General features: G+C 37.6%; 6 protein-coding genes, 3 non-coding genes and 3 pseudogenes across 10 annotated transcripts; 4 read left to right on the top strand and 8 right to left on the bottom strand.

Annotated features, from left to right (window-relative positions):
* Window positions 1-2,766: 2,766 nt before the first annotated feature.
* On the bottom strand, window positions 2,767-4,084 carry LOC117638482 (TMV resistance protein N-like). Its single transcript, XM_034373602.1, has 2 exons — window positions 3,591-4,084; window positions 2,767-3,442 (listed from the first exon to the last, which is right to left on the bottom strand). Exons 1-2 carry the CDS (start codon window positions 4,082-4,084, stop codon window positions 2,767-2,769), a joined length of 1,170 nt encoding a protein of 389 aa, XP_034229493.1.
* A 12,596-nt stretch (window positions 4,085-16,680) lies between these two features.
* Window positions 16,681-18,802, bottom strand: LOC117638481 (annotated as a pseudogene).
* A 5,141-nt stretch (window positions 18,803-23,943) lies between these two features.
* Window positions 23,944-25,626, bottom strand: LOC117638700 (CDPK-related protein kinase-like). The gene is made up of 5 exons (XM_034373792.1): window positions 25,539-25,626; window positions 25,301-25,447; window positions 24,684-24,909; window positions 24,479-24,580; window positions 23,944-24,208 (listed from the first exon to the last, which is right to left on the bottom strand). The coding sequence occupies exons 3-5, from the start codon at window positions 24,774-24,776 to the stop codon at window positions 24,068-24,070; spliced, it is 336 nt and encodes a 111-aa protein (XP_034229683.1). The 5' UTR covers window positions 24,777-24,909; window positions 25,301-25,447; window positions 25,539-25,626; the 3' UTR covers window positions 23,944-24,067.
* Window positions 25,627-39,510: 13,884 nt separating this feature from the next.
* On the bottom strand, window positions 39,511-47,151 carry LOC117636821 (annotated as a pseudogene). Its single transcript, XR_004587114.1, has 11 exons — window positions 46,046-47,151; window positions 44,090-44,220; window positions 43,784-43,825; window positions 43,560-43,668; window positions 42,551-42,629; window positions 42,156-42,452; window positions 41,966-42,078; window positions 41,430-41,536; window positions 41,258-41,320; window positions 40,983-41,150; window positions 39,511-40,101 (listed from the first exon to the last, which is right to left on the bottom strand). The product of XR_004587114.1 is annotated as a CDPK-related kinase 5-like (transcript).
* A 6,084-nt stretch (window positions 47,152-53,235) lies between these two features.
* Window positions 53,236-56,270, top strand: LOC117637164 (rRNA 2'-O-methyltransferase fibrillarin 1-like). The gene is made up of 7 exons (XM_034371986.1): window positions 53,236-53,368; window positions 53,622-53,953; window positions 54,131-54,226; window positions 54,324-54,401; window positions 54,482-54,658; window positions 55,698-55,766; window positions 55,911-56,270. The coding sequence occupies exons 1-7, from the start codon at window positions 53,353-53,355 to the stop codon at window positions 56,085-56,087; spliced, it is 945 nt and encodes a 314-aa protein (XP_034227877.1). The 5' UTR covers window positions 53,236-53,352; the 3' UTR covers window positions 56,088-56,270.
* LOC117612305 lies at window positions 54,915-54,976 on the top strand. Its single transcript, XR_004583346.1, has one exon. It is a non-coding gene; the product is annotated as a small nucleolar RNA snoR60 (small nucleolar RNA).
* Window positions 55,069-55,141, top strand: LOC117612302. The gene has a single exon (XR_004583343.1). It is a non-coding gene; the product is annotated as a small nucleolar RNA snoR60 (small nucleolar RNA).
* On the top strand, window positions 55,389-55,458 carry LOC117612301. Its single transcript, XR_004583342.1, has one exon. It is a non-coding gene; the product is annotated as a small nucleolar RNA snoR60 (small nucleolar RNA).
* A 255-nt stretch (window positions 56,271-56,525) lies between the features above and the next one.
* On the bottom strand, window positions 56,526-57,661 carry LOC117638480 (annotated as a pseudogene).
* Window positions 57,662-57,795: 134 nt separating this feature from the next.
* LOC117638479 lies at window positions 57,796-58,575 on the bottom strand. The gene is made up of 2 exons (XM_034373601.1): window positions 58,218-58,575; window positions 57,796-58,058 (listed from the first exon to the last, which is right to left on the bottom strand). The coding sequence occupies exons 1-2, from the start codon at window positions 58,462-58,464 to the stop codon at window positions 57,796-57,798; spliced, it is 510 nt and encodes a 169-aa protein (XP_034229492.1). The 5' UTR covers window positions 58,465-58,575.
* A 987-nt stretch (window positions 58,576-59,562) lies between these two features.
* LOC117638478 (protein disulfide isomerase pTAC5, chloroplastic-like) lies at window positions 59,563-63,023 on the bottom strand. The gene is made up of 6 exons (XM_034373599.1): window positions 62,997-63,023; window positions 61,963-62,163; window positions 61,189-61,284; window positions 60,968-61,051; window positions 60,149-60,389; window positions 59,563-59,884 (listed from the first exon to the last, which is right to left on the bottom strand). The coding sequence occupies exons 1-6, from the start codon at window positions 63,021-63,023 to the stop codon at window positions 59,823-59,825; spliced, it is 711 nt and encodes a 236-aa protein (XP_034229490.1). The 3' UTR covers window positions 59,563-59,822.
* Window positions 63,024-63,734: 711 nt separating this feature from the next.
* On the bottom strand, window positions 63,735-64,764 carry LOC117637162. Its single transcript, XM_034371985.1, has 2 exons — window positions 64,492-64,764; window positions 63,735-64,157 (listed from the first exon to the last, which is right to left on the bottom strand). Exons 1-2 carry the CDS (start codon window positions 64,733-64,735, stop codon window positions 63,895-63,897), a joined length of 507 nt encoding a protein of 168 aa, XP_034227876.1. The 5' UTR covers window positions 64,736-64,764; the 3' UTR covers window positions 63,735-63,894.
* Between the last annotated feature and the right edge of the window lie 5,918 nt (window positions 64,765-70,682).

Raw genomic sequence — 70,682 nt, 5'->3', positions numbered from 1 at the left:
TTGTCAGTAATAAAATGAAGTCACTTTATGACTTGTGTCAGAGACAAACCTATACTGACGAATAAGTTGCAAAAGTTGGTCAGCATTAGTATTACTGACAAGACTTTTACTGACAAGCCTTATTTCCGCCGCTGCACTCGTCAGGAAGCCATTACTGACGAATTTTTGCCAGTAATGAGGTTTTTACTGACCATAGAGGGTTGTCGGTATAAGCTAAAATTGTAGTAGTATATACCGAATTTTCTATATAAAAAAACCTGCAAAACCCTGCAAGTTGTCAAAAGGATGAAGCCTCGATGCACCTCAGTATGACGCTAGCTAGCTAATATATAACATTCAGTTCAGCAGAGATAAACTGGTGAAAAGGAAACTACGCAAGCCCTTCCGGCCAAGAAATTTCATTGCTAGAACTGGAAGTAGTCAAATGAGTCAATTCTTATAACTCTTGATGGCTAGTTACAGAGATAACGGGGTTTCCGGCCTCTCACATCCGGTTTACCAAAATGTAATTATATAAATAATTCTTTGTAGATACAACTACCATTTAAAAAAACGAAAAAAAGAAAAACGAAAAAAAGTAACACGTTCCCTAATACAAAGAAACTTCCTATTGGAGGACTATATATATATAGGAAAACAAGTTGAATAGAGCAGCTGGAGAAGAAAACGAATGCCAAAGGAGTTTCCACAGAAAAACCAAATAAATAATTTTATAAGCCAAAGGTCCGAGTTGAACAAATTAGTCAAAAAATCCCTAAATATAAGTATAACCGTATAAGACCACGTGTGACATATCAACTATGGAATTAATTAAACATATCAACTAGGAAATTATCATTTTAGGAAAATTATTTGGGTTCTTAATTAATTAAACATATCAACTACAAATTAATTAAACAACACTGGACTTGATATCTAATCAGTACATGTGACATATACGTTTCTCTTATAATCAAAGTAAGACATTTTTTCACATATAAAATAATAAGTTGTTTAAAGATGAAAAGTTGAAGTGGACTTTGTGGAGTTAGACACTTTTTGCCCTCTGCCATTTCATATTGTTTGGATGTTTGATTGATTAATGTTTTCAAATAGTTCATCATTTCTTGCCTCTAATTATATTTTTAATGTTTATAATTTGAATTATCTAGTGGGAAAAAAAAATCAAGTGAAAAAAATTCAAATTAAATGGATTGGTTCTTGGGCCCAAATATGGCACGAGCATGGGCACGGCACGAGCCCGGCCCGGCCAATTTTAATATGGACATGGGCTTTGTGCCGGGCCGGAATCAATGATTTTACTAAATGGGCCGGCACGGCACGACCCAATAAATTAAATGGGCTGGCCTGGCCAGACACGAAAATATTAAAAGCACGAGTTTAAATGGGATCGGCCGGCCCAGCACGGCCCGTTTGACATCTCTAGATGTGAGGCTCCAAAATGTAAGGCTGAAATAGCCACGTGTAGTGATCCTAGAATGTAGCTAGATGTGTGGCTGAGATTCGATATGATGTGTGTGGATCCAGCTAAGACTAACGGTTATGAAGTACATGTTTTGTGTGCTCATTCTGATATGAGAAATATATTCCTCTCTGCAATTTTAGCTAGAGAGTAAAAGAACATTCATCACTCTGTTTTCTTCATTCTTTCATTCTTTTCTCTTCAATATTCCATAACTCAGATAAAATACAAAACACTAACATGGCCTCAAAGCCAAGTTCGATCAATTGAGGCTGAGCGTTCTCAATACTGTGAAATCGGGCTACATCGGAGCTCAATCGAGGTTCGGTTAAGGTTGCTGGAAATCGATCATACCCTAAAACAACTTGGTTTTTGGCTTATCTGAGATTAGCGATGGCTGAATTTGGAAGTTCAAAAGTAAGAACTCTGATCTTCTCCGGTAAGAGTTACGAGTTTTGGAGAATCAAGATCGTGACCATATTCTTTTTTAATTCTAAAAGAAAAATCAGATCATGGATTATATTTTTATGGAACACAACTACCCATTATCTTTTTTAATTCTAAAATAAATTTTAAATTTTTTTTTTTTTAAAAAAATAGCCTATCACAGGCGCGGAAGTGCGTACGAAGAGGCTAGTTTCATTTAAATATGTTGTGAATGTACTAATTTAACATTATATAATAAAATATTTTCTGTTTTAATATTTTCATTAACCAAGGTTATTTTGGGGATTTTGAAGTTTCACTTTTAAGGCCTTCTACCTTTATATATAGAAAATTATACTAAGAGCTTCAATATTGAATGACACTCTTATAAAACCTACTCTGCATTGCGTTTTAATTATCTGAACTGTTTATCTTTTAGATATTGCTTCATAGATCGTCTCTACAAAAATTTGCTTGAATATAAAACTATTTAACCACTCAATTAAATAATTGTAATTTTAATATTTCTATGCACTCATATAATACTAAGCCACTTGCTTAACATCATATTTGCGAAGCAACTTCATGCTTTGTGATAATTGATGGTAGTGGTGATATTATATGCCTGCAAGTGGTTAATTGATCATAGTTTCTAATACTATATGCTTATAGCGCGGTTAAGGCTGCAGGATGGAGGTGGTGTGAAGAGATATTAATTAATTTGTAAATGAGAGATGCATGTCAAATTGTGAACAAAGTGAGGAAGATTTACAATTGGCCAGCAGAGTGGCTGGGTTGAGCTGGTTGGTCACTCGCCCACTGGGGTACGTAGAGTGCGGGTAAGGCTGCAGCTATATCTCTAACGGGAACACCAATCTTCAATTGACCCCTCTTGCCCCTATGTGGAGTAGAGTGCGTTTAAGGATGCAGCCATCATCTCTTGCGGAAACACCACTCTTCAATGCCCATGAAATCAATCCGTCCTTATGACCAAACTTGTAAATCTTATCATGATGAACAGTTTTCTTATGTAGACTCCTATCTCTAGTTGTTATAATGATTCTACTTCCAGGGCCAAACTTAAGACGACCAGCACATGCTTGATATTCGCTCTGGCTTGAATCATTCACATCATCAAGAATAATGAGGACCTTTGTACGGCTGAGCCTTTCTTGAATAAACGGAGATACATTTTTAGTGTCGATACTTAGATCTTTTTCCTTTAATATATCACGAAGAAGTAGATTTCTCAAGTGCTTCGGTCCATGACTTTTTGACACCCCCTTAACATCTGCAAGGAAACAAGTAGCTTCAAATTGACAAGACAGCCGGTGAAACAAAACATCCCCAAGGGTGGCCAGCCAACTCTTGCCCCAAATGCCTACATAAATGCATACAGTGCAAACATCTGGTGAATTAAGGCATAATAACGATTCAATTTCCTCAATTTTCCTTGAATAAAATTGATCCAGGTCCTTTACATCACTTGACGATGCACGATTCAGTTTGGTCAAAACATCTTCGGCAATTTTCTCAATCAAATCAGCCTCCGTCCTGAAAAAATATGTTCATGATCGAACAAAGAATAATTTTTAGTAGCAGATATGAATTAAATCTAAAAATATTAATTAATAATAATATTTAGTAACTAGTCCTTAACGATTCTTGTATCTATAATAATGAAATGGTCACAAAGAGTTACCCTGTTCTTTTTGAATTATCGAAGCCAGACATATCGGCTGCTTCCTTCAAGGCATTTCTCCACATGAGCACTTTGTCCATGTTGTCCTCGAAACGTTCTTCAAGTTGAGCAAATGCAACTGCATAACTATCCTGTTGTTTCCGTACCTGTGATGGATCTATGCCATAAAAAATGGGTATGACAATTTGTCCGTATCTTTTTTTGCATTCCGATATGTGCGCAAGTTCATCCAAACACCACGTGGAAAAGGCATAGTTTTTCGAGAAAACGATTAACGAAACCTTTGATTTCTCGATCGCTTGCAAGAGGGCAGGTCCAATTTTGTCCCCCATCCCAAGTTTGTCATCCATGTAGGTCTCAATTTTCTTGCGACCTAAAGCAGCTTTGAGATGGCTGGTAAAAGTGTCCCGGGTATCTGCACCTCTGAAACTTATAAACACATCGTACTTTTGTGGAGGGGGATTAGAAGAAGAAGAAGAAGAAGAAGAAGCCATATAAAAAACCTGCAAAACCCTGCAAGTATTCAGAAGGATGAAGCCTCGATGCACCTCTGAATAACTAGCTAGCTAATATATAACATTCAGTTAAGCAGAGGTCAACATGTGAAAAGGAAACTACGCAAGCCCTTCCCACTAAGAAATTTCAAAGCTAGCATTGGAACTAGTCAAGACTCAAATGAGTCAATTCTTTCAACTCTTTAGACCAACTCCACCCATAAGGGCTAAGTCTAAGGCAAGGGCAAGCAAGGGCTGTCACTATTCACATGAATAGTGGCAGCCTTGCCATTTGTGGTTCCACCCATGAGGGCTAAGTCTAGGGAGGCAAATACTATTTATTGTACTTTATTTCCTATTTTTTTAATACTTGAAACCATTAATTTTGATAATCTTTTGTAATTAAATTTTCGGATAATATTTTTAGTTGTCACGTGTCCATTATTTTTCAGAAAAGATTTTCGAATGAGAATCTCGATTGCCACGTGTCTTATTCCAGATAAAATTTTCGGATATTCATTAAAAAAATTATAATCTCAGATTTCATATAACATTTTCACCCTCTAAAATTGTACCACGTGTCCCATGTCAGATAAGATTTTCAGATATTTAAAAAAAAATTATAATCTCATATTTCAGATAAGATTTTCACCCTCTAAAATTGTGCCACGTGTCATCTCTGTCAGATAAGATTTTCAGATATTTTTTTAAAATTATAATCTCATATTTCAGATAAGATTTTCATCCTCTAAAATTGTGCCACGTGTCATCTCTATCTTCTGAATCCCTCTATAAAACTACACCATCAACTCATACCTCTCACACCATCTCTTATCTATTCCTTCATTTCTCATATTTTACAAAACACATTCTACTCTCAATGTCAAACTTGAGGAGGGTGTTGGAGAGGCAACAGAAAGAAAGGGAAGAAATCCGGCGTAGACGTGCTGAAGAAGATCGGGATGCCGATGAAGAAGAGGAACAAATGCTTGCAGTAGCGGTGTGTATGCTTAATCAATCAAGGCAACACCGTCGTCCTCGTGCCCCAAATGTGGACAGACGTAGAGAGTCTCGGGGTAAGAATCTCTTGGAGGATTACTTTATCCCAAATTCATTATATCCTGCTCATAAGTTTCGAGAGAGATATAGAATGCAGCCACATTTGTTTCAAAAAAATCATGCATGATATTTGTAATTACGACACATACTTCATTCAAAAGCATGATGCTGTTGGAGTTTTGGGTCTTATCCCGGAGCAAAAACTTACAGCTGCTTTTCGGATGCTTGCTTATGGGGCATCTGCAGAGCAGGTGGATGAGATTGCAAGGATGGGAAAATCAACTATCCTAGAGTGCTTGGTGAGATTCTGTGATGCAGTGGAAAATTTGTACACGAGGGAGTACCTTCGCAAACCCACGCCGAGGGACCTGCAAAGGCTGCTACAAAAAGCAGAGGCTCGAGGTTTCCCAGGCATGATTGGAAGCATTGATTGCATGCACTAGCAGTGGAAGAATTGTCCTACTGCTTGGCAAGGAGAGTACGGGAATCGAAAGGGCCAAAAAAGTATAATTTTGGAGGCCGTAGCTTCATTCGACTGTTGGGTTTGGCATGCCTTCTTCGGGGTTGCCGGATCTCAGAATGACCTCAATGTCCTTGGTCAATCCCCGGTGTTCGACGAGGTATTGCAAGGTCATTCCCCTCAGGTCACATACCAAATCAACAATACCGTATACTCTGGTGCATACTACCTTGCCGACGGAATTTATCCTAGGTGGACGACATTCGTGAAAACAATTCCAAATCCCCAATCCGAGAAGGAAAGAAGCTTTGCTTCATTTCAAGAAGGTTACAGGAAAGACGTGGAAAGGTGTTTCGGTATCTTGCAAGCTCGTTGGGCAATTATCAGGGGTGCTGCTCGGATGCTAGATGAGGAGGTGCTGAGGAGTATTATGATGACTTGCATCATCCTCCACAACATGATTGTGGAGGATGAGTATGACTACGATGCTCCAGAGGTGTTTGAACCCGATCCCATGAACACGGCGTTGACAAGAATATATGAAAGGCCGATGGGACCAAATGGACTACCAATGGAGCCCGAACCGTTAGTTCGGGATGGTCGATTCAACAACCCCATGATTGATCGTTATCAAGAAATGCAATCTTCATATGTTCACGAGAGACGTCAAGTTGACTTGATCGAGCACTTGTGGGAGATGAAAGGCAATCACAATGGATGAAGTCAAGATTAGTGCTTTGTTTGGAATTATGCTTTGTTTTTAATTATGCTTTATTTTGTGTGTGGTGTTTTTTGGAATTATGCTTTTTTTTTTTTAAAATTATGCTTTTATGTATGGTTTGTTTTGTGTGTTGTTTGCAATAAATTAAGGTTTGTTTTTAATTAATCTTTGTTTTGATGCTCAAATGTTTTTAATAAATAGTCATATTATTTAATGCTTTTTTTATTTAATGAAAAGGAAACAATACAACAAATTAAAGGATAATACAACAATACAACAATACAACAATACAACAATACAACATATGGCAAAGGTGTTTCAATACAACCTAATGGTTTTCATCATTTAACCAATCCGTATTGCTAGGTCCGTCATCATGGAAAAGTTTTCTTCTCATCACATCCCTTCGTCTATGCTTCCAATAGGCCTTTGTTTCAGGAGACATATGGCTCGTATCCATGGCCATGATTTTCATCTCTCTATCATCCATGTCTTTTTCTTGTGCATGCTGCTGTTGAATTGCAAATGTTTCCTCTCGTGCCTTGTCCACTTCATCTCTTTTCAAGTCTCTCTCAATTCTTAGTGAGGTGTTCTTAGCTATTTGCTCCAATAATTGTATACATTCATTGTTTGAAGTGCCCCCTCTCTTGGCCTTTGCCGCCTTTCTCCCAATCGGTCTCGGCGGACGTGGGAGTGGTGACTCCGTTTCCATTGGGGAGTCCAATGGCGAATCGGTTGATGGTGAATCGTGGAGCGGCGTCTCATTCAACACAACCGAAGGACCGGTGGGAATAATTTTGAATCTCGAACAATCCTTCACAACTTCCCAACATTGGAAATGCACGAAACTTTTTTTGCCTTGCCCCATGGCACCGAACCACATTTGTGCTTGTATGATCTATTAAAAATAAATAATTGAAAGTGCAAGAAAAAAAAAATTATTATGCAAGAAAATTAAACTATTTTGAAATGCAAGAATAAAATTGATTATGCAAGAAAATATAGACAAATTGGACATGCAAAAAGAAAAAAAAAATTATGCAAGAAAAAGAAATAGAATATGCCAAAAAAAAAAAGTTACATTAAATTGATGAAAATGGTATTATAAATATTTTACCTCATCGGATAGATTTTGACCGCTTCGAATGTTCTCCCTTGCTTTTGTCAAGGCATTTCTCCATTTGCCTAACTCTTTATTCAGAAGTTTCCATCTACTAGACAACGCCATTTCGGTCCGAATGGAACCCGATCTTTGACAAAATTCTCCATGAATTTTGCTCCACATATGATGGAACTTCATCTCATTGCCCGTGATAGGGTCATGACTAATGTTCACCCAAGACTGACACAACGCAATATCTTCCTGTGTTGACCACGAGCCCTCGGTTTCGACAGAAGATGCCATTTGTTTTTTTTTGTTTTTAAATACAAATGGAAAGTAGTAGAAAAATGTGAGTGGAGGGTAAAAAATATTGGAAGGAGAAGAGTTTGTATGGAGAATTGGTGTGGGAAGTGAAAAATGTGAGTGGAGAGTAAGAAATATTGGAAGGAGAATAGTTTGTATGGAGAATTGGTGAGGAAAGTGAATAATGTGAGTGGAGAGTAAAAATATTGGGGATGGAGAAGAATTGTATGAAGATTTTGTGTGGAAAGTAAATAAAATGGTTAGGTATTTATAGGGAAAAAATACAGAATATTTTGGTATTTTTTTAAAAAAAATTCAGAATTTTTTTGAATTTTTTTGCAATTTTTTAAGCAAAAAAAACCATTGGAGCGTCCCTGTCGCGACACGTGGCACTTGCCCGTTGGGTGTTGTCAGGGCTGACGTCATCGCTAACGTCAGCGCACGGAAATCAAATTTTTTTTACCGTTGGCGGGTGTAATTCACGCGCCAACAGTAAAAAAAATTTGAATTCCCTTGCGCTGACGTCAGCATGACATTACACAACTCAGGCCGAAGCCCAGGCAGAAGTTGCCCTTGGGCCTGCCCGGGCTCGTGGGACCCAGCAGCTGCCCAGGCTGATTTCCTCGCGCTGGAGCGGCGTTGGGCTGGCCTAGGGGGCCTTTTCCTTGGGTTGGGTCCTGCGCTGGCCTTGCTCTTATAGCTAGTTGCAGAGATAATGGGGCCCAGCCTCTCACACCATAAAAACTTTAGGATGGCAAAAAGTGATATCACCTTTGCATGAGAGTGTCTCTCCTCTTACACCCGTTTTACCAAAATGTAAATAAATAATTGCAACTACCATTTTAAAAACCAAAAAATCAAGAAGGACAAAAGATAACACGTTCCCTAATACAAAGAAACTTCCTATTGGAGGACTATAGGAAAACAAGTTGAAATGGAGCAGCTGGGGAAGAAAAAGAATCCAAAATGAATTTACACAGAAAAACCAAATAAATAATAAGTAACCAGAGAACAGAAAAGGTCAAGGATCATTATAAAATGACAATTTAAGAAGACAAAGGTCCGAGTTGAACAATTAGTCAAAAGAACCCTGAATATGTACAGTAAGAAATTAAAAGATACTTTTGCAATAGCAAGAAAAGAAAGTCAATAAGAATATTATGTATGTGGTACAAGACCAATGAAAATGATATGCATGCAATGCAGATAAAATCTGTTGCCCCTTTTCAAATAGGTTTCTTACGTGCTATACATAACTACGAAGTTCATGACTTAGTAGATTAATGGTATGTTTATGAGTGCTTTTAAAAAGGCTAAAAGTTCATTTTGATAACTAAAAGTGTTTTTAACTAAGAACAAAACTATGTAGAGACTAGATTGGACTTCAACCCCGTGCAAGATTTGATAAAACATTGGTTTTGGTGCAAATTTATAAGGTATTTCCTACTCCCACAAATATTAGCCCACCCTTTTTGCAAATTTTATAGTCTAGGTAGCCCATCCCATTTTTTTTTAATCCACTTACACACTTTTTTATTTTTTTAATAAATATATAATTTTCAACAAAGGGAGTCTAAGTGGACAAAAGAAAAGTAAGAAAATTAACTCTCTATATATAATATATAAGTATTGACCAAAATATATATATATATATATAATATATAAGTTGTTTTTTTATTACGTTTTGGTTTGGAGGCCACGTGAGTGCCTTTTGTATTTTCTGGATTTTGTTTTTTTATTTTTTATTACGATCACATATTCATATCAAAGAGAACAAACTTGCCTTGTAAAAGGAAGTGAGAAACCATGCCAAGTTTTGAATGAATGCCTGAAAAAACATCATCATATGAACCAGTTACACACAATATTTAATTTTTAGACTCGTATCTTTATTATATGCATACCAAGTTTATAAACTTGTCACTTCTCTGTTTTTTTGGTCAATCACTTCTTGACCCTTCTCTGTGTTTTCTCTCTCCTGGTCTTTTCTTCTCGAGTTCCTCTGTGTGTTCTTTCTGCTGATTTTTGTGTGTGTGTGTTTTCGGTTTGGTTGTACTTATTTGTGTTAGTATTTAGGAAAAGAAGTTTGGGAAAAGAATTAACTTGTTTGGTTTCTAAATTTAACTAGACTATAGGCCTCGTTCTTGTTTAGTTCTGCTGTTTTCGGCTTAGCCCCCCTACCAACAAAAAAATAATTCTTGACAATTTGAAGCATGATATATTATTTGATAGAAGAAGCCAAGGAAAAAAAAATTTAGCCCGACCCTATATAAATTCATGATTTCGTCATTGCTTATGACAGTGTTTGATTAAAAAAATTTAGGAATCCGGATCATAGAACACTTTTTGGAGTACCCAATTGGTTAAAAAACAATTAAAACACATATTTAAAATATCAATTACCTTCTCCATTGCTTCAAGTAATTATGTTTCTATCCCAAAAGTGAAACTCAACAAACTGGCCCTTTTCATGGGTTACAAAAATGATATTGGACATAGAATCTTCTAAGATCAACCTTATAAATATTGGATCCAGTGCGACAAACAAAATATAATATTGGGCCTAGAATCTTTTTTCTATGTGACTCGCGGGTCTTAGGATCCTGATTAAGTTTTTTCTTCATTTTTATTTTTATTCAACACTAATAATATTGGCTAACGATTCGTACATACAATCTCGACTGCTTATAATTAACGTGTCCTTTTTGGCTGTCCTAGAGTTGCATAATGTAGTGTAAACAAAAAATTTCCGAAGGTAAATGCTCTACCCCAAAAATTATGAATTCTAAATTTTCCGTAATCTTGGAGCAGAAATGGCTAAGGAAACAAAGATTAATTTCAACAAGAAAACGTAGGTATAAAATGCTCTGTATGCAAATTTTGTACAAAAGTTGAAGCATTTTTAAATCCCAAAGCAATAGCATTGAATTGCTAAGAAGAATATGAAGAAGCAGACACGCAAACAAGATCGCCAATCAGTTCGGAATATACTCATATACAGTAAGGAATTTTTAGCAAATATAGTATTCAATAAGAACAAAGTCAAATCGAAGGAGATCAGGAAGCACCTTGAGAACCCTGAGCTTCACACTTCCCACCCCTGCACGCAGCCTATGCGCATCATGCACGAAGCCTGCGCGCAACGTGCACAGAGCATGCGCACAGAGTGCTGAAAATGTCGACAAAAATTTACAAACCTTGTCATGTCTGCGCACATCATGCACACAGCATGCTGAAAATGTCGACAGATAATCAAAAGAACATAAGCACAGCATGCCATCCTCGAAAATAAAAACCATACGTAAAATATACTATTAAGAAAACCAGTATTCCTAATTCATCAGTTCCAAAATTCCACATTTCAATTCCGAACCATTGAGCACATAATTAAATATAAACCCAAAATCAGATATTAATTTAATCTTTACTGAACCAAACCAGGCTATATATCGAGCCATTTTCGACTCATGCACTCATCCAAATCTTTCCTGAACATTTCGTCACCACTTAAATTCATTCCAAGCTAGTGCTGAAAGTATAATCAACTCTTTCCTACAACTTTACCCTATCCAAGGCATATCTTGCAAAACGACAATTCCCAAACAACCCTCACAAGTACTCACATACATACTTTACAACCTTACGTGTAAAACAAACCGACTCTTAAACAAGATGTCTCAAACCTCCATATAATATATGAAAGGACCTGCCCCGAATTTTTCCCAAAACCCGTGGCGAATCCTTTGGAATTCCTGACATCACCCCAATGCCGGGCCCACTTACTAAATACCGAGACTTTCTGCCGAAATTTGGGCAGAGTCTCCCCTATAAATTGGACATTTCCTAAAATTTCAACCTGCATAAAAACACATTTAATATCCCCAACTGGCAGCATGCACAATATAATTTCATGCAGTACACACAAATGGCCTTCGGCCTTCCAATAATTCTCAACCAACAACCAAATGATTCAAATACAAATTAAGACTAACATTTAGTCTGCGGCTGCACCTAATAACCTTAGGCTGCCTACGTACCCTCCTTGAGGGATCAAGCCACACGTAGTTCTCCTGTAAAACCTAGTTCCACACTTAGGTGATACCTCATTTCATTTCTCTGTATTCCACCTAATCTCCCCATACGCCGGTACAACCAACGCCACGTATGGGGTCTGTCAACACGCCGGATAACCTACGCCACGTGCGACCATGCCATGCTATCACATATCTCCCCATACGCCGGTACAACCAACGCCACGTATGGGGTCTGTCTCAACGCCGGATAACCTACGCCACGTGAGACCTACACGTCATATCACATAACTCCCCATACGCCGGTACAACCAACGCCACGTATGGGGCCTGTCCCAACGCCGGATAACCTACGCCACGCGGGACCTCAACACAATATCTCACAATCTCCCCATACGCCGGTACAACCAACGCCACGTATGGGGCCTGTCTCAACGCCGGATAACCTACGCCACGTGAGACCTGAGTATCATATCACAAATCTCCCCATACACCGGTACAACCAACGCCACGTATGGGGTCTGTCAACACGCCGGATAACCTACGCCACGTGGGACCTAACTTTCACTTGGTGGTACTCGTAGTGAATCCAAAATCCGGGGAGGTACTTAAGGTAGTGCGTATAGCACTCCAAACTGACATTCTAGACTCTTTTGTACCCTTGTACACACATATATGTAATTATATTTATATAAACAAATATTCTAATATTGCGTAAACCCCAACAATAGTCTAGCACCAGATAATCCCCCTGGGAAGGTGAGATTACTCCGGGAGACTCCTGGTCGACCAAGGGTCAAACTACCCTAACCCTGGTCAAACGGGCCCACGGGACCTACGACCCCCAAATTCCGATACGAAAGTTTCTATGGGTTCTATAAGGTATAGGACACTCGTCCTGCAAGTTTGGTTCAGATCGGACGATCGGATTGCTCACGATCGTACGATCTAACGATTAATATAAAATATAAACTTTAAATTATTAAATCGGAACATCCGGGGCTCCGATTCACGATCCGTGAATTCCTGCACGATCCTAGAATTACCCAGATTAACATATATTAAATTTGGGACCATCCGACGGTCCCAACCTATCGAACCGGGATAACGCCCGATAGGCGATATCCGTCCGATAGTCAAACGACGTCCGAATTGAGATCCGCGAAATCCTACGCGCTCGTGACGGCACGAGGACCTCAAAACTGCCCAGAGACACGCTGCCACCCTCGCCCACGCGCCACCACATGCGCGGGCAGACCGGGTGTCCAAAGCGATTACGGTCCATCGAAAAATCTTGGAACCGAGACTCCAAACTCCTACCCTAGGTAAAACACCCCATTTGGAGTCACTTTTGTTCTTGGGCAACCCCCAAAAAGTGGCCGGAAATGGCCGATTACGGCGGCCGAAGTTCGGCCGATTTTCAATTCGAAAATCGAATTGCCTACGCTACGAATCGATCAATTCCTACCCAACCATCAGCTAGAACATGCAGAGGGGATGAATTTCCATACCTTGATCGCCAGAAATGGCGGCCGGAGGAGGGAGATCGGAGCCGGCGAAGTTTCGGGCGAAAATCACCATTTTCCGGCGGCTGGAGCGGCGGCCGATCTCGGGGGAGGGCTGGGTCGTGACGCCGAGGCCGAGCCGGTCCTTTTGGCACCGGTCCCGACCGCAGCCGCGGCCGGTGGCCGGAGATACGAGGAGAGAGAGAGAGAGGGCCGACGGGAGAGAGAGAGAAGTCGCGGGAGAGAGAGAGAGAGAGAGAGAGAGAGAGAGAGAGAGAAAAAACCAGATTTTTATAAAAAAATCCCATTTCGAAATATTTACGGTTGTGCCACTGGGTTTCTTTTGACCATATCTCTCTCGTTACAACTCCGATTCGAGCCCACTACGTGTCTATGAACTCGTCTCAGTACGACCTATCCAAAAATACCAGTCACTACCCCAAACTCTCTCCGGTTAAGAATATGACCAAAATGCCCTTAATAAATAAATAATTTAAATAAGGGTTAAATTTGGGGTCGGGGTGTTACAATATATATATATATATATATATATATATATATATATAACTAAGACCGCTGCACTAAACTTGTACTGGGGAAAAAATCCCGACGACATCGCATCATCTCGTGATTAGGGTTGAGCTATCCAACCAGAGGACTAATGCTCAGTAGTACACACGTCGGCATCACATTGCACGTGCGGCCAATCTCAAATCCTACATGCGCAGACTGACCAGCAAGAGCCTTTGGTAACACCCTGTCAAGGGTACCCGGGAGAAAATGATCCAATCAGGGAATTGTTTGGCTAGATTACCGGACGACATCACATAATCTCGTGACTAGGGTTGACCCATCCATGTCTAACCCGAATATTGCCTATTAGGCGTAATATGTGATTGACTGTCATACGATATTCAATTTCAAATCCGAACGTAAACGTGGGGATAATTTAGGAATGAAGTTGGGCCGTCACAAGTGGGCCCACGCGCTGGCAGCGCATTGGGTGTCACACCCCGGACCGGCTCCGCCGTAGCGCGATATTGTCCGCTTTGGGCCTGGCTACATTCTCACCAGCCCGCACGGTTTTGTTCCTGGGAGCTCACAGAGCAACTTCCCAGGGTGGTCACCCATCCTGGGATTGCTCTAGCCTCCAACTCGCTTAACTTTGGAGTTCTTACAACTCCGAAGCCAGTGAGCTCCCAAAAGTCCTCGCGCTATGAGGATGCGAGGTGTGCCATATAAGGCACATCACCCCCTATCCGTTTAGTCGATGTGGGATCTCACAATCCACCCCCTTAAGGGATCCGACGTCCTCGTCGGCACACTCGCACCACACGGCAGAGTGGCTCTGATACCAAACTGTCATACCCCGGACCGGCTCCGCCGTAGCGCGATATTGTCCGCTTTGGGCCTGGCTACATTCTCACCAGCCTGCACGGTTTTGTTCCTGGGAGCTCACAGAGCAACTTCCCATGGTGGTCACCCATCCTGGGATTGCTCTAGCCTCCAACTCGCTTAACTTTGGAGTTGTAAGAGCCAGTGAGCTCCCAAAAGGCCTCCCGCTATGAGGATGCGAGGTGTGCCATATAAGGCACATCACCCCCTCTCCGTTTGGTCGATGTGGGATCTCACATTGGGTGTCTTGAGCGATTCTTCGGAGATCGGAAAAGTTCCAAAACACCGGGCATAATTTATATCAAAACGACGAGCATGAAGAGTGGAGTAACTTACCCAACTAGATCGACAGCCAATTTGGCCGGAAAGCACCTCAAATCACCAGAAAACAGATCTGAAAAACCTAGAAATTTCTAGGTTTCGATCTGTGAAATCACGGTGGAATCTGGCCAAATCTTTGAGGGGTTATGCCAAAGAGGGGTGGGGGAGTGTTTTGGAGAAGTTTGGAGGGTAGCCGTGGCCGGTGGTGTCTGGAAAACCACCTGGTTTTTCACGGGTTCGAAGACTGTTTTTGGGACGTGTGTTTCGTTCAAATTTCTGCAAAAATCACAAGGATTCGAGGTTAGTTAAGCTTGCAGGGCTCGCCCTTTAAATAATATTAATTATTAAATTTCAATAATTATTATTAATTAATTCATATTAGTTTATTTAATTTACTTATTTTAATTTATTTATTATGTTTTAAATTTAATTCTTTCATTTTAGGGTCGGGATGTTACAATTTTAGGAAATAAGTAGTTGGTTTCATCAAACCATTTGACACTCCATTGACGGATGAATGTTTTCGTGTAGTGTGAATAAAATGGATTGAATGGGATTTTGTATAATGGAATTGTAAACAAGGGTAGAATGAAGGAGGTATCCAGAAATAAATTCACTGAAGATTGTTTAGAATGAAGGAGGTAGCCAAAGTGTTTTTGTTTATTTCTTTCTGGGTAATCAAACCCCTACTCAACTCAACTACATGTTTGAATAATTTTCGCCAATAGCAGTGGAATATACAAACAAAGTCGTAAGCTTTTGTTACCAATGCCCAAGGGTCTGAGCTCTGGAAAAAAATATATATATACTTAAAGGACCCGACCCACCCAGGCGCGGCCTAACTTCTTGCCGCTTCCCCCTAACAATTAGGGTTAAATTACGGCAGTTCCTCCCGCCTAGGCCGATTTTTCGAAGACTGCTTCCAGTTGACTTTCTTCGGGTTTTTTGCCTAATTAAATGCAGCGTTTATAACAGAAAGCGAACGTGCCACGAGGAGCTCGGTATCATCACTGAAGTCGGAGGCTGAGGCGTCGTTCATCTGGTCCAGAACCAGAACCCTCTCTTCCTCCCTCATTACGCTTCTCGAACGTTGAAGCCGAATGGTGAAAAAATGAAAAACGAAACTGGCCTCGCCCAAGAGGCCTATATTTGCAATTGGGTTATAACAAAAATTGTATTGGGTCCGTTGGTTTTGGGCTGCATAGAGTTTGAATTTAAGCCCTTTTTAGGGAAATTAAAATATTTCAAAGCGCAAAGCATAAGTGACTCTCTATAAATAAAGAAAAACTTAGTGGCAACAGGAATATCACTATTTTATTACCCCGGACAAATAATGCTCTGTCATGTGTTAGTGTTGTCACACGTGTCATGGCGTAATTGGTAGAAGATAGCAAAATAGTTTTATCCTTGTTACATAGAAGTCCTTCTCCTGTTAATGTCATCGGCATTCCTTCACATCCTCTCAACATTCTTTTATATATTTTTTTCATTTTTGTTTTAAGAAACTGAATTCACGGTATGACCAATTTTGAATAAGGGAAATGCTGTTCAAAGTTCAAAACCCTAAGCCAAATTTCTACATTGACTTTTAGCTGCAAGCTGGAGTGATTTGCTTCATCATGACAAATTGTTTGAACTTATCAGTTTTTGTCCGTCGGGGAATGCAGTGATCATGCATATCATCTAGCGGGTTAAGCAATCAGTTAAGAAAGATAAACAAAATTTTAGAATAGAAAGATAGACTAGAAGTTAATGATTGCAGAGAGGAACCAACTTCTTGTTGAGGTTGAGGTGGCGGATGATCATTCATGCAAGTCTTTTGGAAGTTGAGGCAATGGTGCTTCAAGCCGAAGAACCCTCATCACTTGCCCCGCTTTTGGTCTTTCCTTGTTGTTGGGATGAGTACACCATAATCCCACAATTAACAAGGTTTCCATTTCATTTGGAACAAAATTCATATCCAATCTCTCATCAGCTGCAGAGAGCATATTTCCGGCAAGGTACAGCTGCCAAACCCACCTGAAAAGCGGCACGTGGAATTCTTCATCCTGATAAGTCCTCCTTCCACATGCAAGTTCCAAGGCCACAACTCCAAAACTATACATGTCTGACTCTTTACTAGCCCTACCTCCATTTGCATATTCCGGGGCTATGTAACCAAAAGTCCCTACCACTCCTGTTGTCTGAGTCCTGAACTGCGGATCCACGAGCTTAGCAATCCCAAAATCACCAAGCTTAGTCTTGAAATCGGAGTCCAACAATATGTTAGCTGATTTGATATCCCTATGCAGGACACACGTCTCTGCATCTTCATGTAGGTAATGAATGGCTGTGGCCAAGTCTAAAGCTATCTTGTACCTCAAATCCCATTGCAAGGTTGTTCTAGAGCCGAATAGATGCGTGTCAAGGCTGCTGTTAGGCATGTATGCATAAACAAGTAAGCACTCGCCTTGCTCATGACACCATCCAATGAATTGCACCAGGTTCCTGTGTATTAAGCGGCTTATTATTTTCACTTCGTTGATGAAGACTTTCTCATAGTGCTCGGATTCTGGGACGATTCTCTTCACAGCAACTGTGCAGCCTAGATCTTGTATGATTCCTTTATAAACTTTCCCTGACCCTCCTTGGCCTAGCCTTCTGTCGTCTGCAAAGTCATTGGTGGCTGCAACTAATTCTTCGTAAGAAAATCGTCTTGGCAAGGCTTGCCACACAAGATCTGGAGAGGCTACTGCATTGGAGTCATTTCCATGTTCATCAATCCTCTTTTTCTGCCTCTTTACCACCAACCAGCATATGGCTACACCAAAAATCAAAATGAAGACAGAAACTGCAACGGCCCCAATCCAGAATAACCTCCTCTTCTTTTTGGTACTTAACTCCTCTGAGTTTGATCTGAAATCCCATGTATATATAGCATTCCGCTCTCGGGCACAGCCATTGGCAGTTGAAAATCCAATTGTAACCCACTCTGGGAGAACCTTTCTCAGGTCAATAGGGTAAGAAAGTGAAGTGATGGCCGCATCAGTATATTCCTCATATGTCCAAAACACAGTGAGGTTCTTGGTGGTAGCACTGTAAGTTATCTGTACGTGAGCCTTCTTCCCACTGTTGCCGAGAGCATCCCAACGGGCATTAACAACTGAGGAGATGGTATTGATATTGATCCCAACGTGTGTCCCGAGTGGATCCCATGAGTTATTCGAAGTGTCAAACTCAACCATTACAATTTGGTTTTGGGATGCTTTGTCAAAACGAGTAGTGGTGTTGAATAATCCTAGATCACCACCGGCAGAGTTTGGTGGAATTGGATAGTGAACAGGGGCAAGAAAAAACACAAGTCCATCACCAATGTTGGTATAATTATGAACAGTGTCGATAATGAAAGAGAAATTAGTAGTGAAGTCGGCCAGTTTAGCAGAGTCCCATAAGTGCAAAGGTTCTGCATACGTAGCCCGGCCAGTGCGGCAATATATATCCTGTAGATCTGTGGCTGTGATCGTGCTGAGTTCAATCACTCCTGAAGAAGGAGCGGCATCACCTTCATAAAGTATGTTGTTTGCATCTCGACCAAAGTCATTGATGCTGAAGGAAAGTGGATGAACAAAGGGTTGGAAAAAATTGAAGAAGATGAAGAGAACAACAGAACAGTTTATCAAGGATTGAAGACGGAAAGTTGATAGCCTGCTTAGAGACATCGCAATGCAACCAACAACAAGAACGTGAAAATCTGCAATGCAAGGAATAATGGTAATGTATGTGGCAACTATAATGAAGAAGTCAGAATTATGAAGAGTGTAATGAAAACCAAGGATTGCCATGTTTTAAAGGGAAAGAAGCCCAAGACTTTGACGTTGAAAACAAAAGCACACAGAAATTGAAATCGTCCATGTTCAAAAAATAAATATCAAGAAATGGTCCAAGGATTGCCATGTTTTTAGTTTTTTTTTTTTTTTTCTCATGCGTCGGGTGCGGGGTTTCCACCAACCCCCGCGTCTGGGGCATGACATTTAGGGAGCCCATTGTGAGTGCATTTAGGTGTTCTCGACACGCTGCAAGATGAAATCAATTGAAAAAACACCTAACATGGACCATACCAGAGTGTGTGTCAAGAACATACAAGTGTTTGTGTCGTAAGATAATTTTCACAGCATTTCTGCGGATACATAGAATAGAAATGCCAAATACTTCACCTCTTACTGTCCATTTTAAGATATCTAGTCTAAGGAAAAAAAAAAAAAAAAACCTCTTACAGATGACAAATACATATAAAATAATTGAGATATTAATCAATCTTCAAAGTAACAGCCCCATAACTCCACCTAAAAACTATTCTAGAAAATAAGTTGTTGGCTTCATCAAACCATTTGACATTTCATTGACGGATGAATGCTTTCGTGTAGTGTGAACTTATTAAATTGTAATGAATAAAAACTAAAGAGAAAATAAGTTGTTGGCTTCATCAAACCATTTCACAATTCATTGACGGGCAGCCATATTCCATGCGTTGTCTTTAATGTGCGACGTTGTGACGTTAAGGCAGGGATAAACCTTGACGTTTGACAAAAGCGTAACGGTTTATTCGGTTTGATTTTAATATCCATATCAATTTGCCGTATATTTTGTTGAGCGGATAATAATGAACCAAACATGTGGATGACCAATAAAATTATTAAGAAACTAAAATTATATAAAAGCTATTTCTTTGGAAAAAGGAGAGAGATAAGATAAATAAATAAATAAATAAATAAAGAATAAACAAATCCATGCAATGCAAGTATCTGCTGTGAATATTTCCGAAGTGGTGTAAGATGAAGCTTTAACCTTGCATGAAGTGAAGAGTAGCTGGGTGGATACCCTGAGCAGTGGGCCCACGTTATTCAAGTGGATCAAACAGTGTGTCTCATCTGAGGTAGAGAAAGTAATAGTTTGGAATATGCAAAGGAGGTGTAATTGGCAATGGCAATGGGAATGCCATGTGAACTCGTGAAGGAAATTCCATCTTTGATAAAGCGAGATTTGGCCAAGTTTTATTATGAAGTGTGTAATGAAGAGCAATGATTGCCATGTTTTAAACGAAAAGAAGCCCAAGACATTGACATTGAAAACAAAAGTCCAAAGAAATTGAAATGGTCCATGTTCAAAAAATAAATATCACGAAAAGGTTCATGTTAGGTGTTCTTGACACGCTGCAATATAAAATTGAAATGGCTCATGTTCAAAAAATAAATATCAAGAAATGGTTCATGTCTGGCGTTCTCGACACGCGGCAGGATGAAATTGACATTGAAAACAAAAGCCCAAAGAAATTGAAATGGTCCATGTTCAAAAAATAATATCAAGAAATGGTCCATATTGAGTGTTCTCGACACGCTGTAAGATGAAATTGACATTGAAAACAAAAGACCAAAGAAATTGAAATGGTGTTTAAAAAATAAATATCAAGAAATAGTTCATATTAGGTGGTGTGGATTTTCGAACACCTTAAAAAGAGTATCCAAAAATCAAAAATTAAATTACTCGCAAGCGCATTAATTATTCATTCAGACTCTTAAAAGTATATATCATAACCCTTTTCCTCGTCATTGTCTTTTGTTTTCCTTTCTTCCCCAAACAATCACCGTTGGACTTGAACCAGAGAAAAATTGCAATATCAAGAAAACCTCAAATAATGAGAAAAATCTACATAAACTTCCATTTAACTTCCAGGTAGCTGCCGGTTCCCTCATAGCAAAGTTAACTGGAATAGTTCTAAGTGGCTCTATCTACTTTAACACATAGCAAAGAAAGCACCTACTAAGTACATGCAAAAATACCCTTTCCTCCCCTTTCATGATCAAACACAACCAATAAGGAAGCCCTATTAAAAAGACAAGGAACTTGATCATTTCAATTTTCCAAATGCAAATCACTTAAGCTAATTTCGAGAAGAAAAGGCTATCTTTTTTTTGTTTTTTCTTTTTGTCTGAAACTGAAAATATAGATATGTTATTATATTGATGGATAGTCCTTGTGTTCTTCTATATGTTATTAGTCTGCACTTGATGATTTCTTTAATTAAGGTCGTAATTTACCACTATAAGAGGATTTGGGGTAAATTTGCAATCTAGTCGAGTTATAGTTCAATGGGTGCTATGTTCAAAGAAAAAGAAAACATATTTATATGCACTAAAAAAAGAAGCAAAAAGTAACATGGCTTCTAAAGGAAGTGGTAAAATATGTGTTTTTTTTGTTGAGAAAATATTGTATCTCATTAAACTGAAAGGAACATTACATGGTAAGAACTAGCATGTTAACGGCGGCCTTGTTAAAACCTTTCCAGAGAAAACAAAACCCCGATGTAGGAAAGAGTACCACTTATGCTATTGACTAAACAGAAGAGTCAAACAACTTATATGAAACAGACAAACCTAAAACCTAACCACAAAACCCTTAAAATAACATCTCATCACTACGTAGGTGCTGTCAAAGAAGTCCACATATGATCTAGAGAAAGCATCTTAATTATTTGTACAGAGTCAAAAACGTACTATGGGTATCAGAATAGATCCAACCAATTACCCAATCGCAAAACCATTGAAACACATCCCATCACTACGCATGTACTGTCAAAGAAAGTCTCCTATGATCTAAAGAAAGCATCATAGTTCTTCGTACAGAGTCAAAAATGCATTGTGAGCATAATAACAGATCCAGCCAAACACCAACACCTTCAATTTTCTTGATCCAGAACCCTAGTTGACAAGCAAGGGAGACCAAGATTGGCCTCTTAGCCTGAAGAAATTTTCGAAGAAAGATCTTCATAGTAGGAACGTTCATCAGTTGCTTAGCCCATGAATGTTCCATAAGAGAATGATTATGGAGACCTGGGAGACCCCTTAAGGCCGGTCTCCTTCGCCTTGTCAATACAAAAACTACGCTTACCAGAAAAGACATGTCACTAACAATCAAATGCCTAACACCGGTTTCCACTGGCTTCTGATTCCCGCTTGGTGCCGCATACTTGTCATCCCCTTGAGCAGAAGAGATGGTGGTCACCTTCATAGCTTTAAGATGGAGACCCCTCACCAGCGACTGCCTCCTTGGGAACCCAGAAAGGAGGAAGGCGCAGCTACCCCATGGAGAACAAAAGAGCAACAAAAAAAAAAATACACAAATAAAGGTCGTACCTAATACACCAAGATGAATCTAGAGAGACAATCAGAGAAGATTGAGAGAGACGGCGCAGAGAATGAGTAAAGAAAACTAGAGAAACCCTAAAACTAGCCATCAAGGCTCTCCTCGCGTGAACGAGAGAGCGACCGTGTGGTAAAATATATGTTTGTGGAGGTGACAAACGTGTTTCACATATTGAGTTTGTCTTTTTTTATACTAGTGATGATGATATGGCCCCCAAGAATGTTGACGGTGAGGAAAAAGTCCAATGTCCTTCCAAACATGAAGAGTTTTTTTATACAGTTATTGCATGATCATGTGAAGAATGGTGACTTGCAAGCATCAACCTTTAAAAAGAAAGTTTGGTCCGAAATAAGCGAGGAGTTATTAGGAAAATGTGGAAAAAAATGCACTATTAAGCAACTTAAGTCTAAGTTTAATAGGTTGCGAATTGCACATCGTGAGTTCTCGGATCTAATTGAGCACATTGGATTTGGGTGGGATCTTATTGCTAACACAGTCATTGCCTCAGATAATGTTTAGGCCAGTTACATTAAGGTATACCAAGTCTTTATTTTAGTGGTTTTTTTTTTTTTCACTTCACTTCACATAGTTCAGTGAATTGCTTGTGATGTTTGAGTCTAATAATTTTCATGATTTGTGGAGTAAGCCAAGAGCGAAGCAATATCGCACTCAAGGTTTAGTGCACTATCAACTTTTAGGGGAGATATTCAACACCACTACTGCAATCGGTCAGTTGTGTTATGCCTCTAATCAACTTCCTCCTAACTCAAATAAAAACAGTGAGTTAGAGAACTACTTCCTTAACATCAGTGTTAACATTGATGTTGACTTGGATGATGATGGTGTTAACCTGGAAATTGATCATGGTAAAGGAAAAAGAAAGTGTGTAACTGCTACCCCAACCGAACGTCATCCAAAGAAATGAGATAAAATGGAATCTTATTTGGAGGTTTGCAATGAAGTTATGAGTCAAATATTACAAACAATTCAAAAGGAAAAGAGTCTTGAAGCATCTAGCACCTCCAATGAGATGTATTATATTGAAGAATGCATCGGACTTGTTGAAGAAATTGGGGACATTGATAATGACACATTCAACAAGATGCTAGAAAAAATTGTGCTTGAAGAATGGAGGAAAATATTTGTTATAATGCCGGATGCTAGGAGGAGAGCTTGGTTAGCTAGTCTTTAGGAATACTAGAGATTGTGGTTTTTCTTTAGTTGAGATTATGAATATCTTTTATATGTTATTGGAGTTTATGAATTTCTTGTGTATGTTATGGATAGTCTTTGTGTTAGTTGAGATCGTGGATGTACTACTTATGTGTTATTTGAATTTATGAATTTCTTTCATAAGTTATTATATTGATGGATAGTCCTTGTGTTCTTTGATATGTTATTAGTATGCTTGTGGACTTCTATGTGTTTCCTCGTGAGCATTTCTTATAAAAATTTCAATTTTTTTATATTTATAATAAAAGCGCATATGTGCTAAGTGCTGCAGTGCTTCCTAGAGAAGCAGTCCCAAATGAGCCTTAAGATTATGGGTTAAACTAAATAGGAGGCTTTGGAATAACACTGATAGTGAGCTTGTTTACACCATATTTTAAGTGACCACACTTCTCACTACATCTCTCATGAACTCAGGTACTAGAATGGAATCCAAATATGTAAGAGACGTGATCTAGTACATGTATTCATCAGTAGCTGCATCCCTTTGAAAAGTAATTGGTTTTCAATTGAATTGAAGTAACAGAGGAATTTTACAGTACTGAGGCAATTATTCAAGCACGTTTCACAGTAACTAGAGAGAGGTTGGAGCAGACGAGGATAATCTAACATGTACAATGCATCTATAAGGAGTAGAAGAATTAGCAATTTCCTATTTAGGCAAATTAACTACACCTTTACGCACAAAATATCAAGAACACAGCATTCAAACTGGTAACCAAGCTTGCACCTGCAGTGATCTTCCCACCAGTGTGCCAAATCCAATCATGGAGAACCACATGAAGCGGGATTGGGATTGAGGGACCAAGTCGAAGTTCCTGAAACACATTTTGAAGAGAGAATAAATAACACTAGTCTCAGTTTGCTACAAGGAACATACAGAACAGTAGTCACAGTAACTAGTTCAAATATTATGATTACTTATTATTTACCAGTGTAACAAGGAACATAGAAATTGGTTAGAGATGTAAATTAACTCCAATTAGTAAGTAACACGTTGAATGCTTAGAAATCAACCTGTGATTATCAAAGTCTTTAATTTAATATATAGCAAGACTGCAACATGTGACAATAAAATTTCAACTTACTGGAGCAAGTTCTTCAATGAAAAGTGCCTCTAGCTGATGAACACTTAATGCAGCGGCACAGAACTCTTCAAAATCCATTCTTCTGTATTGAAGTGTATTTGCCTGTCATGGAATCAGTACTTTTACAACATATGAGACCTAGGCCTAACACAATGGAAGAAGTCAAGGAACATCAAAGCAAACAATTAGCAACCCAAATTATTACCGATGCAATGAGAGATTCCATGCCAACAACTAATCCATAAACTTTCAGAAAGACCGCCACATTCCCCCACCTTCTCAATTCATCTGTTTTCATTTTAGCCTTGTGAATGAGCTCCTCCAAATGCAAACTGAGGGTTACTTGGTGAGGAAGCCTGATCAAAAGCAAGTGACAAAATCTCTAGGCAGAGGCTGTTGGTCAGTAAAAAGGTCCACTTTGTCGAAGCAGCCTACAAAATAAATCAGTTATATATTCAATTAAAACTTAAAGATATCCAGGACAAAATATGCACATGAAAAATGTTGGTTAACTATATGGTTGTGAGTTTTGACCACTAGAGTCAGTTGTCCTTTAGGGAACAAGCTTATCAAGGAATGTTTACAATCTCTCACTGACCGTCCCTCAAAATTTTCAATCTAATCTTGTTTGTTTTATATGGTATGATAGATAGAGAAAAATTCTTCAATTTTGTTTTCCTATTTGTAAGTTGTTTTGGAGGGAAAACGTGAACTATTTAAGGAAGGAAAAATGAATTGAAACAAAAACATGACATTTATGATACATTTGCTTTCGTAGATTGGCTGAACAACATTTGCAGTTACAAATATAAATTTACAGACCTGGATCAGGTGCTGATGTGCAGGCCGATTGATCTGCATGTCTTAGCGATCAATTGAGTTTTCAGAATTTTATACAAACCACAGCAGTGACATGACATGGGTGGCTCAACATCGATCTGGCCTAAACTTAACCACTTGGCTTGTTCCCTAGACGTGTGACAACATTGAACTGAATAAATAAAATCACTCGGTTTGTTCTTAAAAATTTAAAACCCAATTATAAGTTTAAACTACGTACCTTGAATGGTATTGTGATCGGAAAGGCATCCTCGAGTAGAACAAGAAGGACCATTACTAGGATGTCCCTAGGCAGGGCAAACCAAAAGCATATTCAGCCACAAGGCTTGCAACATGAGAGGAGGTGAGAGCCCAAAATATGAAAAGCGTAACAATAAGATCCCAACGAGCAAAGAGCATCTGCTACCATATTTTATTCTCCTTAAATCTGAACTTGCCCCTACAGTTTTGTTTTCTTTCCAATCCCCTAAAGAAGTAGTTCCTTATAAGAGCCAAAAGTGTCATTTCCACTTGCTTCAGACTCATCACGGCATCTCTTAGTTTTAGTAGCTTCTTCTAGTTTTTGTCCCTCAAAAGTGACATCAAATTTCTCGGTATCTTTGGCATACAACAACCGGAGCCCACACCTCTTCACCTGAACTTGGAAATCCTTAATGGGTGGTCTCTTAAAACCATCCACTTTTGGTTGAAGTCAAAACAGGCCTCAGTGACATTGTGAAAACCAGGGGAGAAATTTGCTCCCTCTACAAGTTCAAAGGAACTGTGCCACAAAAACATGTGATCTGAATTGAAATTGTAGTTATTGCTTTCTCCATTGTTCGTTTCCTGACAATGCAGAACAAGCATACGACAATTGTATTCACAGATTTTACCATTATTTGCTTTGAATTTGGATTTACATCCAAACCCCAAACTCATTTTAACATTATAGTTGTCGAATCCAACAACAACAGATAGAGCGAAACCCAAGAAATCTGTATCAACCCAAGATATTTATTGTGGATCCCTCGTTTTGATAGCTGAACCAATTTGGAAATTCATGTCCCGGACATACAATGACAATTGAAGGTCTTCCAGAATAATAGTTCTGTGACAGAGATGGACGTCATCATTATTAAACAAATTAACAAAAAAAGCAAAAAAGATAAAAAGAGAAACAGATGCACCAGGCTTAATTAGAGGCTCAATTGAACAACAGAACTCTGAGAGAGAGAGAGAGAGAGAGAGAGAGAGACGTACATTTGATGCGAGTTCAATTTTTTCTTCAAGTTCTACATCTGATGCTACTTCGATTTCTTCTTCAAGTTCTACATCTGATGCATCTTCAATTTCTTTTTCAAGTTCTTCATCTTGTTTTTCTTCTTCTTCAGGTTTGATATGCAAGTGCGAATTGTATAGTTCTAGGCGGTGCATCTGCCATTACACGCTTCCAATTTTAGGCAGTTAGAAAAAAATGAGTTCCTGGTCAAGCCCTGGAAAAAAATTATAATCATCCCAGCCATGTGTGAGTGCAGTCCTTGAGCTTGACACTGCGTGCAGCATGTGCTTGAAGAGAACATAGCATTAATGGGAGCTCTGGTAAAGATTGAAGGCTCTTGCAATTGATCAAGCATAGGAACAACAACGAAGAAGCTTGTTTGATGTTTACAGGTATGCTCTTAATCATTGTTCCACTTAGATCTAAATTTCGTAATGAGGTTAAGCAAAGGAGATGATCAGGGATCTCTAATGTACTGCAGTAACTGAGGTTTAGTTCTTCCAAAGAGTGCAAACCGACTGAGAAGGGAGGTAATTTCTTAAGTTTCAAGCAACCATCAAACCTTCGACTAATAAGACGGTTCAAATTGTAGATGCTCTCAGGGACAAACTCAAGGTTCTTGCAGAAACGAGGATCTAATTTTTGAAGCCCAGTTAGATTTCCAATCGACGAGAGTCTCCCTTTAACCGATGTTCTTGTTGAAGTTTTGGATTACTGAGGGAGCTGGAAAGGTACAGGGAAGAGTGAGCTCAGAAGAGAAAACGGAGAAAATGGAAAAGTTCTCTGGTACGATCTGCAGCACCAAAATGCAGAGATCACACCTTTTGTATTCATTCTCATTCTCTCATTACATCAGCCAATCACCACCATTCTATTACAAGAGCCAATGTGAATGTGACACATGGCAGTACAAAGGCTAAGAGCCGTTGGAAACTAACTGACTGCTTTACACCTTACACTTGGCATATGAGCTCAAGTCACTTAACTAACATAATGCTTAATGAAGCTAGAAAGAAAAACAGACTAAGTAAATTACTAACTAACAAGAAATTAGCTAGTCAATTTACATTTCAACAGTTTTTTCTAAACCTAGGAACTCCAGCTCCCCCATAGGCTCCAAAATTTCAGGTAAGTCTTCAAATTCAAAGCAACCAGTGAGATCAAGTTCCTTAAGAGATTTTAACTTACAAATGCTTGGCGGGAGACTTACAAGCCTTTTGGCATTTTTCAGTCCAATTCTTAGGAGAGCAAAAAGACATTTGATTGATGAGGGTAGTTCTTTAACAGCTGTTCCGTTTAACAAAAGAATCTTTAGATGTCCCATAGGCTCCCAGATTTCAGGGAAGTCTTCAAATTCAGAGCAACCTGTAAGATCAAGTTCATAAAAAGACTTCAACTTTAAAATGCTTGGCGGGAGACTCACAAGCCTTTTGCAATTTTTCAGTTCAATTCTTATGAGACCAAAAAGACATTCGATTGATGAGGGTAGTTCTTTAACAGCTGTTCCATTTAACAAAATAATATTTAGATGTCCCATAGGCTCCAAGATTTCAGGGAAGTCTTCAAATTCAGAGCAACCTCTGTAAGATCAAGTTCATATAGAGACTTCAACTTTGAAATGCTTGGCGGGAGACTCACAAGCCTTTTGCAATGAAGAAGTCGAATTGTATTGAGATGATAGAGATACTCTGATGAGGGAAATACTTCTATTTTTGTCCCCACCATCTCTAATACTCTTAGATCTCTTGGAAGTTCCGAAAAATTGCGAATAGATGAGCAGCCCTCTAGACTAAAACCAGAGGTTAGTTTCAGGTTACAACTGTTGCTTGGAAGATTCCTAAGGTCTTTACAAAATCAAATATCCAAGTATGAAATTTTTTCGTGTGACCAAACTGATGAAGGCAATTCCTCTATTGCAGTTTTAGAAAAATTTAAAAATTCAATGTTGCCTGGCATCTGCGGAAGATATTTGAGATTCAAGCAATCTCCCAAGGTCAAGATGAGTAAGCTTGTCAAGACATTGAAAATAGGAAGGTATTTGAACCAAACTTGTACAACCAAAAAGATTTATATACACCATTTTTCGACTTTGAGAGAGATCTGGGACTTTAATAAGATGAGTGGAGGAACGAAGATCCATCACTTTTAAGTTCTCAAGATTCTGTAACAAATTAAAGACAAATGACAAGGCTTAATTAATGACTTATCCAGAATAAGTTTTCGCACTAAATTTTAAACAATAAGCATATATACTTGGTCTTTATTCCAAAGTTGCTCAACTTTGCTTCCACACATTCGAAGCTCAACAAGATTTTCTGGAGAAAATTTTGATGGCAAAGACTTCAAAGGATATTCCTCCCAGCAAAGATAGCCAAGAGAATTGGGAAGAGAAACTTTTAATTTGCAGTACTTTCCAAAGCTAGAATCAACATTGAGTAATCTTACATCTTTTTGAAATCTGCATGATCCAAGCGTAGTTGTCCACTCTTAGAGCTGTTAAAGAATATGGCTTGAACCGTTTCAGTCCCCTGACAATCAAAAGCAAAATATAAATATGAGGCAATATACAACAAAGTTTAATCAAAATAACATTTGTATGTATTTGACTTGTTTATTGTATAAATGAGTGTTTTCCCAGGTACTTCATAGAAAAATTCGTGAAATTTTTATTTTCATTGTTTAGAGAAAGTGAATGTATTTGGTTCTTACTGTATTATTGCTCAATATACCATAGACATCCTAAGCGATGAACAATCTACTGCGTCTTCCGGGGCTCTTCAATACATTGTTCGTAAACTGTTGTCCTGCCCATTTCCTGTACCAAATCATGCATCTCTAGGCAGTTCCACCCGCAAATAAACCACGAATATGTAATATTTCTTTTTCAAAATGTATATCCAATAGGCACAGAGCTTGCTGACTTCACTGTTCATGTATATTGGTATATGAGTGAGAGAAGTGAGCTGCTTCTCTAACTGATTTACAAAGGAATTGAATCCTAGCCTTTGATCCTATCATCCTATGAGATGATTTGTGACTTTGGCTCCAAGGCATTCAGCTTAAGGGTTACACATCAACACTCCCTTCTAACCCTTTAGTTGATTTCACACCAAGTAGGTCTCTTAGATACACAAAACGATCCTTGGACAAAGCCTTGGTTAGTATGTCTGGAATCTGATCTTCTGATTTGCAGCAGGTTAGTTCAATCTCCTTTGCTTGAATAGCTTCTCGAATGAAATGAAATTCCGGCTAATATGTCTGGTTTTCTGGTGGAAAACTGGATTCTTTGCCATTGCTATGGCAGAGGTGTTATCACACAAAATTGGTGTACCTTCCACTTGTTCCTCTCCAAAATCTTCAAGTACGAACCTTAGCCATTTAGCTTGTGATGTTGCTTCAGCAGCACTAACATATTCTGCCTCTGTAGTGGACAAGGCTACTGTGTTTTGTTTAATTGATGCCCATGAGAACATACCAGATCCTAGTGTGAATGCATATCCTGAAGTACTTCTTCTATCATCTTCACTTCCTGCCCAGTCACTGTCACAATACCCAATCAAGGTAGCTGTCTTCCCTTTTATAAATTCAATTCCAAAGTCAAGTGTGCCCTGAATGTATCTCAATACCCTCTTGGCTGTTCCCATGTGTTTTCTAGTAGGATTATGCATGAATCTAGCAAGCAAGCTAGAGGCAAACATTATGTCTGGTCTTGTAGCTGTCAGATAGAGCAGGCTACCTACAATCTGTCTATATTCACTCTCATTTGCTGCCTCACTGCAATCTTCCTTGCACAGCCTTTCACTTGCAACTAGTGGAGTTACCACAGACTTGCAGTCCTTCAATCCAAACTTTTCAATCACTTTCAATGCATATTTCTTCTAATGAAGAAAGATAGGTTTATCTGTTTGTAATACTCCCATCCCAAGAAAATGGTAGAGTAGTCCAAGATCAGACATTTCATAATGTTGAATCATATATTTTTGAACTCTTCAAGTAACTTTGGACAACTTCCAGTATAGACAATATCATCCACATAGAGTGAAACAATAAGAATACCTGAATCTTCACTAGTTTTGACATAAAGTGTTGCTTCACTAGGACTTTTCTTGAATCCTGCCCTGTTGAAGTAAGAGTCTATCTCATCATACCAGGCTCTAGGGGCTTGCTTTAGTCCATACAAGGCCTTGTTCAACTTATACACTCTGATTTCTTCATTTTCCTTCACAAAACCCTGTGGCTGCTCCACATAAACCTCTTCCTTTAACACTCCATTCAAAAAAAGCAGATTTTACATCCAGTTGATATAGATTCCATTCCTTCTGTGCAGCAAGTGCTATCAAGGTTCTAATGGTATCCAATCTTGCTACTGGAGCAAACGTTTCATTATAGTCTATTCCAGGCTTCTGAGAGTAGCCTTTTGCCACAAGTCTGGCCTTGTTTTTCTGTACAGATCCATCCAGATTTAGTTTAGTTTTGTAGACCCACTTGACACCAATAATTGGCTTGCCAAATGGTCTGTCCACTAGTTTCCATGTATCATTTTTCTCAATCATTTCCAGCTCAGCCTTCATTGCATTCCTCCATGACTCATCAAGATCAGCTTCTTCAAAACTGTCAGGTTCCACAATGCACATATTGCACTGAGCCATGATTTCGTTAACACTTCTCCATTTCTTTGGTGTGTGATCTATAGCTTGAGAACTTTCACTTATTCCTTCATCTTACAAAGTAAAACCTTCATCCATTTGGATTGGTGTATCCAAGCTTTGACTTGGTTCATTTTGTTGTGTGATTCCTTCATCCATTTGCATTTGTGTATCCAAGCTTTGACTTGGATTACAATTTTGATTTTCAGTAGGCACAGAGACTGTCATTTCTCCTGCACTTGCATTCTCCCACTTCCATGAGCCATTCTCATCAAACTGCACATCTCTGGACAGAATAACCTTTCTAGTGCTTGGATCAAATAGCATGTAGCCTTTTTCACAGAGTCCATAACCCACGAAGATACACTTGTGGCTATTTTCTTCAAGTTTATGCCTTAATGCTGAAGGAATGAGCACATGACAAGGAGATCCAAATATCTTTAAGTGTGCAATTCCTGGTTTTCTGCAAGTATAAGCTTCAAATGGTGTTACCTTCTTGAGAGACTTGGTGGGACATCTATTTAGTAGATAGACTGCAGTATTTACAGCTTCTGCCCAAAAATCATAAGACATACCCATCTCATGCAGCATAGATTTTGCCATTTCCACTACTGTCCTGTTCTTTCTCTCAGCAACTCCATTTTGCTGAGGGGAGTATGTTATAGTTAGCTGCCTTTGAATTCCAAATTCATCACAGAACTTGTTAAATTCACTGGATAAAAACTCTCCACCCCTGTCACTCCTCAGGCCTTTTATCTTATATCCACTTTGCAGCTGAGTCATAGCCTTGAACTTTTTAAAACATTCGAGTGCACTTGACTTGTTTCTGATGAAATATACCCATGACATTCTAGTGCAATCGTCAGTAAACAACAAGAAATACCTATTTCCAGAGATAGATTCAGTCTTCATTGGTCCACAGATGTCTGTATGAACCAATTCCAAAGGACTTGTAGCTCTCCAAGTGGACTCCAAAGGGAAAGAATCTCTGTGTTGCTTTCCTATCATGCAGCCTTCACATACTACTGAAATTTGCTCCAAATGAGGTAAGCCATGTACCATGCCTTGATCCTCAAGCAGTTTTATGCTTCTTTCATTTAAGTGCCCCAATCTCTTATGCCATGTCTGCAAGTAGTGTGTAACACTTGCCTTTAAGGCCAAATCACTTGCAGGCATCATTGTAAGTGGAAAGCATCTGTTATTGGTCATTTGAACCCTCACAATCAGATTTCTCAGTGACTGATCATCATAAACATTCACCATATTCTCTCCAAACACAAGATAGTACCCATGCTCCATCATTTGCCCAACACTAAGCAGATTTTCTTCAAGACCAGGTACAAGCATTACTTCTTGAATGTGCTTCTTACCCAACTTGGTTTTTATCACAAGAGTCCCTTTTCCTGCAACTGGAACTATTTCTCCAGTACCCATCTTTACTTTAGAAGTCAAATTTCTTTGTATATTGACTAACAGACTCTCATCACCTGTCATGTGGTTACTACAGCCACTGTCAATGTACCAAGAATGATTTTCCTTCACATCTGTCACAGCATTGCATGCATAGAACAGGATTCCAGTTTCTTCAATTTGATTTGCATAGTTCAATTTCTGTACATTTTTATTTCCATGACACTCTCTGAGCATATGTCCAAATTTCCCACACCCTTTGCATTTAGGCTTTCCTTCAAACCAACATTTGCCAAAATGCAGTTTCTCACAGTGTTTACAAGTTGTTTTATTCCCATCGTTAGATTTCCAATTCTTCTGAGGTTTTTGATCTCCAGAAGAAGCTCCACTCTTAGAATTTTTTTCTTCAATATTCAGACTAGTAAAGGCCCTTTCTGTAGAGTTCTCATTGTGTCAATCCAATCTGAGCTCAAAGCTCTTCAGAGAAGCAACTACTTCTTGAATTTCAAGAGTCTCAAGATCCTTGGAGTGTTCAATCACAGAGCAAATGGAATCATATGATTTTGGCAAACTAAACAGTAATTTCTGCACAACTCTCTCCCTAGATAGTTCCTCACCATAACTCTTCATGTGATTCAAAATATCAAACAATCTAGCAAGATATGCAGATAGGGATTCACTATCTTTCATGCGAGTATATTCAAATTCTCTACGCAATCCTTGCAATTTTACATTTCGTACCTGTTTATCTCCTCTGAATTCCAGCTTCAGAATATCCCAAACGCCCTTTGAGGTCTCTTCATGCACAATTCTGGGGAAGAGTTGATCTGAGACAGCACTTTAGATCCATCCAAGTGCACGAGCATCCTTCATCAGAAGCTCAGCCATCGTAGACTTCTCAGCAACCTTAGTCTCTTCTATCTCCTTCTCCTTCTTTGGATCTGAAGCATCGAAGCCATGTTCAACCAGATCCCACAATCCATGAGATTTCAGTATTGTTTTCATCTGAATGCTCCAGAACTCATAGTTTTCTCCATTGAAAACTGGTGTGCGAAGCTCAGTAGTGCCCAATCCTACCATATTAGACATTGGATTCAAGAAATCTCAGCTGCAATCGTCGAAGGAGCTCAAACCCAACTCAAATAAATTCCTACTCCCTGTTCACAGATTCACGCCCAGCTTAAGTAATCGAACCTGGCTCTGAGGCCAGGTTAGAATTCAATGTTTTCAGCATTTTGGATGTTTTGGGAAGAAGGAAGAGATCACAGAGAGAGTGTGAGGAAGAGAACATTGCTCTCAGAAAAGTAGAAAAACTTCAGAGATTACTATTCATCATATTCCACTGTTCATGTATATTGGTATATGAGTGAGAGAAGTGAGCTGCTTCTCTAACTGATTTACAAAGGAATTAAATCCTAGCCTTTGATCCTATCATCCTATGAGATGATCCCCACTTGTCATAATCTGACACTTAGATTCTAGGCAAGATAAGAGGCCACTTGGACTATGATCCAATGGCTCAAATTACATCAGAAAAAAATAAAACCTATAAATTGAAAATAGAAAGGACTTTGTGACTTTGGCTCCAAGGCATTCAGCTTAAGGGTTACACATCAACAGAAATATCTCCTTTGCATTTTTTTCTAATCCTTCATAACTTAGTCTCAACATGTTCTCAACTTCTTGGTTGGGAAATTTTTTCAAGTTATTCAATTCATCTTCCCATTCAGGATTGTTGTCACAAGGAAGGAATAAGGAACCCAAAATCTTAAGAGCTAATGGCATGCCTCCTGCATATTCTTTCACCAACTTTGTATAACATATTTCAGTCAAGTTATTTTTTAAAGCATGTAAATGAAATAGCTCACGAGATTCATAATAAGATAATCCCTCAACCTTGTATATCTTATCATCATCAACCTTTTCCTTAAGTAGGCGCCTGTCCCTTGTTGTTATAATTATTCGACTCCCAGAGCCAAACTGAAAATGATCACCAACTAGAAGTTCTAATTGGGTTGAAGCACTCACATCATCTAGAACAATCAGGATCTTTGTATTGCTGAGCCTTTCTCGAACATAAGTTGATCCTATAGATGGAGTGCCGATGGTTAGATCTTTTTCATTTAATATCTCACGAAGAAGGACATTTCACAAGTGCTTTAGTCCATGTTTTTCTGACTCCTCCCTAACATTTGCAAGGAAGCAAGAAGCTTCAAATTCAGAAAAAAGTCGGTGATACACAACATCAGCAAGAGTGGTCTTGCCAATACCACCCATGCCCTAAATACCAACGGTGCAAACATTTGGCGAATCAATGCATAATAACATTTCTATTTGCTCAATTTTCCATTTAAGTCCAACTAGTCCCTTTAAATCAGGTGACGATTTCCGATTCAATTTGGTCAAAATATCTTTGACAACTTCCTCAACGAAATTGGCCTCTGTCCTGGAAAATATGAGTATAAGGACAAACTATATTTAGTAAAAGTGTTGCCTAACGAATCTTGTTCAAATTAAATGGTCACAAGTAGAAATTGGTACAAGTTGCAGAATTATCAAACCCAGCCATATTGGCTGCTTTTTTCAGAGCATCTCTCCAGTTGCGCACCTTCATAACTCCCTCCGTGGTGTCCTTGAAACGTATTTCAAGTTGAGTAAATGCAGGAGCATAACTTCCCTGTTAACTTCCTGCTTCTGGGACTGGACTTGTTTCTCCTATCTTGATAAGCGTACATATAAAGGAGTTGGTTTTTCACACTTTTCACTCTAACCAACTAAGAGGAATGGTTGATAATATCAACCAGCCAATAAACCTACCCAGCCATACAAATATAAGAAGCAAATTGGGTTCGTAAAGTCCTTAAACATAATACAACAAAAATAGTTTCTGTCATGAAAGGCTGAAGCCCTTTTTCACAGACAAGAACTAGTCTGAGCTCTTTTCGACCGGAACTCATATATATAACTTTTGAAGTTAGTACTTAATTGCAAAATTTTATGTTTAGGATGTATTAGTGGAGTTGGTGAGATAGACTTGTGGTCAGTGGCTGATCCAAGAATTTTCATTCCGGGGGTCAATGTGTAAAAGGTTAAAAACATTTATACAAAATATAACAATTGAAATGAAACGATAGTACTCTAATTTAAACTATACAAAATACTCATGCAATACACCAGAAATATCTCTAAGAATGTGATAATAAACTAAAAAAATTAGCGCAATCCTCTTCACCTCTCAAGGCGTCTCATCCTATTCGACATAAAAACTAGCATATATTAGCGCAATCCTGCTCATTTTAGGGCGTTCAAGTCATTTTTCAGGTCCTTTGTAGTTTTGATTTTGGGTTTTATCTGCATTTTTTGTGGGTTCTAGCTCTCAAACTTTGGACCCTTATGAGTACTGTCTTAAGGAGAGCTTATTCAAGCAAATATATACGTAAGAGTTAGGTTATTCTTGTAAAACTCTTTGTGGATTTAATATCTAAGGTTTTTCACCTAGATTGACCTTAAGTTCCTTCATGCATTCATATCATACATGAAAAATTGTTTATGTAAAAATATTGGCCAAGTATGAAAAATGGTTTTTCAGAATAATCATTTTCTCAATATAATTTTTGGCGGCTTTTATTCCTTACACATCAAATAAGAAAACTTGATTTCATGGGATTTTAGTATGAAGTATATATTGACTTAATGAGCCATCATTTTTAGCCTAAATCGTGTTTTGAATTAAAACCGATTTTTCATATTTTGATTTGGTGGGAATTTGATTTTCTAGTATTTTTATTTGAATTCAAATGGGGAGTACTTCCTTATTTACATTGTAAACTTAAGTAAATGGAGTAATATCAAAATAAATATAAATAAAAGGACAAAGAGTAATGTGTTGGCGTGCTGCGCCCTCTAGAGCATTTCATATAGCAGCTTATGGGTAATTTTCAGGGGTCAACATCTTCGCCTCCAATTATGAATTCTGGGCTTGCAGCTGTCAATTGACCCCTCTTGCCCCTGTGTGGAGTAGAGTGCGTTTAAGGATGCAGCCATCATCTCTTGCTGAAACACCACTCTTCACCCATGAAATCAATCCGTCCTTATGACCAAACTTGTAAATGTTATCATGACAAAGAGTTTTCTTAAGTAGACTCTTATCTCTAGTTGTTATAATGATTCTACTTCCAGGGCCAAACTTAAGATGACTACTACATGCTAGATTTTCTATCTGGCTTGAATCATTCACATCATCAAGAACAATGAGGACCTTTGTACGGCTGAGCCTTTCTTGAATAAAGGGCGATACAGATGGAGTGTCTATAATTAGACATTTTTCGTTTAATATCTCACGAAGAAGTAGATTTCTCAAGTGATTCAGTCCATGTCTTTTTGACTCCTCCTTAACATCTGCAAGAAAACAAGTAGCTTCAAATTGACGAGACAGCCGGTGAATTAAAACATCACCAAGGGTGGTCAGCCAACTCTTGCCCAAACTGCCTACCCAACTGCCTACCCAAATGCCTACAGTGCGAACATCTGGTGAATCAAGGCATAATAACGATTCAACTTCCTCAATTTTTCTTGAATAAAATTGATCCAAGTCCTCTAAATCACTTGACGATGCTCGATTCAGTTTGGTCAGAACATCTTCGGCAACTTCCTCAATGAAATCAGCCTCCGCCCTGAATAAAATATGATCATGAAGAACAAAGAATAATATATAGTAGCAGATATGAATTAAATAAAAAAATATGAATTAATAATAATATTTAGTAACTACCCCTTAACGATTCTTGTATGAATGAAATGGTCAAGAGTTACCCTGTTCTTTTTGAATTATCAAAGCCAGACATATTGGCTGCTTCCTTCAAGGCATTTCTCCACATGAGCACTTTGTCCATGTTGTCTTCGAAACGTTCAAGTTGAGCAAATGCATCTCCATAACTCTCGTGTTGTTTCCGTACCTGAGATGGATCTGTGTCGTAAAAAATGGGTATGACAATTTGTCCGTAACTTTTTTTGCATCCCAATATGTGCATAAGTTCATCCAAGCACCAGGTGGAAAAAGCATAGTTTTTCGAGAAAACAATCAACGAAAGCTTTGATTCCTCGATCGCTTGCAAGAGGGAAGGTCCAATTTTGTGCCCCCTCTCAAGTCTGCAATCCATGTAGGTCTGAATTTTCTTGCGAACTAAAGCAGCATGGAGATGACTGGTAAAAGTGTCCCGGGTATCTGCACCTCTGAAACTTATAAACACATCATACTTTTGTGGAGGGGGATTAGCAAAAGAAGAAGAAGAAAAAGAGGATGAGGCCATATTAAAAAAAACCCTACCAACCCTACAAGAGTATTCAAAAGGATGAAGCCTCTATGCACCTCAGAAATAAGGCTAGCTAGCTAATATATAATATTCAGCCGGGGAAAACACGTAAACAGGAAATTACGAAGGTATCCAAAGAATTAAAGTGGAGTGTTGACTCGTCTCCTAATTAATGGAAAGACTAGACCTAGTCATCCTCTCTCTAGCCTCATCCATAATTGCAAAGACATGCTCTTGCGGTGACCAGAAGTGTTCCATTTCTCATATTTATAGAGAATAAAACATTGCTGCTGACCATATGGCACATATGGGTCAAAGTTCCAATTTAGGTTGTCATGTTGTTGATCTTCCCTCTCCTGCTATTATAAAGCCTCTTGGCAAATGACTTTGTTAGGATGACCACTGCTAGGCTTGTTTTCTTTTTGGTTTTCTCTTGGGCTTCGGCCCTACTTGTAACCGGGAAAAAAAAATTGGGGAAATTATGCAAGGAGTGGAACGAGTCAAATGAAATGAGTGAATAAATCAACTCTTGATGACTTGTGGCAGAGATAACGGCTCCCCCCGGTCTTTCAAGTCTGCGTGACGCGACTTTTCCAAACCATTGAAAGAAGCTTCTATTGGAGGATTTCTAGGGAAACGAGTTTCAGAGAGGTTGCCTTTCTTCTTAAGAAGGATATTAGCTCGTGTGTGAAAGCAATAAATGTTGGAAGTGTAAGAAATATCAGCTTGCCTTGCGGAGACTTGTGGAGACTGCAGCAGTCATATGTGGATGAGTTTGTTGGGCGTCTTATTCTTGAGGACTCTGTGATTGTATGGGGATTGAAGGATACTAATCAAAACATTAATGGCACCAGCTACCTACTTATAATTAATATTGAGTTTGGTTAGCAAGCCTTTTCTTCTTGTTATACAAAGTAATAAAGTTGAAAACCATAAAAATTATGTTCTCCCTGTCTCATATTTTGACAAACGAAGCAATTACCGGAAAGTTTTGGGTATGAGGCTTGTGCAATGAAAGTGAACTTTGTTAACTATCCTGGATGAAAGTCAACTGTACTATACTATATGTGTACTTCTTAGTCTTTTTGTTTTTTTGATACAAGCGATGTTCTATTTTAATATAATCTAGACTATGGAAAGAGAAATTCAAATTCGGGTATAGAGTGAAAAATAGGTGGTCTTTGCTGTGTAACACCACTACATTTTTCATAGGGTCAAAACGAGTGGTTAGCGCCGTAGAACTTACTAACCAGTAATCGTTTGACTCATGTTGTGGTTGAATACTAACAATTTTTGTAATTTAAAATCCAATTGTGTTGGTACCCAGGAGAGCCGAAGGCTTAAAACAAGAAATACTTTTGGACATCCCTAAGCCTGATAAACTCAAACGCATCCTCAGCCACAAGGCTTGCAACAGCAGGAGGAGATCCCAAACTCAAAAACTCAAACTTTTCTTTTTTTAATTTTTCCTTTTAATTCTCTGAGAAGGTTGTTCGTCTTCTTCCTTCATCCAGAGCTAAACATTTTACTTCCAGATGCTTACCGGATGTGAGATTATTTACACTATTTTTAGTTACCACACTCTTTGTAAGCTTGGTTTTCAATTGAAGCCACAGAGGAGTTTTCCAATACTGAGGCAATTCATTCAAGCATGTTTCACAGTAACTGGACAGATGTTGGGGGAGACGAGGATAATTTAACGTGTACAATGCATCTAAGGAGTTGAAGAATATGTAATTACCCATTTAGGCAAACTAACTACAGCTTTACACTCTGAATATCAACAACACAGCATTCAAACTGGTAACCAGGCTTGCACCTGCAGTGTGCGGGAAGTTCAAGCCTCTCTCCCCAAATTGGCACGGAAGGCTCTTTCTATGTGCCAAAGCAGATTGTAAATTGGCCATCTTATCAGATCTCCAAATCTTGAAAATCAATCATTGGATGCACGTCGTCTATCAACACATAGCACATCTCGTTTGGTTAAAACGCATACCCAAATAATGTTCTATAACTTCACTATGCTTTCACAAACGTCCGGCTGGACACACCATGCAACAACTTCACAAAGCCAAGGAAGCTTAGCTTCCCATCAGTGTGCCTAATCCAGTCATGGAGAACCACATGAAGCGGAATTGAGGGACCAAGTCCAAGTTCCTGAAACACATTTTGAAGATAACGTAAATAACAGTAGTCTCAGTTCGCTACAGTCCAAAATGTACTAAGCCTTATAAATCTTTTGTTTCTAGAATGGTAAAAATAAGAAGTAAAAGAAAAGGCAAATCAACATGTCAAGATCATCTTTTCTAAATGGTTTGACAACTGGCGGATCCTACTAAAATGCAGATGCATAGGATGCACTGACGTACAAATTAAAAACCCTGGACCAACATACACTTTGGGAGTATGGTCCTTACTTTTTCAATTGTTTCAATTAGATCTTTCAATTTTTCAGTGAAGCAATGTGATCTGTTAGGCACCATAATCATGATTTTGTTATCGAAAGTGTTGATGTGGACCACTGTTTACTGATATGACGTCAAAGGTCAGTATAGAGCAAATGCCATGCAGCGTTCCTGCCACCTACCCGTATTATAGTCTACACAATATAATAAGTCCATTTTTCCGAATTTGAGCATTAAAATTGCTTACAGTGAGGTGAACTAAATTACTAACTACAGTAGTTTCCTGTTTTTCTCTGGATACGAAGCAAACTAATTATTATTGTGATGGAGGAATGAATGACATTGATTTTTATTTGAAAAATAAAAGGACTTGGTTAAAACAAGTGAAAAAACAAGGACCAAAAGTCTGGTTTATCCAAAACTCTTTAATATAATTAGTTCTCTCCACAGTACCTAGTTCCAATATTCTGATTGTTTTACCAGGGTAACAAGTAACATAGAAATTGGTTAGAGATGTAAATCAACTCCAATTAATAACTAACATGAATGCTCAGAAATCAACCTATGATAATCAAACTCTTTAATTTAATTTATAGCAACACTACAAAATGTGACAATAAAATTTCAACTTACTGAAGCAAGTTCTTCAATGACAATTGCCCTGTTTCCATCCTTCTCGAAAAGTTCATATGCACATCGTGCATGTTGTTCCCAACGATCAAGTGCCTCCAGCTGATGAACACTTAATGCAGCTGCACAGAACTCTTCAAAATCCATTCTTCTGTATTGAAGTGCATTTAGCTGTCATGGAAGAAATAATCAGTCAGTAATTTTACAACCTATGAGACCTAACACAACAGAAAAAGTCAAGGAACATCAAAGAAAAAAAATAGCATCCACATTATTACCGATGCAATGAGATCAGGAATGCGAGACTCCTTCATTGCATCTGTAGCATTTTTCATCAGGGCCTGTCCAGGACAAAATGAAAAGAATACTATAAGCATTGACTTATCTCACAGAGAGAGAGAGAGAGAGAGAGAGAGAGAGAGAGAGAGAGAGAGAGAGAGAGAGAGCAACCATTCTAATATTGTCAAGAGTTATAGTGCCATTTTTGTTTGGCTCCAATAGTGCAAATGCTCCTTCAGATAAAAGAGCTCATCCACAGTCAATGTCTTAGATAAGGCCTGTCACGAAAATTGACATAAAAATGAACTGTTAAGAGATTGATTATATATATACCAAAATTTCAAGTTATGAACAATGTAAAACATACAACAAAAAATTAAAAACACAACTATGCACACGCATAGAAGAATAATTTGGATGAAGCAATTATCGAGTAACTGATGATAACACCTTAGCAAACCCCGCTACTTCCCTTATTTTTACCAGGCTTTGATGGGTTTATTGATCATCATAATAATTATGGAATACTAATAATTATTCTCAAATTTTCACATGTTTTAGACGCAAAAACAAGAATCCCATTCATCAAGAAAACTAACCCAATCATTTGACTTGATATACAAAATTCTTAAGACCAAGAATCTGATTCAGCATGGGCAAAATTCGAGAAAAAGTTCTCTCTTTCGTCAGTGAAAACATATACACACCCTTAAAGCAGCCTTTCGAAGTGATGATGATCGCATATAAACCTTCATGAGTCTAAATATTAAAATATCAAGAGGCACTTTTACATCATTATAATTCCTGATCCAAGGATGACCTGCCAACAAAAGATTATGGTCAGTGACTCAGGAAAGTGATGGCAGAAAATACATAATAGAGATAGGGAAGACTCACTTAAAGCCTGCGCTGCTGTCATTCGTTTCCGAGGGTCCTTGTTCAATAAGCGTTTAACAAAGTCCTTTGCTTCAGGAGATAAAGACGGCCAAGGTGCTTCATCAAAACTGGGATCAGCTTTCAACACCGCTCGAAAAATCCCAGACTCAGTCCGGGCCCAAAATGGGCGACTACCACATAAAAGAATATATGCTATTACACCTATGCTCCAAACATCAGCCTCTGTACTATAAGATCTATGTAGAACCTCAGGTGCGACATAGTATGCACTTCCAACAATATCATTAAGCCTCTCATCTGTAAGCCAGAATGAGTATTAAAACCCCCCCCTCCAAACTCCAAGGGCTGAGACATTGATAAGAAGATTGAGCTGGATTATTCAAGAAAGGGCATACCTGGTTTGGCAAAATCTGATAAGCCAAAATCAATGGCTTTCAACTGGGAATTCTCATCCTTAGCGGAATACAAAAAGTTCTGATAAGAAAAATGAAAAAAGAACATTAGTTTGATACAAATATAATTACATATAGAACAATCAACAGTAACAAATATATCAAGCAGACCAGAACTTCTAGCTTTAATGATGGATATCTGACATATGTAGACATCAGTTTTCTTGTAAATTGTTAGGAGGAAACCCTACACTTCCCACATAAAACGTCTTTTGAACAAAGCACATAAAGATACCATATGGACCAAGCATATATGGGTCAATACTCGGGCTTTTTCTTCAGTTCTTCAAAAACACCTGTTAAAGAAACAGCTGGGAACCTCAGCTACAGCAATTACAGCAATGACATCAGAAATCTGGGAACTGAAGGTACAGGCTGGGAACTTATGAGACCCATGACAAATCTACTGATACGAGTTTATGAGATCGGAAGCATCAAATAGTAATAACAATACTAGAAAAGAATTTGAGTCCAGAAGAAAAATTGGTTTAGTCCTGCTACAGGATAGTGTTTAAACTTAGTCCATAAGAGAAATAGGTTTTAGTTCTCCTAAGGATGACGTTTAATCTTAGTCCACAAGAATCAACCATGTGTTAGTTTCACTAATTTGAAACAGTCAAATCATTTTTGGGAAACTACGTATCCAGTCAATTGAAACATATGCGGATTTTACTGCAGCCTCTCTGTTGTATAAAAGCAAGCATCAGTTGTGGCAGTTCCATTTCTTGTACAAATTGTTGGGGGTTGGGGAGGGGAACACTTGAATCTAAATTAAGAATGTTTTCCCCCCTAAACACAATAGTGCAGGCAAGATTAATCAGCCTCGTCCACTACCAGAAAGCCCCTTCATTCAGTCAATACCCACACCCACGTTCCTATACTCAGATCTTCATAACAAATGTAACCTTTAAACAGGCATCTCATAACAAGAAAAGAAAGGAACATGTTCCACCTCTGGCTTAAGATCCCGATGCACCACACCCTGAAGATGACAAAACGCAACAACATTCAGTATTTGAACCATGACAGTCTTCGCATCATCTTCCGAGTATTTCCCGCCCCTTCAGAAGTAACATGATATCAAGTTAGTGGCAACAATTAACAGCATCTGAAAGTCCCAAGGAAGGTTTTTTTTTTTTTTTTTTTTTTTTTAATACACTGTCATCTAAAAAATACCTTGAAAGTATTCTATCTAAAAGCTCCCCACCTTCGCATAACCTGAAATGTCAAAAAATTTGAATACCGTAAATTCAGAGAGCATTAAGTGATCTTCCATATAATGTAAATTAATAAAAATGAAAAACAGAAAACCAACTGAATCATACAACCTCACCAAGGGGATTAATTGCTCATACTCAATAATGGGACAAGTTTAGTGAAGTATTCAGAAAAATATAACTTTTCACCTCAGTCAATAACTATTACTTGTGCAAAAGAAAAACCAGATGTGGTATTAAATAGTAAGTCAAATTTTAAGCTTACTCCATTACTATGTAGACATTATCACTGTCTTCAAATGCATCATAGAACTGAACTAGATTGCTATGTCCCGTCAAGGCACGCAATATCTTGACCTCCCTTCTCACATCCTCGATTGCAATGGCAGTTGTCATCTAACAACAAAGAATACATTGGCATGACAACAAATTATCATAACAAAAATACAGAAACTGCATATTATCTCAAAATATCAACAAACAAAACCACCACTCATAACACATCTCACAGTAATGCATTGTCATGGCCTTCTATATACTTCTTTAAGTACTTCACATCTTATATTTCACCTCCAAATTTACTCAGGAAACAGGACTTCAAATCCAATTAGATACCAGTATTCCATTGTACCAGTCATGATCTTGGACCTTTTTCCCAGGCAACTGGAGTGTTTACCTCATCCAATTTTGCATTTGTTCAACATTCGTAATACGTAATCTACTTTATATAAAAATAATTAAACTCTGTTATCCCAGCATATGAGGCATAATTTTATGTTTATTAGAGGCTAGAGAGATGTCCGCTGCTATCCCTCAAGAGTTTTTTCTCTTCCCCGTCTTTCTTTTAGAATGACTTGTCAGGAAGGAAAGGAAAGTCGTCATCTTCTATTCTTTAATGAAAGAGTGGGTAGATTGAGTCAGCTTGACCCCGGATATTGGTTCAGCTTCAGTCCCATATTGCTTAGTATTGGTTGGACATAGATCTTTTGTAACTTTGTTCAAAATAATATACTGTCAATCATATATCAATTATTGCTGAACCACCTCATGGTACATGATCGTCAGAACACAAAACAACAAAAGATTAAGTACAATGTTTCTTTCCTCTTGGAATAAGTGTCAGACCACCTAATGAGGGTTCTGATGGTTACCATGTATTTAGTCAATATCGTGAAATGTGACCTATGAAAAGTTTCCAGCAGTTTGGGATGGCTGTGATCATGGGTTGTTACCTGGCTGTGATCATCGATTGGCTGCCATATGATCTAGTTCAATTATATGCCACTGTGAGGACCAAAACCACAATTTGGACCATGACTTTTGTCCATATTTAGGTCCACTCACAACTCTAGGACTGTATGCTTTGTTTATCTTTTAGAAGGAATTGTCACATCTTAGACATCAACGAAGTGTTATATGGAGAAGTAAAGAAAAGAAAATAAACAGTTGTGTTTATTCCTATTCCCACTACATGGAATTCAATCAAACACCAAACATACTAATTGTTTCAAGGAAAAATGTACTTTTGTTCCAAACTGTGATTTGATCATAAAATATCTCAACTTGTGTGGCAAAACATGGTGTAAGGCATTCAGTTGGATCAAGTAGGCCAAGAGATCAACACCTATCATTGACCAAAGAAAAGCAATAAACAAACAAGTTGGTCACTTTACACCCCTTTCACTCAAAGTTCCAAGGTGTGGAGCTGTATACATCTTTATTTAAATAAAAAAAAAAAAAAATTAATGCCTAATATTCTATATCTAGAAGGATTCCTCAACAGTCAATTGATATGAACACATGATAAGATCTTGTAAAGATCTTCCTTGTGTTGCATTCAACCTTGAGTCTTCACTCAGGTAGGAATTAACATAATCACACAGTAAACTAGTAAAGTACCTGATTTAATAAACCACAAACCACCATTCGCTGGCTCGACCCACAACAACAACACTAATAACAGGGATTCAACATAGGCCTAAAATCTCAGCTTTTATCTTGAAGTGAAGAATGACAAAAATAAATAATAAATAATAAAAAGAACCCGACTTTTATCCAGCAACATTAAGCAAACGGGGTGGAGCAAATCCAATTCTTACAACAATAGAAAAAAAAAAGAAAAAAAAAAATCATACATGCTCCTTATTATCAATTCAATCCTAAGCAAATGAGAGCATTCATAGATGAGCTAAAGAGATAAGGAATTAAAGAAAGCACGAACCTTTGATTTGGGGATGACCTTGACAGCAACCTGCTGACCCTTAAACTCACCCTTCTTGAACCTAGCAGAGCAAGTATACCCAAAATGCCCTCGACCCACTTCGTCGCCAACCTCCAATCGGCTTGTTAACTCCTTAGAAAACCCAAACCTCTTGTCCAGCTCAACCCCATCTTCGTCCTCAGCATCCTCCGGTATCGCCACCGAAGCCGAGGCCTTTTTGCCGAGCCGCCGAGCCAGCACAGCCTTTATGTGTTTGGCCGGCGACGGCGGCGGAAAGGGTCGCCGGAAAAAGCGGCTGGGAGTGGAAGTGGCGCTCTTGGTCCTCGCCGGAGACGACTTCTTGAGGTAATGGGCGGGGCTCGGACTGTAGAAGGGGAAGAAGGGGGACTGGGACTGGGACTGCCGGGAAATGACGTCGTCCTTGTGGTGGTGAGGGGTGAGGGATGGGAGGGATTTTGGGGTTTGTGAAGGGTTGGTTTGGTCGTTTGGGTCTCTGGAGGAATATGGGTTGGGTTTTGGTGGCTTTGAAGTGCAGGTTCCCATGGTGAATTCAAATGAAGAGTGTGAGTGGGGGATTTGAGAGGTCTGAGCTCAACTGGGTCAAAGGTTGAGGCTTTGAGGTTGAATGGTTGCTTAATTCAATGGCTATGGATGTGCCATTGTGGAAATGTGTGTCAGTGTAGCTCTAGCTCTAGGGTTTGTTTGTGAATGCTGTTGGGTGTTGTTGTTGCTCCACTTTTCTTGTGTTGCATAGAGAGAGAGAGAGAGAGAGAGAGAGAGAGAGAGAGAGAGAGGCAAGGGCTGGTGGAGCTGTTGGAGTTAATTATAAAAGGTGGGGAAAAGGTGTAAATGTGTTGAGAGAGAATGAAGATTTGTTGGGGGAGGAGGACGACGAGAGAGAGAGAGGACTGAAGGAGATGGAAGTGAGGGAGTGAGGTGTAGCTTGTAGCCTTGTATGATCTCACTGGCCACGGGTCAAGCACATGGAGTTTTTTCTTTTTTTTCTTTTTGGTTGAGGGGTTTTTGTTTGTGAATTGGGATTTTGGGGTTGGGAAGGGAACTTGGGATTGGGTATTTTTGGGCACTAGAGGTTTTTGGGGCGGTGCTCTGGTCTTCATTCTTCAAGATGACGCCAAGACAAGGAAGAAAGTTGGAAAGTGGATTAGTCATTGCCCAATGCCCATTGCCCTTGGTAAAGTCACTATTATTTTATTTTTAGACCCCAAAGGCACCAAATACAAAAGTCACAATTATTTTTTCCAATACACTTCCCATTTTTTCACCCAAAAAAAAACACTTCCCATTTTTACTGTATTTATTAACAAACTCTTTAGATTATGTTTCCAAGTCTTCTTTTTTTTTACTAAAGCGATATTATAAACTATTTTAATGTACGAAAAGAGGAATTGAACTTTGGTTCAAGAGAATAGAACACACTACGATATTATAAACTACTTTAATGTACAAAGAGGGAGATCGAACTTTAGTACAAAAGAGAAGAACACATTGTCTTTATCAACTGACCTAATTCACGTATCCTTATATTTGCAAGTTATATAATTCAAAATTGGTGTTCTTAGTTTTAAGATATTTTTTCTTCCAAAAGTATTTCTCACTATAATGCTATTTTAGAGCATTTCCCTAGGCTAGCAATAGCCTTTTCTCATCTTCATATACGGCAGAATTGTTTATTCTATTTAGTGGGGCAGTTAAGTAACGTAAATCATAATTAAATTCTAATCAATACTAATGAAAGCACAATTATTGAGGAAGACGGGAAACAGGGAAGCATAGATTAGTACAGTGAGAAAATGATCCGTATCCCCATTTTTTATTATTGCTCATGATCTCGTAAGTCCTAATTCCTAGAGCAGTGAACATTTATTTATTTATATATACACACACATAGATTATTCAAATTAAAATGACGAAAGGAGTGCAGAATGTAAAGTGTATTGGCCTGATTTATTACAGTTTTTTTTCCTTTCTTTTTGTCATTCTGATTCATGTTTTGCTAATGAATGACCCATCTATTCAATCATTTGAACTGAAAAAAAAAATGGAAAAAAAATGGAGATCTCACAACAAGTATCCAAAAAGATAATCCTTCTTATTAGAATTTTATTTTATATCTCATTTCCTCATCATAGTTATTATATATACACACACATAGCTTTTCTTCCTCTCTTTTTTATCTTTCATGAGCTTTTTCTATATAAATAAAACTCTTTCAATGTAGCCTTGTTTTATGTCATGCATGTATGCAGAGGAGGAATTATATAATAGCAGCCAAGTGGTCAACTTGCATGCAATCTTGTGGTTCTCATTAAGTCAATTGAAAATCACTTAGCTTATAATTGAAGATCGAAATCACATAAATTAGAGATGGCAATCAATTTGTGTTGAATCGCATCATTTTTGCTTTATGTTGAACACTAGTCAATGTGTATTATTTAGGTACTTAGATTATCTAAGTTAGGTACCTTAATAATAACTCGATTTTAGACCAGTTAACAAGGGCAATGAGCCCGCATTTTTTACTTAGATCTAAACCCTTCTTCCTCCAAATTAATTAGACTATTACTTGTATAAGAAAATTTTATATTTTAAAAAAAAACTCAATTTGTTTAATAATTGTGTCGTATTTTTAAATTACGATTATGATATTCATTTCTAAACTAAATGTATCATTGTATTGTATACTTCTCATATCATCTAAATGTTAGCAAAATCAAGAAACTCGGTAACTTTTTTATCCTCCTTCGTACAAACACAAACATCTTCCTTAGGATAAAAATTTATTGCCTAAAATCTTATACAACTTATCATTTTCAATCTTTTTTTTTTCTTTTAAAATATATATATATATATTGGCCAAAAAAACAATATTCTTTTGAAAAGTGGTTTTATCTAATGATTATCGTATCGTATGAGTTCGTAGTATCATAAATCTTGTTATTTATGAGTTCCTATCAAGTAATGCTAACCCTAACCCATACATATGTCTCGTATTGTTTTGAAAAATTGTCATCCAATGAAGATGATCGGTAAATTATGATGTCGACTAAACATAATCTTTCATGACTATCACCAATGCTAATGATTATTGTTTTGGTAATCCTATGTTAATTACACAGTTGTAAAAGGACAATGAATTTATCTCAAACTCAACAAGAAGAATGCAGTTCATGACATGTATTTATTAACATGGACCCATCCGAACAAACGCATGCAATAATAGGAGGGTGCTTGTACTTCTTATAAATCTCTTCCTTCAACTAAAACTTATATGCAACGAGATGTGTATATTCATTTTTATATATATATATATATATATCTATTATGTTATGATAAGAAAGTATACACTTCATGACATCTAACTTTACCTCTTTTGTTCTCCTATACATATTTGTGCAACTAGACACAAAAAAGCCGCCCATAAAATGTTAAACATCACGAGAAATAGACAAGCAGTGTCCATAATGACAAGTCATTACTTGCTCTCAGAAATATGCTCAAGAGAGCAGCCCCAAAGGGCCATACCTTGTAGCTTTTTCCCTATGGTCAATTCCCTTTCAATTATGATCAAATCCAATAGACTTTTCTTTTTCTGTTCCTACAATGACCATTTTAACTGCAAACCTAAAAAACCAAAGAACATTCAATGATTCAATCCATATATGTTAGGCCTTGATGGTAATGTATTTTCTTTTTCTTCCTTTTTTTTACCAATTAATGATATGGTTAGAATAATAACACTTTCTAGGATTTGATATATTCTGTTTCACTCTGAACAATCCATCCAAAACAAAAAAAGTAAAAAAGCTAAAGTCCTCACAATGATGGTTGTGACTGAGTTCGATCAAGAGAGAGGCTGTGGATTGCCAAAGTGGGTTTCCAATCTCATGGAAATTCCCACTTATATATTCTTTTTGTTTTTGTTTCATTTATTTATTTTTCCTTTTTGACCCTTCATCAACTTTGTTGTTTCTTAAAGGGTCCTCAACATTATTCATTCCAAGTTCAAGTGACTTTGAAATTTCATCCCCCATTATCCCATTATGGAACTTCAATGAGTGGGTTCCCCACTACATGACATTGTGAGGGAATAAACAATCTCTCTTTCTCATCAACATGTTTTTGACATTTGGACACACATTTGACCTCCTATAATATAAACTACCATTTTCGCGCCTAATCAATGCCACTTAAAAATGAAGGAGAGGTCACCTACCTGCACATAAAAACAGTTCTGGATTAACCACTCTAATTACCCTTTTGCATTTGTAATTACATGTTTGGAGATCTTGTGCATGAAGCCATTTTTGCCAAATAGTTTGGTAGTATTTTAGGTATGTATGAGAAGCTTACATAAAACTTTTAATAATAATAAGAAAATGCTTTATGCATCCTTCTTATACAAACGATATTCTATTTGAATATAATCTAAACTATATGAAGGGGAATTCGAACTCGGGTGTAGAGTGAGCACATCCATTTTAACCAACTTAATTAAGCCCATATCTACTGATGTAAGAAAAGAAGGAAAAAAAAGTACCCTTCTTTCTATCAAGGATGGAGACTAATTAGAGATTTCTAGGTTATAATTTTTACTTTTGCAATTCTGAAATAAAGTAGCATTAAACTGAATTGGGCTGTCACAACCAAAACCAACCTCATTGATGTTGATTTTAGACTTGTTTTGCAGTTCTGAGTTCTGACCTCTCCGCAGCCTTACCCCATAAAATTAATCAAAAGACTGCCCTACTGATGAAAATGATGAACGTTAAAGTTGAAGACCCATGATCATAACCCCTTCTGAAAACAACCACTAGTATTAGTTCCATCATCTTCTTCAATGAATGACTTAAAGCTTATTTGAGCTCATGTCCTTTTGATTCCAACCCCTTCTGAAATCATATTCAACTCTTCTGAAACTGTTCCACTACTCTTGTGCATGAACCTCTCTTTATTATTAACTAAGCTTTCAAACAATGCACAAAGCCAGCTACACATCACAGCCTAGTTGTAAGCCCAAAGACAAATCAATGGTTACCCATATATTGATTATAGACTAATGCTCTCTTGTCATATTATTAAAATATGCTTTTTGTCTTTGAATGTGATTTAGATTCACAGTCTGACAAAATAAATATTAATTTAATAAGCAATAATGCTAGTGTATGTGAGACCCACGTGTATTAGAGAAGTGATCAGTAAAAGTGGTACAAATAAGCAATGCTCATTTAGCAAGAGAAAACATTATTTATTTTTCAAAAAAGAGGTGCAAAGATGATGATGTTTGATTATGATCGTCAGTGCAGAGACAAATGCTATGTAGAGGTCAAATTACAATGCCCCCGTTATCACATTTGTTACGTCCATATTGCACATTATAGTAATTTCCATTGATATTTTCCACTTTCACACAAAATGGTCATGCTAGGGGGAATAGAAAATATCACTTGGAAGCCAACTTAAATCCAGATACATTGGTAGTTTTTTCTCCCAAGAAATTCTAACCACTCTCTCCTTCTGTGAGTCCTAAAAGAAAATTCTATAGAGGAGGGATGAGGAATGAGCGTCACTACCCCTCCTCCCCTTCCTCTCTTCTTGTATTTTCCTCTTAGATTAGTGAATAAGTTTAATGAGGCGTTTTGAATAAAAAAAACTTTTTGTGGTGGTTTCTTCTGAGCCATGGTTAGATTGAAGTTCCCCATCACTCCTTTTAGTCTATGTTCTCAATCAAATCTTGCTCCCAAAACCCTCTCCCTAACACCGCTCATGTTCTCTAAAGTTGATTCCACATTGTCTTTGACGGAGGTTACTGCAAATAACCCAATTGTTCTTTGGCAAGGTTGTTTTTGTTTATTTGTTCGGTTTTATGCGCAGGTAGATTGTTGGAAATCATATTTTAGGGTCATCTAAGCTCATGAGTTGTTTTAGGGTTTTGGTTATGTTGGGTTTATGAGTTTTGTTTGGATTTCTGGTTAATTGTGTTGTTGTGGGCTAGTAGTTTTAGTGCGGCTTTTGTTTGCGTTAGTTTTGCTTTTAGCATGTTAGTTTGTTGCTCTCTCGGAATTGATATTTTAAATGTCTTGTTGATGTCTTTAATTGTACCGTTGAAATTTATCTAATGAAATTTTTATTTGATAAAATAAAAAAATTTCCAGATACATTGGTCTACCATCTAGCAGCAAGTGAAAGCCAACCCCAACCACAACCACAAGAAAAGAGGTGAAGGGAAGCTAACCACAAAATCAAAAAGAGGTACTATGCACCCTCTTCATTAATCACATAATGGTCCATGAAGGAACATTTTCGCAACTGCCAACCTACCAAAAGATTTAGACAGATTTGGCTCTTGATCATTGTATTTTTACATGGAGGTCATGATTCCATCCTATGAGTTCTACATGGTTATAGCTAGGGACTAGGGTTCGTCCTTCCAATGGCATGAGGCATGAGCAAAGAGCACACATGGTGTAGGCTATGCTATACCCATGGTCGTGAATTTGTCGACAAGTTAGATGAAAAGGGAAAAATTTGATAGAAAATTCACTAAATTCCAGAAGAGTTAAGTTAGAGAAGGCCTAACCGACTGACCCATTTAAATTGGGCCTTGTCAATCAATCCATACTAGTTAGAGGCCCTCCCAAAAGAATAAGAAATACAAAGAACCATAAAATCATTTAACCATTTGTGTATGTTTTCTAGCACTGTAATGAGTGGTTATAATGCGGGGGTTCTTAATATCTATTCGATTAATTTTAGAGTTATTATTGCATGAATGAATTCTTTTTTTCTTTTTTTTTTCCCAAAGTTAGAAAGGAGAATGGAGACACACACAAACTACCAAGATTCGATCCTAAGACCATTTTTCTAGAAATTAAGGTCATTTTTCACTGAGCTGACTCTATCGGCATTGGAAGGCTGAATTGAATCCCTCAACATAACCCTCTCATTTTAAATGCTCCGTTTTCTAGTGTTATGGGCCTTGGGCTACATATAGCTTGTTGAGTAAAAGAAGCAGATACATGCATTGCTTGGGCCGCTTTGGCCCAATGTTATCGCCTGAGTTACCGCAGCGAGTTACTGCTGAGTAAATTATTACCACACGCATCCAAGTACGACAGTAACATCAAAACCCTAAACCCTAAAGCGCTCTTTTAAAAAAAAAATAAAAAAAATAAAAAAACAAAGGAACCCTAAAGCGCACATTATAAAGATTCTCGCTCCGCCTCATCTCTGTATTCTCGCTGCCGCCTCATCTCAATAGCCGTTTGCTCACAATAACAATCGCAGAGATGGCACCTCCTCGAGGTAGAGCAACATATGATTTATCTCTGTAGTCTGCTGAAAATACATTTTATGCGTTTGGTTTGGTTCTTCTGAATGGTTTTTTTTTTTGTTGGGTAATTTGTTTTCAACAAAATATAAATAAAATTTCAGTTCTTTACTATATACTCTTCATTTGGGTTCTTAGTTTCTGAGTTGTTTTTCTTTTTTGAGTTTATGGTTGTTATTGTTGGGAAGTTTCAGCAGAAGACCTTATAGTTTTGTGGGTTTTGTGCAGGTCGTGGTGGTAGCGGTGGCGGATTCAGGGGCAGGGGTGATGGAGGGAGAGGTGGAAGAGGAGGGGGCAGGTTTGGTGGTGGTGGAAGAGGCGGTGACAGAGGTGGTAGTGCCTTTAAAAGCCGTGGCGGAGGACGTGGTGGTGATCGTGGAGGCCGTGGAGGAAGAGGCCGTGGTGGTGGAAGGGGAGGAATGAAGGGTGGAAACAAAGTAGTTGTCGAGCCTCACAGACATGAAGGGGTGTTCATTGCCAAGGGTAAAGAAGATGCTCTTGTAACCAAGAATATGGTGCCCGGGGAAGCTGTCTACAACGAGAAGAGGATATCTGTTCAGGTCGGTTTCTTTCGTTAGTTTTCTTATTTAAATGCCTTCAACACAATTGATTTTCAAAGCAATAGCTTTACGGATGACTTATTGGTTCCTGCTGTGTCTTGCAATTTTTATTTTCATGGTTGATGAATGTAATAAAAAATTTGAAGTTCACCTTAAAGTGCCTTTTCTTCCTTTCAGAATGAGGATGGAACAAAAGTTGAATATAGAATTTGGAACCCTTTCCGTTCTAAGTTGGCTGCAGCTATTCTCGGTGGTGTTGATGATATATGGATTGTAAGTTTTGATTCCAGGTTTTCTTCCATTCTGTTTTGTCTATTTTCTATCCATGATTTTGAGTTTACAATCTCTCTGTCTCTGTATGTCGATGAAGAAACCTGGTGCTCGTGTTCTCTACCTTGGTGCTGCTTCTGGCACCACAGTGTCTCATGTGTCTGACATTGTTGGCCCTGTAAGTGTTATTTTTAGTACTGCAGTTCTTAAATTGGTTAAGCTGACAATAGATTCTTATAACTGCTGTTGTTTTTGTAGACTGGAGTTGTTTATGCAGTGGAGTTTTCTCATAGAAGTGGCAGAGACTTGGTAAACATGGCAAAGAAGCGCACAAATGTTATACCCATTATTGAGGATGCCAGACATCCAGCTAAATATCGTATGCTTGTTGGCATGGTTGATGTGATATTTTCTGATGTTGCACAACCTGATCAGGTTTGTTTCTTGCAATTCTTGTCTTTGCTAGTAGCTAACTTTAAATATGGAGAGACTTGGGGTGGTATTCTTTGGTTGAGCTGGTGGCAGAGCCTTTTCTTGAGGCTTTTGAAAGTTCAAGGATTTCCATACTTCATGTGGGTTTGTTCTTTTAGCCTATTGATTTACTAATTTATATCACCTGTGTTGCAGTTGCTATTATCTGAGTTGGATTTTTATGTTTTCGACAAAGCATAATTGTTTTGTGTTATCTTTCACTCATGTGATGAGTTAACTCGGATTCCCCTTCAGGATGTCATGTATGATGTGACTATTGATTTACTAATTTATATCACCTGTGTTGCAGTTGCTATTATCTGAGTTGGATTTTTATGTTTTCGACAAAGCATAATTGTTTTGTGTTATCTTTCACGCATGTGATGAGTTAACTCGGATTCCCCTTCAGGATGTCATGTATGATGTGAGCTCGAGTTTTCTGATGCGTAATGCGTTTGTCTTTTGAAATGCCTTTTCTGTTTGTGTCTTTTTCATCGGCTCAGTGTATTAAGACAATCTTTTTTCATGCTTATTCCTTTTTTGCTTACAAGGCTTTGTATGTACTTGTTCTACCCATTCTTGTTTTGGAACTAGATACTTTTTCTACCCATTCTTGTCATGGCTCAGTGCAATGAGTCATGTATTTATTTATTTATGTCCCTTCAATTTGTTTGTTTGTGTTTACTACTATATTGAGCATGTGACGAAGTACTCGGATTCCCCTTCAAGACATAATGGGTGATGTAAGTCGAGTTTCTGATGCTCCTGATGTCAAGTAGTTGATTTTGTGGTGTTGCTTGCCTTATCATTCTCTCTCTCTCTCTCTCTCTCTCTCTCTCTCTCTCTTTTTCTGATAGCCTGCACGTCAATGTTATGATGGTGTTGGCAAGGCACTCGGGGTTGAGGCCTTAGGCTTTGCCACAATATCTTGCCACTGGTTTCTCCTAGCTCGCTTAAGCTATTTGCATCTGAAAATTGTTTGCTCTCTTTAATGATTTTGCAGGCTAGGATTGTAGCATTGAATGCGTCGTATTTTCTCAAGGCTGGAGGTCACTTCGTTATCTCAATTAAGGTTTGCTTTCAAAATTCTCAGTAGTCTTTGTCGTAAGACATGAAGTCCCTTAGCCTATTATATTGGTTTAAGTCAAGTTAGACTGTGGAAAGTTGCATCTCGCTGCATAGTCCAGTGTTTGATAAATGTAATTTGTCATTTCAGGCCAATTGCATTGATTCAACCTCGCCTGCGGAAGCAGTGTTCCAACAGGAGGTGAAGAGGCTGCAGGCAGATCAGTTTAAGCCTATGGAACAAGTCACTCTTGAACCTTTTGAGCGCGACCATGCTTGTGTTGTTGGTGGCTATCGTGTACCGAAGAAGTCAAAAACTGCTGCTTAGAATTGTTGGCCATGTATAATATGATCACCCATGAGCAGCATGGCTTGATAAGTTTTCCTTTCTAGTTTTAACTACATACTAGTTAGAGTTGCCTTTTGTGTAGTTCTGAACTCGTGGTCAACGTTTGAGACATTTTTGGTTTTTATAAAATGGTTTCGTTTCATCATTTGGTGGAATGCAAAATTTGTTGTATTAATGTTGCATTAGAATGCTCGCCAATTTTTTCTCTATTATGTTTCCGTTGTGCATTAGGGTTTTGTGCGCATAATGGTCATTTTTTGCCTGAAAGCAGTTAAAACAAATTGACAATATTGAAGATGAAAGAGAACCCTGAAAAGGGGAAATCAGATAAACCAGTTGAACGAAATTGACAGGTAAATTCTGTACCACTGGTCGGCAGGTAAACTCTCCTGCCGGGAACAAATCATGTTGGTTTAAAATTGTGTCAACACAAAAATTGGAAGAGCACCCTGCAACTCTAAAACATGACTTCCAGAGAATTTCAGGCCAATATAAGCAGGGAGATTTTAGGTACTAAGGACTATTTTGTCCGAGGAGAAACATGATAACTTCTTTTAGGATCAAGTTCATATACCATTAGCTATCTTCTCATCTTCAACGTCTCCCCTACTTCATTCACTCCGAAGATTGTTCAACCTGCCAAGAAAAAAAATTACGATTATTGCCTTTCACCAGGAATGCTGAAGTCCTTACTGATTTTTCTAGCAGATTTTTAACTTGCCTCCTTGTTCCAAAGGGTTCTATGAAGCACTATCAAAAGAAGCAACGTTTGAAGAGCGGTTCCACATTTCATGCCTCCCCAAATTCCCTACAACAATGAACAAATGTTGGTATTAAAACTAGCTGGACAAAACAAAGATTAGAGAACGGGAAGATGAAAGAATCTCACAAAATTTATTTGTGGAACTGACACTGAAATGTTTTACCTTCACTCCCAAGTTTGCTTTATAACCAAGAAGGAACCCAAGTGGGAGGCCAAAAATGTAATAACCAACAACCCAAGTTGATCTAAGCCACCAGTCCTTGCCATCCACCTCCAATAGTACACCTGAAATCATGAATCCAGTAAGAATTAAAAGGGGAAGGGTCCTGCATACAGAGAGGGAACTGAGGATAAGCCAAGTAACTCCATCGATACCCGAAATCAGGGTTAGACACTATTAAGAACCATGGTAATTCCAAGAAGAAATAGGCTTAGCTTTGCAGCAGCTTGTTGCAATTCCTTGCTTGTGAAGATGGCAGAAAAGTAGTCTTTGGTTATCAAGACGACAATCATGCAAACCATTCCAATGGCCAGAGACTCAAGGACTGTCACACAGAAAGCGTACTTAGCTGCTCTTGGACGTCCCAATCCAAGTTCATATAAATGAACTAATAAATTAGTAAACAGAAAATGTCAAGTTGATGTAGTCCTTTTTGTGAATGTTTGCATGGATGTTTGGCTAATAAGGTTAATAATTTAACGTAGGAAGACAACGAATGTTTGAATGCTTGATTAAAAACTTCTGTTACAAAAAAAAAAAAAAAAAAAAAATTGGCACACGCGTACTCATATAGTATTATATCTTTAAACTAGATAACAAGAATTAACAATCATGAAATTATCAACTATACTTTCTCAAAACTTGCATAACAAGTCTTGTTATTTGCTCAAAAAACTAATTAGAAAGGCTCCATAGCCAGAAGATCAGTAATGCCAGCCACGATACATTGGGAAGACCATGAACCTCATCAGTCCTTCATTACAATGATGGCCATCGTGCTCGCCGCAAGCGAAGTAGTAAGGCTTCCACTTCTTGAGCACAAACTCAAAGCCTTCTCCTCCTCCTTGTGTCTGATTTCCAACCATCCTAGCTTGGCTTAAGTCACAGTTCATGAAGCTCAAAGGGTTTTGAAACAAGTACACGCTGTGAGGACGTGTGGTGTCATTTGGGGGATCATACTTGAAAACTGCAAGTTCATCATGGAGAAAGGGTTGCTTATAGTGAAGCAAATTGCGTAAAAAAGTTATTATAATTATAACAAATATAAGCGAGGGAACTTTCTGTTGCTAGACATGTTATGTTATCAGATTGTCAATATCCTTAGTAAGCTAAGATGAAAACTCACCTAGAGTATCCTTGATGTAAAATGGGCCATTTTGAAAAGCCCACTGTTTGTAGTTAAATCCGTAATGCCAGTTTTCTGACCCACCAACTGTGATTTTGTTGGGTCCTTTGGTCTCGTTAAGGCCATGGTTGAAACCCCAACCAGTGTAGTTGCCTTGTTGCCAATCCTTATTGGCTAAGCCGACTGCCAGCATTGAAGCAATTAGCACCATTGCTAGGGCTTGTGCAAAATAATGGGAACCCATCATTCACTTCCAAATGCAACTCAAGGAGAAGGAAGAGAGAGGGAAATTAAGAGGGTTGAGAGGAGGAGACTTAAGAATGAGATTATTGTGAATTCAAATGTTGGCGCTGGGTTCTTATGTAGGCAGATTGAGTGGTGCAAAACGGCCTAATGACCCCTTTTCAAAATTGGCGGGTAAGACGAAGAAAACATGATGTTAATTTGTAATGCTTCTTATTAAATTCAAGTCTCCCGAAGTCAGTCCTCCACTTTCCCCTCTCTAACCTCAATTTCATTCCCTTTTAATAAACAATTCTTTTGATTCAAGGGAAGAAGAATGTATGAATTAAACTCTATTCAACGAATGTAGAGAGATGAAAGTACCATTTGAATTATAAGTCATTACTTTCAACAAATTGTTACATTTGTAAGTTGTAACACATATTGCAAAATTTGAAGGGGTAAAAAAACAAAATGCAAAATCCTAAAAGAGGTGCCGCAAATTGACTTCCCTAAGAGTGACTCCAACTACTGCAGCTGTGGTTAGAAGGTTAGCAAATTTTACCGTACCTCTTCTTCACGGAAAATATACCATATCCAAAAGTACACTTTTGCTTTGTACATTTGAAACATGCATTAGAGAGGCTCTAATGAAGTTTAATTAACAGTATAAAAATAAATATCCTGCATTTTCGTTGAAATGATATGAAGAAAAATGAAGCAAAACAAAATTTCTAAAATTGAATGAGATAGGTGAATGATAGTGGAGGGAATTTTCTCCATCAAATCTAGACGGAGTCAACCAAATGCAAATGGGCTATCCTTTTTTACTATTTCTTTTGAGCATAAAAGTTTATTTAAATATGTTTTTAATGTGAAATGGAAAATTAGGCATTGTTAACCGAACTAGAGTTAGGAAAATATGTATTGGATTTAGGGAAAAACTTTGCCACACAATTGTGTGACATGACGATGACATACAGAAATAAATAACCACTGTGGAAGATTCTTGCTAGCTAACCATGTTCAAGACTTTGCAAATTTGGACTGAGATCATCATACATGTTCAAAAGTTGACATAGCATACATGTTCGAACAGATGCTTCAACTTGGCATGGCGTAGCACTTTTTTAATATATCAATTTGTTGAAATGTAGATATGAGTTAGGTCAGTTGGCTAAGGCGGTATAATTAGAGCATGTAGCATGCTAGAGAACTTAAACATCCTTGTACAGAATCAAGCTTTTTTTTCCTTTTCCCAAAAGGCTCAAAGAAGCTAAAGAACAAAAGTTGCAAACTCACCTAGAGTGTCGTTGATGTAAAACGGGCCATTCTTCCAAGCCAATCCAAGAACTGCTGTCATTTAACAAAATAATTAAAACTTCAATGTTTGAAACCTCTGACCTGTTCTTCAATGTTTGGCTCGCCTGTTCCATCACATTCTGCAACAAAGAAATACAGATAAGCTACCAAGGGGACTGAGGATACTTGAAACAAAATATGCAAAAGTACAAAAATAAAACTAATGCATATCATCATCAAAGCCATTGGTGTTCAACATTATATTTAAAAATCAGATCAAACAAAATAAATATACAAATACATAGTATGGGTGGATTTAGACTACTTCTGCAAAAGTTTAGCGTAGCAAGGCAATGGTTTATAAACTTGAATATAGTGACTAAGACGGGAGACAGACAGGAGGTCTGTGCACAATAAGCGACCCTCCCCTCGACAAGTAAGACACCTTGTTGTGGTATTCATTGTCTTGCTTTCACCTTCTTTTTTTTGGTTCCTGCTAAGTCTAGAAGAATCTTCCCAGCGGTTCTTTCCAAGGAGAAAAACACGATGCTCAGATACCTCTACTTCTGTAACACCATCTTTCACAAGTGTTTGCTGGACCTCTGAAATTTCTGTTGCAGAAGTAACTGCAGCTCCATTTGTATCTTCCTAAACAACAGAACCCATGCAACCATTAGGAGAATTACGATGTTTCAGCCTATGTAGTGGTTCGCTATAGCTTATACGAACACGATCACGTTGCTAGCTCAAGGCCAACCAGGAGAAGAAAATCAGTTTACCAATGTAATCAGCTTCATTTATTAGTATCCAAATAAGTTACGGTGTGTTACCTGTTACCACAGCACATTACGTCACTTTCATATTGTATTTATTTGCATGTTAAGTGATTGTCCCGTGAACTGGAACCAAGAAACCTCATGTCTGAGTTACTGAAAATAGAGTCGGAGCTTCAGGTTCGTTTCTCAATTAAGTAACAGAGCTTCTTGGTTGGTACTTAGTACTGTTTGCTACAATTCTTTACAATCTGGTTGAAGAAAATGAAGGCTTAGTTCACTTCAAATTGAACCATCAAATGAGTTTTTGGCTCCTCTTGAGGAATGCAAGTAATGACTTACCAAACCATTATGTTCAGTTCCAAGTGAGGAATGATATATTGGTACTGAAACTTAAAACATCAACGGCTTCCACTTAATAAAGGCTAATGGTATGTCGTCAGAAGGCTATACCTTTGTTATCCAGACCCTCAATTTGTGCTGCCGTTCAAGAAGTTCTGCAGTCATTATGCCATCTTGAGGGGCGTCTAAGGAGGCCTGTCAAACAAGATATTACAAGTTGACTAACATATATATATATTTCGCGTTGTGAAATTTTTGTTCAACTTGATGATTCTGAAATTTTACTCTTCATGCATTATACATAGTAACATCTAATGATAATTGAAACTTACTTGCCAAGTCTTGACAGCACGTTCGGTCCCGCTTGAGAAGCTGGAAGACTCCATGTCTTCCTCACCCGAGTAAAATCCTAGTTTTTGCAATGCTTCCTGTCAAATAACAGGAACATTATATTAGAACAAGTCGAAATCACAAATATTACATCCAAAAACGAAGCGAGCACTAGAAAAGGAAAGAACCACACAAACCCAGTTACAGAAAAAGAAAAGAAACAAAAGTTAACAACTTTCTATACTAAGAGGGGTGTATCCAATTCATACTTATTAAGACTTTTTTTAAGTGAGTGACTTTTATAGAGATGACAAATTCTTAAATACTTTCATAGAGTTGATAAAAGTCACTAGTAAATTGGCAAGACTTTGGCTCTTAATAATTAGCCTTAAAAGTATGAAAAAGTCATTCATTTAATAAGTTTTTTAAAAGTCATTAACTTTTTGAATACCGCCAAACTTTTAAATACTTTTTAAAAGTCATAACTGAATACCACCAAACTTTTAAATACTTTTTAAAAGTCACAATTGAATACAACTAGACTTTTAAATACTCTTTAAAAATCTAAATTGAATACCTCCAAACTTTTAAACTCTATAAAAGTCATTAAAAGTTTGAATTCGACCCCCTTGTAAGTTGTAATGAACTGTTTTCAATTAGCCAAATTTAAAAGTGCCATTTTATAATTCAAAGACAACACTAAATCATAAACAAAACACAAGAAATGAATGATAGACTCCGAAAAATCAAAACTCGCCTTTCAAAAGCAAGCAGACCTGCATAGCTCGGACCTCTTCACCTCCCAACCCCTTCCTCAAAGCATTTCTGCTCTTCTTCTTCTCCTTCGCTTCTGGAACGGCAGACACCTCCTCAATCTCCTCCTGGATATGGTCGAATTCTATGGCTCTGGAACTCGACCTTGTCTCCGCTATCAGATTTTTCTCCGTTAAAACCTGCAACAAGCCGTCGATGTTAGGCTAGGCGGGGGCTAGGCAGCTGGGCGGGCCTCCTAGGCGGGTTGGGTCTTTTTTCGGTGCCGAACCCGTAGGACGAAGCAGCTGAAACCGAAGAAAACCAATCGAAGCTTGAGTTTGATAGAGAAGCGAAATAGCTGACTGCGAGTGCGAGCTTCGTGTGATTATAGCCGTGCGGCTATACTCTTAAAATTGTCGAATATATTAATATTAAAAGAGTCTAGCCGTTCAGCTATGCTTTTAAAATATTCGATGTATTTAGAAAGTATAGCCGTTCGGCTATACCCTTATACATTTTTGTCATATCATTTTAGGGTTTAGGGCTAAAATACCACTTTAGCCCTTTGGGCTAGAGTTATTTCTTCAATTATTTTATTTATACAAGCGATATTGGGGAATAAAAATTTAAATTCTTTCTGATACCTCTCATTCTAATGATTTCCAGCTATTAGACCATTGGGAAAGAATAAAAAAATGAATTTTATTTATAACAAATAATACAGGTTAAACCCATAAATACAACAACAAAAGTAGGGATCTGCCAACATTTTTTGGATCAAAAAATATTGAATTTCACAGTATAAAATTACTTGTGTAGGAATTTACTTTTTAAAATGTATCCATCGTAATTATGAACTAAACCCAATTATGGCTTTTTTTCTCATTGCACTTCACAACCCTTCTCTTCTTCTATGAGATATATCAGTTCGTGATGTATTTTATGTATATGAAAAATTGGATACAAAACAGTCTAACGAGACAACGAAGAGAAGTTCGCAACTCTGTTTTGAAATAAATTGAAGGTAACATAAATCATATGACATTGATATACAAACCATTCTAAATGAGAATTCAAACAACATGTGTTAGATGAGAATTAGCATCTCATTCTTAACTCGGCTATAATGATCACAAAGCCCTAAAATATATGCATGACGGTTGTTGCCCATATCGACATATGCACCCCTAAACAAAGCTACAAAAATATAGGAAGTATCAAATAGTTGACTTAAAGGTAGAGATAACAATCTCAAGGAAACAACATGGTTTATAAATATTGAAGCAAAGATTAGGAATTTATAGGAGGAGAAGAAGAAACTATAAGAGCATGCTTGCTTGAAAATTGGCAACCTCTTATGTTATTCAATGAATCGTCTTTTAGGACGTTCTTCAAATCACTTAAATTCAAATTTGAATTAAATGATTGTAATTTTAGTGTTTTCTTGAAACACATTGGTCTTATTTTGTTGGTCACAATTAGAAGTCTTAATAATTTTTAATTTGTCTAATTTTTTTCTTCAAAAAAACATATGAGTTCAGATCATTGAAATAAATTTTGTAGTGAAATTGGAAAGTTAATGACGTGGACCTATATCATCATCCTTACAAGTTGATGTAGTCCAATAGTATTGTGGATACGGAGTCCTTGTTGTGAATATTTGCATGGATGTTTGCCTATAAGGTTAATAAAAGTAGGAAGAGAATTTTCACACAAAAAAAAAAAGGAAGACAATGAATTTTTGATTGCTTATATATAAATTCTGTTACCAAAAAAAGAAAAAAAAAAAGACACGTCTCATATAATGTATTATATCTTAGACTAGTTAATTAACAAGAGTTAATAATTATGAAATTATCAACTATACTCTCTCAAAACTCGCACACCAAGTCTTGTTATTTGCCCAAAAAGTAATTAATAATAATGAAAATTAGAAAGGCTCCATTGCCAGATGATCAGTAATTCCAGCCGCGAAACATTGGGAAGACGACGAACCTCATCAGTCCGTCCTTACAATGGAGGCCGTTGTGCTCGCCGCAAGCGAAGTAGTAAGGTTGCCACCTCTTGAGCACAAACTCAAAGCCCTTTCCACCTCCTTGTGTCGGTTTTCCCACCATCTTGGCTTGGCTTAAATCACACTTCATGAAGCTCCAAGGGTTTTGGAACAAGTACACGCTATGAGGACGTGTGGTGTCATTTGGTGGATCATACTTGAAAACTGCATGTTCATCATGTAAAAAGGGTTGCTTATAGTGAAGCATATTGCATAGTAGAATTAATGTATTTACGACAAATTTAATTAAAGAAACTTTATGTTGCTTGATAGTTTCATATGTAATATATGTTATGTTATCAGATTGTCAATATACGGATAATTTTTGTGACAGAGCAACTTATAGATATCCAACTGACAATAGAAGGCAACATTTCATATGTACAATTAGAGCATGCAGCATGCTAGTGAACGTAAACATCTTGAACAGAAACAAGGTTTTTTCTTTTCCCCAAAAGGCTTAAGGAAGCTAAAGAAGAACAAAAGGTTGCAAACTCACCTAGAGTGTCATTGATGTAAAATGGGCCATTCTTCCAAGCCCATTGTTTGTAGTCAAATCCGTAATGCCAGTTTTCCGACCCACCAACAGTGATTTTGTTGGGTCCTTTGGTCTCGTTGAGGCCACGGTTGAAACCCCAACCAGTGTAGTTGCCATGTTGCCAATCCTTATTGGCTAAGCCGACTGCCAGCATTGAAGCAATTAGCACCATTGCTAGGGCTTGTGCCAAATAATGGGAACCCATTATTCACTTTCAAATGCAACTCAAGGAGAAGGAAGAAAGAAGGAAATTGAGAGGGTTGAGAGGAGGAGAGACTTAAGAATGAGATTATTGTGAATTCAAATGTTGGCGCTGGGTTCTTATGTAGGCAGATTGAGTGGTGCAAAACGGCCTAATGACCCCTTTTCAAAGATGGCGGGTAAGACGAAGAAAACACGATGTTAATTTGTAATGGTTCTTATTAAGTTCAAGTCTCCCCAAGTCAGTCCTCCACTTTCCCCTCTCTAATCTCAATTTCATTCCCTTTTAATAAACAATAATTCTTTTGATTCAAGGGAAGAAGAATGTAACAATTAAACTCTATTTCTCGAATGTAGAGAGATGGAAGTATTATTTGAATTATAAGCCATTACTTTCAACAAATTGTTACGTTAAGTTGTAACACATATTGCAAAATTTTAAGTGGAAAAAGGGAACAAAATGCAAAATTTCAAAAGAGGTACAGTAAATTGACTTCCCTAAGAGCACTTCTATCCCTATGGCAAAGGTAAGGGCAATTAATAGTCACTTTAATTTAATTTCTATTTTTTATATTTAAACTTTAAAAATTAATTTTATTTCTTAAACTTTATAGAAAAAAAAAATATCAGAAATTTTGGATTTTTTTTTTCTCGATATTTTTTTTCAATTTTTATTATATAAAAAATGGCAGTCGTTGGATTGTAGTGGAAAATTTGATCGGAAGCCCCAAGTGTTGCCACTGTCTTGTAGCAGTGGAAAATAAAATTTGAAAAGCGTGTTGACGTCAGCAAACCCAAGCAACAGCACGGGCTGGATCTGCCTTTGGGCTTCCCCACGTTGGTTGCCCTATGTCTTGCTCAAGCTGTGCGAGCTGGAGTCGTCTCACTGGCCTAGGGCCTCCTCCTGCCTGGGCTAAACCCTTGTCGTGGAAGTGCTCTAAGAGTAACTCCAACTACTGCAGATGTGGTTGGAAGGTTAGCAAATTTTACCGTACCTCTTCTTCACGGAAAATATACCATACATAAAAGTACACTTTTGCTTTGTACTTTGGAACATCCATTAGAGAGGCTCTGATGAAGTTAAATTAACAGTATAAAAACAAATATCCAACAATTTCGTTGAAATGATATGAAGAAAAATGAAGCAAAACAAAATTTCTATTGATGAATGACATAGGTGAATGACAGTGGAGGGAATTTTCTCCATCAAATCTAGACGGAGTCAACCAAATGCAAATGGGCTATCCTTTTTAACTATTTCTTTTGAGCATAAAAGTTTATTTAAATATGTTTTTAATGTGAAATGGAAAATTAGGCATTGTTAACCGAACTAGATATTGGGGAAAACGAGTAAAAGTTGGCCTAAGAGTTAGGAAAATATGTATTGGATTTAGGGAAAAACTTTGCCATACAATAGTGTGACATGACGATGACATAGAGAAATAAATAACCACTGTGGAAGATTCTTGCTAGCTGATTATGTTCAAGATTTTGCAAATTTGGACTGAGATCATCATATATGTTCAAAAGTTAACATAGCATACATGTTCGAACAGATGCTTCAACTTGGCATTGCATAGCACTTTTTTATTATATCAATTTGTTGAAATGTAGATATGAGTTAGGCTAGTTGACTAAGGTAGTATGTTCGTTTGTTTGCATATGAGTTCGATCTCCTTTTCGTATATTAAATATTTCCTAATAAAATAAAATATTAATTTGTTGAAATAAACGATATGTTCATTCGTTTGCATCTGAGTCCAATCTCCTCTTCGTATACTAAAATAATATAATATTACTTGATAAAATAAAATATTAATTTGTTGACCTGGACTGAGATCATGTTCAAAACTTGACATAGCATACATGTTCAAACAGATGCTTCAACTTGGCACGGCATAGCACTTTTACATTATATCAATTTGTTGAAATGTATATATGAGTTAGGTCAGTTGGCTAAGGCGATATGTTCGTTCGTTTGCATATGAGTCTGATCTCCTCTTTGTATATTAAAATAATTTAAAATAAAATAAAATATTAATTTGTTGAAATAAGTGGTATGTTTGTTCCTTTGCATTTGAGTCCAATCTCCTCTTTGTATATTAAAATAATCTAAAATATTGCTTGATAAAATAAAATATTAATTTGTTGACCTAGACTAAGACAACATGTTCAAAACTTGACATATGCTTCAACTTGGCACGGCATATCACTTTCTTGTTATATCAATTTGTTGAAACGTAGATATGAGTTAGTTTAGTTGGTTAAGGCGGTATGTTTGTTCGTTTGCATGAGTTTGATCTCTTCTTTGTATATTAAGATAAATTAAAATATTTCCTAATAAAATAAAATATTAATTTGTGGAAATAAGTGGTATGTTCGTTCATTTGCATCAGAGTCCAATCTCCTTTCCGTACATTAAAATAATCTAAAATATTGCTTGATAAAATAAAATATTAATTTGTTGAATTAGAGAAATATTATATTTATAAGCACCTGGACTGGAACAATATAAAGGACGAAAAAGAGTCTCTCATGAGTTGTGTGGAAGTTTTGGGTTTGAATTGAGGCATATGGGCATGCTTTGGGTTAATTTGCCCAGCATACATAGGCAGGTATAGCTATCAAAGCTTTGGGTACCACTAGTACAGAAGCAAAATAAATTAATATTGCAGTTTCATCTTTCTACCATGACAATCAATTCAAACACGATAATACCTTTTCTTTTTTTGTCATTTATTTATTTATTTTGGTTGCTTTCCATGAAAAATAAGGCATTTTGAGAAATATGGTTTTTGTCTTTAAATTCCTTTATCGATCCCATAAATTTTTTTTTTTTAAATCCTTCATCGATTTTGTTTTCTCAATAGAAAGACTGAGAGCTAACTGTATCAAGACTTTGAATTATCCAGACACATATACTTAGTGAAATGGTTCATGTATGTTTGTTGGCCGGGGCAACACAATAAGTTGGTTTTTTTATTTTTTATTTTATTTTATTTTATTGAAACACGATGAGTTGGTAAGAAGTGAAATAGCCTTTCATTTTTCTATCTCTAGTCACTCATTCACCTTTCTATTTCCTCAACAGCTCTCTTCATATTAGTATAATTGTAACCCAATGACATTAAAGGACATTGGGGAAACTCAACATAAACGATTTAAATCATTTTAAAGGGAAATAACTACATATAACATATTATTTCATTTGTCTGCTGGTTGTGCCTGTTGTTAAGCTGGTGCAACCAACATTCTTTTTTTACCAATAAATTTTTCCTGAACCTCAAAGAAATTTGCTAGGAAAACCTTTGGTTGGAAGGGAAAGTTAGGATAGAAATTGAGGCAGAGGCAAGGCTGAAGAACACTCGCGAGCACATGTGATATTACAGAAAATGCAGCGAAGGAATTTAGAACGGCCATTTTCCAAATTAAGCAAACATCTTAAAATGAAATCAAGACAGGAACTTATAACAAGCCCTCATTGGAGTAACAATGTCCAAAAACACAAGATGAACACCACACCACACTCAACACACATAATTGCTCAATTGTGTTGAGGATAGTAAGTTGGCTTAAGAATTTTATACATGATTTGAGGATAGTAAGTTCCATAGAAAGACCAATTTAGTTGTACTGTGATAACAAAGCAACGATTTTCTTCTATAGAAATAACAAGAGATCCTCAGGAGTCAAACACATGAAAGTTAAGTACCTATCTGCTAGGGAACAAGTCAGAGATGATGAAATAAATGTCGATTACATAAGCACCACAGAAATAATAGCTGGTCCATTAAACAAGGCAGTGCCTAATTCAGTTTTTCATAGGCATGCCAACTGTATGGGAGTGCTATCAAGCTTTGAAGATGCCTTATTTTAGTGGGAGTTGTTTTAGACTGTGTTCTTATTTTCAATGTTTTGGTACTGTGCTTTCATGTTATTTGACAATATGAGTGAAAATTTTGATTCTGATTCTGTTAAATATTTGCAATATGAGTAAGGACTGTTTATAAATATTAAGGAGCTCTTTATATATTGAGCATTAAAGTTAAACCACTAAGTGGTTATAAAGTGGACCATTCTTATATCAGGAATGATACTTCACAGTTTAGCACTTCTGATATATGCGAACATAACCATGACTTGCTGGTACTCTATGTAGATATTGTTGCTTATGGTGATTGTAGGTGGATGACACCATATCATTTGGATATCATGTCTGCAATCCTATGAGTTGATGAAATTTGACACAGAGTTCGATATAGATATCCTTATCAAATGAGGTTTCCAAACTGTGCACATAAGGAACCGATTCTGAGGCAATAAGGAAGTGTTTTAAATAGATGTTGCACTCAAGTGGGAGAATGTAAGACCCTTATTGAGTTCGCATCTATTTAAGGCACAGAATCTATTAAGGAATAAAAGTGGTAAGTTTTTATTTGATTAGCTGGATACTTGGAGGTGAAGAAAGAATGACATAAAGGGAGATATCTATCTTATTCTGTCATGGATTCTAGAGGTGATCAAGCATGATTTAGGTGATCTTTTATGGGCAAGAAACCTAGGTCAAATCACCTATAAAAACAAGTTTAGGTCCCCGATCTTATACACATTCAAGCATACAAGTCCTACCTCATATTAGGAGTGCATAAGGCGTGTTGAAAGATTGGAAGACCTTCGCTTACTGCTCAAGATCTCTTCTGTCCAGTTCTCATGGCTTCTCAAGGTTTGTACTTATAGCTTGTTTGATCTTAAAGTCTTACATGAAAAGCAGTCCAACCAAGAAGAACCATCAATGGATGAATATTGAATGCATAAAGATTTATCAAGCTTCAAACAAGAAGAACAAAACCAATCAATCTATTGCTTAACCAAACCAGAAATAAATAGTCAGAATTTGAGATTGGGGCCTAAAAACCGAACCTTGTTATTGGCAAGACCATAGAAACTCCATGATAGGATAGCTTCATCATTTTCCTTCCACTGAAGACAGACACCAAGTCAGCAAATTTTGTATTTTGTTTTTTTGCGCCATGTCGTCAATGCGAAGAGAGAAGAGAATAAGGCGGAGTTGGCAGAGGGAGAAATTGTCGTCATTGTCGTTGGTGTGGTGAGGTGAACATGTCGTTTGGGAGAGAGCCAAGAGAGAAGAGAATAAGGCGGGAAACAGGGAGAGGAATGGAATTAGATGAATTAAGAGTCTCATGATCTTTTCTTCTATGGACCTGACTTGTGCTTCATTGCTTCGGCTTCCCAATCTGAAGCTCGAATTTGCAGCTAAATTTTTTCAATTTCGAGTTTTAGACTTTCAGTCAATCGCAGTGTTCTAAAAATCGGCATCTGCGAGCGACTAGGCGGCTAGGTGGTCGCTAGGCGGGCGCTGGGACTCGGAGGACAGAAGGCTCTGCCTCGGCAGACATGGAGAAAGCCCAATCCAATGGAATCAATGCAGCAGCCGAAACCCCAAAAAAAAAGAAATCGAAGCTTGGGTTGAGAGGGAGGCTCAAGATCGAGTCTTTGAAGTTTGGAAACGCTCATAGGGAAGCAAAATGGCTGTGACTACGGGTGCAAGCTTCGTGTTCATTTATCTGTCCCTTCATTTCACTCGTGCACCACATTCCTTGGCGAGTTCAAGCTACGTGTTCTTGAGGAATATATTTTAAGAGTATAGCCGTGGATGTATAGCCGTGCGGCTGTACTTTTAAAACAATTTTGTCATATTATACAAGGGTTTAGGACTAAAATCATTTTAGCCCACTGGGCTAGAGTTATTTCTTCAATTAGTTTATTCATACAAGTGATATTAGTGCTCAAAATGCTCGAATAGATTAATTTCTTTTTTATATAATTTTTTTAGAATTCCTAGAATACCATATAAAGAAATTGGAATATCTATTTATATATAACAGTTAAATCTTAAATCTCTCGGTTTATTATTTGCATTAACACGTCCT

This window comes from Prunus dulcis, chromosome 8 (assembly GCF_902201215.1).
Source record: "Prunus dulcis chromosome 8, ALMONDv2, whole genome shotgun sequence".
NCBI classification, from domain to species: domain Eukaryota; kingdom Viridiplantae; phylum Streptophyta; class Magnoliopsida; order Rosales; family Rosaceae; genus Prunus; species Prunus dulcis.
This window is presented reverse-complemented; position numbering and strand designations above follow the sequence as displayed.

Excerpts from the sequence above, each read along its gene's own strand:
- LOC117638482 (XM_034373602.1), bottom strand. The coding sequence starts at position 4,084 with ATGGCTTCTTCTTCTTCTTCTTCTTCTTCTAATCCCCCTCCACAAAAG. Across the intron at positions 3,443-3,590 it reads GATAATTCAAAAAGAACAGG|GACGGAGGCTGATTTGATTG; the intron begins GTAACTCTTTGT and ends ATATTTTTTCAG.
- LOC117638700 (XM_034373792.1), bottom strand. The coding sequence starts at position 24,776 with ATGAAAACAGATGAATTGAGAAGGTGGGGGAATGTGGCGGTCTTTCTG. Across the intron at positions 24,581-24,683 it reads TGGAATCTCTCATTGCATCG|GCAAATACACTTCAATACAG; the intron begins GTAATAATTTGG and ends ATTCCATGACAG. Across the intron at positions 24,209-24,478 it reads TCATTGAAGAACTTGCTCCA|GAACTTCGACTTGGTCCCTC; the intron begins GTAAGTTGAAAT and ends AATGTGTTTCAG.
- LOC117637164 (XM_034371986.1), top strand. Across the intron at positions 54,227-54,323 it reads GTGTTGATGATATATGGATT|AAACCTGGTGCTCGTGTTCT; the intron begins GTAAGTTTTGAT and ends ATGTCGATGAAG. Across the intron at positions 55,767-55,910 it reads ACTTCGTTATCTCAATTAAG|GCCAATTGCATTGATTCAAC; the intron begins GTTTGCTTTCAA and ends TTGTCATTTCAG.
- LOC117638479 (XM_034373601.1), bottom strand. The coding sequence starts at position 58,464 with ATGATGGGTTCCCATTATTTTGCACAAGCCCTAGCAATGGTGCTAATT. Across the intron at positions 58,059-58,217 it reads TTACATCAAGGATACTCTAG|TTTTCAAGTATGATCCCCCA; the intron begins GTGAGTTTTCAT and ends ATGAACTTGCAG.
- LOC117638478 (XM_034373599.1), bottom strand. The coding sequence starts at position 63,023 with ATGTTGTTTGAATTCTCATTTAGAATG. Across the intron at positions 62,164-62,996 it reads TTGAATTCTCATTTAGAATG|CCTAACATCGACGGCTTGTT; the intron begins GTTTGTATATCA and ends GCCCCCGCCTAG. Across the intron at positions 61,285-61,962 it reads AAGAGGTCCGAGCTATGCAG|GAAGCATTGCAAAAACTAGG; the intron begins GTCTGCTTGCTT and ends GTTATTTGACAG.
- LOC117637162 (XM_034371985.1), bottom strand. The coding sequence starts at position 64,735 with ATGGGTTCCCATTATTTGGCACAAGCCCTAGCAATGGTGCTAATTGCT. Across the intron at positions 64,158-64,491 it reads TTACATCAATGACACTCTAG|TTTTCAAGTATGATCCACCA; the intron begins GTGAGTTTGCAA and ends ATGAACATGCAG.